This window comes from Saccostrea echinata, unplaced genomic scaffold (genome assembly GCF_033153115.1).
Source record: "Saccostrea echinata isolate AGI-Se365-2 ecotype Australia unplaced genomic scaffold, CSIRO_AGI_Sech_v1 ptg000001l, whole genome shotgun sequence".
NCBI classification, from domain to species: domain Eukaryota; kingdom Metazoa; phylum Mollusca; class Bivalvia; order Ostreida; family Ostreidae; genus Saccostrea; species Saccostrea echinata.
Window position 1 is genome coordinate 52,204,424 of NW_026889750.1, and position 68,638 is coordinate 52,273,061.

At 33.4% G+C, this 68,638-nt stretch overlaps 2 protein-coding genes across 2 annotated transcripts; both read left to right on the forward strand.

Moving 5' to 3' along the window:
• Positions 1-3,283: 3,283 nt before the first annotated feature.
• On the forward strand, positions 3,284-12,983 carry LOC133198414 (heat shock 70 kDa protein 12B-like). Its single transcript, XM_061334512.1, has 4 exons — positions 3,284-3,714; positions 4,374-4,760; positions 11,522-11,672; positions 11,851-12,983. The coding sequence occupies exons 1-4, from the start codon at positions 3,289-3,291 to the stop codon at positions 12,981-12,983; spliced, it is 2,097 nt and encodes a 698-aa protein (XP_061190496.1). The 5' UTR covers positions 3,284-3,288.
• A 7,988-nt stretch (positions 12,984-20,971) lies between these two features.
• Positions 20,972-27,922, forward strand: LOC133198424 (antiviral innate immune response receptor RIG-I-like). The gene is made up of 14 exons (XM_061334520.1): positions 20,972-21,062; positions 21,435-21,584; positions 22,225-22,563; positions 22,712-22,822; positions 23,003-23,182; positions 23,271-23,353; positions 23,515-23,757; positions 23,975-24,137; positions 24,593-24,688; positions 24,965-25,131; positions 25,725-25,866; positions 26,173-26,412; positions 26,721-26,888; positions 27,097-27,922. The coding sequence occupies exons 1-14, from the start codon at positions 20,972-20,974 to the stop codon at positions 27,708-27,710; spliced, it is 2,787 nt and encodes a 928-aa protein (XP_061190504.1). The 3' UTR covers positions 27,711-27,922.
• The last annotated feature ends 40,716 nt before the right edge of the window (positions 27,923-68,638 follow it).

Here is a 68,638-nt window from a genome sequence, read left to right on the forward strand (position 1 = left end):
AAGTATGAATGAAAATGAATATTGTTATTTGATAAAACGTTGTATATCTAAATTGAATTGAAGGCCACAGCAAGAGGCTTCTTCTTTTCATGTAGTTTTTCAATAAATTCTGTTTCATATGAATGCAAAAATAGGTCTGCTAATAACAGGTACCCATGGGACACTCTGTCGGAAGACTTGATGTCCAAAAAAAAAACAAAAAACAAAACAAAACAAAACAAAACAAAAAAACTACATAGGTATTGTCAGTCAGAAACTCGTGCATCTTTATTTCAACTTTGGAGTACCTGTGTGTACAATCAGAATGTTTTTAACAAAATAATTTTGCAAATGACCAAGGACATGGTTAAGTTAATTTACGAGTTCCATTTATATATATATATATATATATATATATATATATATATATATATATATATATATATATATATATAAGTAGCTATGATGTCACAAAGTTTGGACTTAATTGTGGGGAATGGTTGTATAAAGTGTTGAAATGCCATACTTAAATTTATCATGGGGAATAGTTGTATGAAGTGTTGAAAAGTCGTACGTTTTGATATGATTAATTTTGGTAAAATTCTGTGATTTTAAAATTTCTAAAAGTTCCTGGGAGTTTTTAAGTATTCATATCTGATTTACACCATTTCTCGAATATATTGTTGTACACTACTCTTGAAGTTTCTCCTTCTCTGCTGTTAATACTAGTATTTTAGCAAGGACTTGGTAGAGCACATAAATTTACTGTGGAATCCGCTATGTATTTTTGTTTGTAAGAATTTTATGTAATTTAGGAATCCAGTATAGATATGGTAATTCAAATTCAATTTGATGGTTGGAAATGTTAAAAATAATTAAAACTGACATATGACTTTGAACAGCTTCCTCCTTAGAAAGGGAAATATATGTTGGATTGGAACTTGCAGAATTAAATTCCAGTTCCTCTTAAATACAATTAAAATAACGAGCCTTACAAACAAAGACAATGTTGTTACCTGCTTTGTTAGCTGGGACCAGAACATTCTATTTAATTCTTTTTCACTACTGAATTATTAAAGAGCCGCTTAATACGAGATTTCAACACGCATCTTTTACTTTTATCCATTCTGATAAAGTGTCAAGGTCTTTTTCCTTTTTCATGTTTGGCCCATCGCCTTGCGTAATCTTCCACAGAATTCATAATATTTATGAAATTATGAAGCCAGTTGAAAGATCGGGTTCCCTAAATTTTGGCCCTTTTAAAATAAGTGATTTAAGGTCCTCATTATTATTACGTCACCAGTAATGACGTGTCTAGCAGTACTATAGATATAGGGTGAAGAAGAACATGATCACGTAGGAGAATTATATTTCAGATGTTCGATATCTAGACAGTGTAGAGTTTTCTTGTAATTAAAAAGTTTGGAAGCAATAGTCGATGTATATTTGTAGGAAATACAAGGTGTGGACTTCAACTTGAAATATGGTGGATACCAGACTGGATCTTTTTGTGATTAAGAATATTACTTATATTTACTGCCTCAATTCCTTTGTTGGCAAATTGATATTTAAGGAACAAACAGGTTTCTACTCACAGTTCACTTTCTGAGAATGAAATTCTTAAAATTAACATTTCAATCGTAAATACTTTTGAAATTCCAGACAACGAAGGTGAGTTGGATCTACCATACCTATGTTATTATATTTCGATATGTTGGTATTTTTGTGATAAATACTGTGTCATATCATTTTATATGCATCTTTGTGTATTTGTGATATTTTAGTAGTGTGATATTTCAAAAGTACTATTTCTTGTAATATGCAATATTATGTATTTGGAAAATAGCTCTTCAGAGTGAATGTTTTTATGGTTGTCAAAACCCAATTTTAGATAAATATTATCCTATCTTTATCTTATCTTACCTATACCTAATCTTCATAGAAAATCCCTACAAACAGAAACATTTACTGGTCCAGCAAGTGCTCTTCAAGCCCCCACCTTTACTCTCACAAAAATGTTAATTACTGTAAAGGAGAAACTCGACCAGACGTACTATGCTACAGCATATTCTAGAAGTGGTGTAAATCAAATGTAGATTCTCAAAAATTTCAAAGAAGTTTTCGAAAATTTGAGATAATTAAATTTTTTAAATTTAGTAACATCAAAACGTAATGATTTGCAACACTATATACAACTTTTGTCACAATAAATTAAACACCAGGCTTTTTGACATCATAGACAACTGCCTCTTTAATAAAAATGAACTCGGAACTTTTCATATCTTGTGATTGGTCATTAACAAATGGCTTTGTTAAAAATCACTATGATTCTAAAGACAAGTACTCTGAAGTTGATATTGAAAGGATGCTGGAGTTAACCATTGACAACATTATGTATTCTGTGGAGACCAACTCCCCCAACAAACTGGTAGAATTTCGACTGTCGACGGATTTTTACGTTATTTTCCGATCATGACAAGAAGCACACGGCGGATGTGACCGGTCGGCAGGGGATGCTCGATCACTCCTCCATGGCACCTGATCCCACCTCTGATGTTTTAGAAGTCCGTGTTTGCTCTGCTCCAAATTTGTATTGTTTAATGGACTTTTGAGCTTGAATACTGTTCGTTATCTCCATATATTTTACATTAATTGTCTCCTTTATTAGTCGACCTGTTCTTGTATTTCTATGAAACAGAATTTATTAAAAAAAACTTCTACATTGAAAGAAGAAAACACTTGCCATGGCCTTCAACTCGACATTCAGATATATATGGACTACATTTTATCAATTGACAATAATTACTTACATTCATATGTCTACTCGATCCAAGTGAACAACATATAAAAAAAAAACACTACAGAGTCTGCCACATCCGTTTCATATTTGGATGTTTTACTGATTATAGACGATAAGAGCCAACTAGCTTAAAAGTCAGCGCTTCTCGCAAAAGTCCATAACGAACACTGACCAATTTCTTAAAAACTGTAAACAATACGAATCGTGAACAGAGCAAAAACACAGATCCATGAAAGCACCAGAAATAGGATCAGGTGCCTAGGTTGATTAAACATCCCCTGTCAACTAGAGACACCCTCCGTGAGCCCTCTGTACTTATCACGTAATCTGAGAAATGTGTAGTAAAATTTAGTATAAAACAATGACCTAATATTACTATTTGGAGAAAATGTAAAATGGGCGGATGGGTTATACATGATGGTATTTACATGAATTGCGATATTTACAGATCATGTGCGTCATACTACTATGTTTCATTATATATTGAATTGATAGCTTTACAGTTATAAATGGCTACAGAGGACACAGACGTCACTCCTTGGCCTGTCGTCTGCGCTATTGACTTTGGGACTACATACAGTGGTTACGCTTATTCCATGCGAACAGACTACGAGAGAGATCCTTTGAACATCGAATCCAACCCACCATGGTTTAACGAAGGGCAAGGCACGCTGAAAACTCCCACGTGCATTCTCTTCGACAAGTCTGAAAACTTTCACTCTTTTGGATATGACGCTGAGAGGACATATACCTCCTTGGCTGAGAAGGCTCAAGAGAGAAAGGAAAATGATGAAGATGAGGACAGCGATGATGATGACGACGAAGATGATGATAGCAATGACGAGAAAAGGAAAGTCAAACCAAAGGAAGATGTTTTTCATGAGTGGCTTTTCTTCAGAAGATTTAAAATGAAGCTATTTCATGATGCTTCTGAGGTAACTGCCATCTATTCCTTATTTCATGATATATTTATATCCTTGAAAAATTTACCTTCCTACGGAAGCCGGTTGGTGCCAGGTAGAAAAAATATTTTACCTGGCGACCGCCAAATAATTATCTGGTGGCCGCCAGATCAAATATTTTTCTACCTGGCACCTACCGGCTTCCGTACCTTCCATTATCACTACTCATAACTTTTTTTATTCAGTCATTTTTCTTTAAAAGTAACAGCTTTCAAGGAAATACTTTCTTAACAGAATATGCTTATTGATTTCTTTGGTGGAAAATCTGTTAACTTGTAATCATATAATGTAATATACAGATGGTAAGCAATATCTTCCTCATCACCTTCTTTATATGCATCAAAGAGGCTATAGTGGGAATTTAGGACGTCTGACATTTGAACAGAACAATTACTCTTAACGAAATTCTTAATCTTGAACAAAAATTAGACTCAATTTTTTTTCTTGGAATATGCTGAAGAAAGGAAAAAAAATATATCATAAGTTTTGGGCTAGAATGTCAATATTTACCCGAAAGGTGATATTAAAGCAGTCTGTGTTTTCCCCAATGATGCAATTGTAAATTGTAGCACTATTTCATGATCATTTTGTCTTTCATTTATTGTTTCTGTTTATTTGTTTGTTCTTCTTAGAGAAGAAAGAGGTTAAAAAATCTAAAATTGGAAGCAGAGAATGGGAGAAAGCTATCGGCCTTGAAAGTATTTTCAGAGGCCATAAGATTTCTCAAAAGCCATTTTGAAGACTTACTGGAGAAAACAACATTGCGACATGACGAAAAAACCAGAACTCCTACCAATGCAACAGATGATTCAGCAGACGATAGTCAGAGTTCACAGAATTCTGAAGACGTATGGGAGCCTTCTATTTATCCTGAACAAGAAGACAAATCGCTTAAGAATATGAGCACAGATATAAAAGTAAAACATTCCACGTGGTCTGCTGATATCTTATGGGTACTCACAGTTCCTGCCATCTGGTCTGACGAAGCCAAACAGTTTATGAGAGAAGCAGCAATTCAGGTATAATTGTTTAGCATCAAAGTTCACATTGTAACACAATTAAGTACAGGTCTCTGTAAGAATCAGGCAAAAGGTGAATCATGAGGGTTCTCAGAATTTGATGATTTTCAACACATAGATTTCTCTTGTGCTATGAACCATGTATGCAAAGTGAAAAAAGTTTTGGGTCATGGTTACTATGGAAACATGACAAAAGAAATTTCCTTGGCAACCAGTCAATTTTCCATGTGTATGGACAAAAAAATCACTAATCTTTAGGGCTTGAAATTTGTTGTGAATATTTAATAATTTCTTCTCATTTATTCTTATCGTAAAGATAAACATTTAAAGTGTTTTCACAATGCATTACATAGAAATAAGATTTTGAGATATATCTGTACTAGACATGGGTAGATATGCATGTTTTGTGTTTTTTTCTGATTCAACATTTTTGTTGATTTTGGTACTTTTCAAAGCCTTATTACTCAAACTTCTGGCGTAATACAGGAGTCGCAAGTATTTCGCATAATAGCAGAGGAATGTCTCTTTTGGACTTTATATTCAAAAAGGTGTGTTTTTTTTAAAATTCCAATCCGTTGCCTAACAACAAAAATGGATGTTTTGATAAATAAAAATGGAAAATCGTACAATTTGAACATTATTAATCTAATAATTTGTTATCTGAGAGTATAAAAACACAGTGTAAAGTAAGAAAATATATCTGAGACACCTTTGCAAACCAAGAAATATTGTAAAGATACTTATCTCCATGGCAACCACAAATTCTCCATAGCAACAAAGCAAATAAAGTCACTTTCGGCAAATATTTATGAACAATTATAAAATATTAATCCACAGTTTGGTAGCATATTGCGATTTATCAAATTTGATTTTGTAATAGATGTCTTAGCAAAGTACATTTTTATAATTTAGCCCATTTTTATACTTTTAACCCATGGTAACAACATTTGAGCACATAAGAACCAAAATATGTTATGGAGAGTTACTAACAATTTTCTGTAACAACTTGAACTTTTTTTGGCACGCAAGGTCACCGATTATCATGAAACTTTGCTCGTTATAATAGTTACAATTATAATAGTTTGACAACAGAATTGTAAATCAAGCAAAGTCTGGTTGCTATGTGCCTTGGTTGTCATGGTAACAGACAGGTTGATTTCAACAAAATTTAGATTTTCGGCTATTTTGAATCTTTATTGACCCTTCACAAGCACTCAAAAAACCAAATTTGCCATTTACATATAAAAATAAAAACAATAAACCTTGTTGCCATTTATTATGTAAAGAAAGTATTTGGAATATAAATCTATATAGGTGGTAACCATGGTTACACTCGGCATACATTTTATATACAGAAAAACGCTCAGTATTATCTTATTATGGGAGTTACATGACTTACTTTATCGCCAGTGATAAAGAAACAATAAAAATAGTTTACCTTATGAAAAGAAGTTTTAGCAATATTATTCTAACAATGAAAATATGGACTGCCATGATAACACATCATTTGTGCCATAGTTACTGGAGTATAAAGGAATCACTTTGTCTGTCTGTGTCTGTGCAATCATGATGGGGACATAATTTCGTAATGGAGAAAGATTGAAAGTTCATTCTTGATAAAACGATTGTTTATAATCTGAGCTTGAATTTTGACTTTAACGTTTCACCCAAGGTCATTTCAGCTAGTTCAAGGTCGTTGGCAGTAAATAGTGTAAAATTTGTCTGGTCTATAACTTTCTTACGGAGGCACATCGGATATTCATACTTCATACAGAGATTGTTTAAGAGGTGAATCATGTTCTTCATTCCATGTCAGATGATCAAGTTCAAGGTCCTTTACAGATAAATGTATAATTCGTGTCCTGACCACATTTCGAAATATTGTTAGCTCATGCTTCACAAAAAGATTTATGCCCCATTGGTATGTTCAAACCTTAACCCAAGGTCATTCCAGTAAGATCAAGGTCACTTCAACAAAAGGTTTAAAATATGTGTCCAGGCCACATAACTTTGTAATGGAGAGCCATTTCGAAGTTCATTTTTGGTATAGATTGCATGTGAACAAAGAGTGTGTCATGGTCTTGACCCATGATAATTCTAGCAAGTTAAAATCACTGGCAGAAAAAAAATGTTAAATTTGTGCCAGGTCTACGGTAATTTTCTAATGGAAAGTATTGGATGTCCATACTTCATAGAAAAATTGATTATGACCTTAAAGTATGTCATGATTTTGACGAAAGGTTATTTGATCAGGTTCATGATCTATTTAAAAAATGTATACATTGTGCCCTATCTACATCTTGAAATGATTAAACACTGGAAGCCCATACCTGACACAAATATTGCTAATGACTCAGGGTTGTGTCTTCTTATTTATTCAAGATCATTTTGGCAAGGTCAATGCCGTTTCCAGGAAAAGTATCAAGTTCATTTCTTGTTCACAGCTCTTTAATTGAAAAATTATTGAACGTTCATTTTTCACAAAAAATATTACACATGGCCTCTAGGTATGTTGTTGCCTTGATCCAAGGTCATTCCGGCAATGTTCAATGTCACTTTAGGTTAAAAGCTTAAGTGTAGATATCATATCAGGACCACTAATATTCTCCTTATTAATTTGTATCAACATGTATAATTTTGGAATGTTGAACTGGGGACATTAATAGGCTGTTCCACATTACTTTGGTGAATAATCTAATCCATACTTTGCAAAAGTTGTGTCCTTTTGAGGGGTCAACCAAAAGGTCAAAAGGGAAAAAACGACTTTTTCCTACCAAATATATGGGCGTGCTCCGATGCATCAATTGTGTTTAAATTCTTTTCCTTCAATGTATGGGTAGCCTTATCCTGTGGCAATTAGTATAGAAGAAAACATTTTTTCTAGTCAAATGACAAAAATACAAACCAGAAAACTACAAAGCCTACTGTGAGGGTTCTACTGGTTCTTCCTCAAAGATGGCGACCAAGGGAAATAAGTTTTGAAAAGTATGGATTCAAGCGTTTGATTTATGTAATAGTAATGTGCTTTGCATGCACTATGCCTAAAAAGTAGTCAGGGTTTGATACATGGTGCACAAGCCGGAGGTGCATGCAAACCACAACACTATTGTTATTATTATGCTGACTGTTGTATAAAAGCAAAAATATTTTTTTCGATTTCCAACGTTTCATCACCCCTCACTAACATGCTGGGATACCCCTATTATAACGTCACGATGTGAAACAATTACGTCATAATTTTGAGTGTTTCATGCAGTTAGGTATAATGTAAAGAAAATTTCAAAGAACCTTAATTTAATAAAGGGATAAAAAATTTTAAGAAACTATTTTTTTAAAAAAAAGTTTTGTTTTCTTTTAAGTGTCAAATATTTGAAACTAGGTTTATATACATAAAAATAAGTGTTTGATAATGGCGTCATGTCGGTAGTAGCACGTCGGACTGACAATCTCGTGATCGTGAGTTCGATCCCTGGCGTGGGTGATGTCGGATTTTCTTTAGAAAAAGAAGCCGTGCACTATTACGGCATAGTATGCTTACGCCTTATAAACTCTTAGAACACTATGCGAAAATAGATGGGTATTGATTATATATAGAGACAAACTGACAAGAAGCATAATATTTTTGGTTAGGGAGACTGATTGACATGGTAAGAAATGAAACAATGTTTGAATATTTAGCTCACCTGAGCCGAAGGCTCAAGTGAGCTTTTCTGATTGAAAATTGTCTGTCGTCGTTGTTGTCGTAAACTTTTCACAATTTCATCTTCTTCTCCAGAACTATTGGGCCAATTTCAACCAAACTTGGCACAAAGTATCCTTTGGTAAAGGGAATTCAAGTTTGTTAAAATGAAGATCCACGCCCTCTTCCAAGGGGAGATAATTACAAATTAGTGAAAATTAATGGCATCTTTCAAAAATCTTCTTCTCAAGAACCACTGGGCCAGGAAAGATGAAACTCGTGTGGATTCATCCTCAGGTAGTGTAAATTCTATTTTTTTTTTCATATCATGACCTCCGGGTTTAGGGCAGGGCCACAATGGACGATAAAAGTTTTACATAAGAATTTATAGGAAAAATCTTTAAAAATCTTCTTCTCAAGAACAGCAAAGCCATGATTGGTCATATTCATATGGAAGCATCCTCAAGTGGTGTAGATTCAAGTTTGTTCAAATCTTGATCCCCTGGTATAGGGTGGGGCCACAATGGACGATGAAAGTTTTACATAGGGGTATAGGAATTTTTTTTAGAAATCTTCTTCTCAAGAACAGCAAAGCTATGAGTGGTCAAATTTATATGAAAGCATCCTCAGGTGGTGTAGATTTAAGTATGTTCAAATCATAACCCACCCCCCTAGGGTAGGGTGGGGTCACAATGGACGATAAAAGTTTTACATAGGAATATATAGAAAAAAAAAATCAGCAAAGCCATGATTGGTTATTAACTATTCGGAAGTATCCTAAGTTAGTGTAGATTCATGTTTGAAAAAAAATGATGGCCCCCTGGGGTTAGGGTGGGACTACAATTGGCAATTAAAGTTATGTATATGAATACATAGGAATTTTAAAAAAAAAAAATCTTCTCAAGAACAGCAAAGCTATGATTGGTCATAATAGATAGTGTAGATTCAGATTTGTTCAAACCATGACCCCCGGGGGTAGGGTGGGACCATAACGAAAGTTCAAATTTGTAGGAAAAAAGTCACAGACAAAGAAATATGTAAGCATCTTTAGTTAGTGTAGATTCAATTTTGTTCAAATCATACCCCCATTCCCTTTTAGAGGGTAGGTCAGGACCACTTATGCATTAAAGTTTTTCAATTCTGAACTGATTTTTGCTTTTTTCCCAGCCACAGTGCTCAGGTGAACGATGTGACCCATGGGCCTCTTGTTGCTTATACCCCCTAAATTTATGGTTAATTACATGGCTTAACAACTTTTTAGATCATCTGAGTCACTCAGGTGACCTATTGCTATCCGTTTTTGTCTGTCGTCGTGTGTCGTCCGTCGTGCATTAACTTTTGAACATTTTCAACTTCTTCTCTAGAACCGCTAAACCAATTTCAAGCAGCAATACAGAAAAAGACAGTTATAGACCAGACACGAATTTTATACTTTTAACTGCTAGTGACCTTGAACTAGCTGAAATGACCTTGGGTAAAAAGTCAAGATACACCCTCAGACTATTAACCTTATTTTTTTTTCAAGAATGAACTTGTAATGTATTGTTTCTAGATTACAAAGCATTACAAAGTTATGACCCGGACATGATTGCATGGACAAAAAGACACAGAGACAGACAGACAGGTGATTCCTTTATACCCCAATCTTTGTTTGCTGGGTTATAACTTAGGCTCATGTCTAACTATGCTGTGTCATCTCGGCAACTGATATCTTCATTGTTAGAATAATATTGCTCCCATAATAAGATAATACTGAGCGTTTTTCTGCATATAAAATGTATGCCGAGTGTAACCATGGTTACCACCTATATAGAGATCTATTCCAAATACTTTCTTTACATAATAAGTGGCAACAAGGTTTATTGGTTTTTTTTTATATGTAAAAGGCCAATTTGGTTTTCGAAGTGCTTGTGAAGGGTCAATAAAGATTCAAAGAAGCCGAAAATCTAAATTTTATTGAAATCAACCTGTCTGTTACCATGACAACCAAACTTTGCTTGATTTACAATTCTGTTGTCAAACTTTTATAATTGTAACTATTATAACGAGCAAAGTTTCATGATAATCGGTGACCTTGCGTGCCAAAAAAAGTTCAAGTTGTTACAGAAAATTGTTAGTAACTCTCCATAACATATTTTGGTTCTTATGTGCTCAAATGTTGTTACCATGGGTTAAAAGTATAAAAATGGGCTAAATTATAAAAATGTACTTTGCTAAGACATCTATTACAAAATCAAATTTGATAAATCGCAATATGCTACCAAACTGTGGATTAATATTTTATAATTGTTCATAAATATTTGCCGAAAGTGACTTTATTTGCTTTGTTGCTATGGAGAATTTGTGGTTGCCATGGAGATAAGTATCTTTACAATATTTCTTGGTTTGCAAAGGTGTCTCAGATATATTTTCTTACTTTACACTGTGTTTTTATACTCTCAGATAACAAATTATTAGATTAATAATGTTCAAATTGTACGATTTTCCATTTTTATTTATCAAAACATCCATTTTTGTTGTTAGGCAACGGATTGGAATTTTAAAAAAAACACACCTTTTTGAATATAAAGTCCAAAAGAGACATTCCTCTGCTATTATGCGAAATACTTGCGACTCCTGTATTACGCCAGAAGTTTGAGTAATAAGGCTTTGAAAAGTACCAAAATCAACAAAAATGTTGAATCAGAAAAAACACAAAACATGCATATCTACCCATGTCTAGTACAGATATATCTCAAAATCTTATTTCTATGTAATGCATTGTGAAAACACTTTAAATGTTTATCTTTACGATAAGAATAAATGAGAAGAAATTATTAAATATTCACAACAAATTTCAAGCCCTAAAGATTAGTGATTTTTTTGTCCATACACATGGAAAATTGACTGGTTGCCAAGGAAATTTCTTTTGTCATGTTTCCATAGTAACCATGACCCAAAACTTTTTTCACTTTGCATACATGGTTCATAGCACAAGAGAAATCTATGTGTTGAAAATCATCAAATTCTGAGAACCCTCATGATTCACCTTTTGCCTGATTCTTACAGAGACCTGTACTTAAGTATTGTTTTGATGTTGAAGGCTGGCATACAGGATGACCATTTGGTTCTTGCTTTGGAGCCAGAGTCTGCAGCTCTACTCTGTAAACAGTTGGCCTTAACAAAGGCAGCTGAGGATATTAATGTTAGGATGTTCGACCCTGGAAACAAGTTCATGGTGGTGGACTGTGGAGGTAAGGATTGTATTTTAGGAATTAATGTTCACCCTTTTCAAGCTAATTCAAAATTGGAAATTATTTAAACTATTAAAAAAAGCCAGCTTTACAATATCGAAATCGTTGTCAAAAAAAGCTACATATCAATTAAAAAAAAGAATCATCATTGTTGAGTCACATGGTCTGCGTTTTATAGGTGGTACTGTTGATGTAACAGCGTATGAGGTTAAAGAGAACAGTAACTTGAGAGAGTTGCACTGTGCTTCTGGGGACGCTGTTGGGGGAACAAATGTAGACAAACTCTTCTTTGATCTAATATACAAAATATTTGGGGAGGAAACTGTGAACAACTTCAAGAGCAAATCGCCGTCTGATTGGTTGGAATTGTTACGAAGTTTCGAAGCAAAGAAACGCGGTATTGGACTGGAAAATCCAAAACTGGAAAATGTTGGATCAGTAACTTTTTCAAACCTGGGAGAGCTTTTTTCTGAATTCACAAATACCGGAAAGTCGGTTTCCTCTCAAATACATACATTGGGTTTAAAGAAGAAAATAAAACCGTTCAGTAAAGCCAAGTTGAGGTTTGATGAGAGCTTCTTAGCTGAAACTGTGTTCAACCGTCCAATAGAAGATGTAATAAGTCATTTGCAGAATCTTTTTACAGACAAAGATGTTTCTGAAATTAATGTTATTTTACTAGTTGGTGGATTCTCTGAGTGTCCGTTATTGCAAAGCAAAATTAAGAGTCACTTTCCGCATAAGAAAGTAATAAATCCTCGTGAAGGATGCACAGCTGTGATGAAAGGAGCAGTGTTGTTCGGACATAGTCCCGAGAATCTGATACGGAAATCGATAGAACAGGGATTTCAACTCCCACCAATTATTGGTAACCAAGGCATCTTACGGAAAAGCAAAGCGTATTATGGAGTTGCTACTGATCTCCCTTTTATTGAAGATGTACATCCTCGAAATCATAAATACACCAGGGAGGACGGACAGGAAGTGTGTTCAGACTGTTTTGACTGTATGGTAGAGGAGAACCAGGAGTTAGAAATAGGGAAAACTGTAATAAAGAAGACATTTGGTTCCTCCAGTTCTTCTTCAGCTTATGTGGAGATATATCAGTCGAAAAGCAAAGTTCTTTATTGCACCGATGAAGACTGCAAGAAAATCGGTCAGATTTTTGCTCTGTTTTCAAAAACAGATGATTCTACCGAAAAGCGATTGATTGAAGTTCAATTACATTTTGGTTTTACAGAAAACATAGCAACAGCCCTAGATTTAATGACAAATCGATCCTGGAAAGTGAAACTCGACTGTCTTACCTGATTCAATTTTCAATTTTTTTTTATTGTTTGTCTGTCTCAGACCGCGTTTCCTCTGACCAGCGATAAATAGCGTTTGCATTTATCGCCTACCCACTGACAGGAAGTGAAAGAAAAATATAGTTAAAATAAATTTTCAGTGCAATGTATCGTTTTAACTGTGTAGTATAGGGACCTAGCACTCTTATCAGAATATAATGCAAAAGGGGATTCAGCTTCAATTATAGCATGGACGTATACACTAGTTAGTATATACGTCCTTGATTATAGTGGTTTGCCACCATGTAATATGTTTCTGGGTGGACTTCAGAATATTGCCTATTATCCACAGACTTGTTAATTTAATCTATTACAGTGATGTTAGTGGTCTGTAAAAGTCTGTAATTCATTTACTTGTTTTGGAATTTTAACACATGTAGTACATTCGGCGCCTGCCATCTTTCTTACGAAGGAAAAAGTCACTTGACATAAACATTATCTTGTTCAAAATAACAGTCCGTGTCATCAAATACTCATAACACACTAACTTGTCAATTAATTCCAGAATTGTGAACTAATATTTGATTTATTTGATGAAACGTTTTGGAACTTGAATGTGTAGCGAGAACTAATGTGTACGTATTATTGTCCTGTATTGTAATTTGGATTGTGTGTGCCCGTTTTATTACAAATTGTTTGATGTACTTAATTTTAAAGCATATCAAATATAATTAATGCTCTCACCTTACACGTAGAAAGGAATTTTTAGCGAAATTACTTTCTTTGAGTTAAACAAAATGTACGTAAAGTAGTTCTGAGATGTGCAAGAAAGGACAATTATTCATTGCTGTGTTTTGATCATGTGACCAATTTGGAAGTCTATACTTTTAAACTCACATGGATTTTCGCACAAATTGAAGTCAAATTAGTACAAGCGATATTGTGTGAAGAGACAACAAAATATAATTAAAAGTTATTGTTTGTCTTATTTTATTTTTATTTCATTAACAGTAACTAGAAACATAAAATTATAACAATTTCCAAATGTTTTTTGTGGTCTTTTATCCGTTCCTTTGAAAGCAGTAGCTTTTTTGCATAAACGTTGTTCTTCGTTTTACTCTTCCGTATAACTTTTATGGAATTGCTGTTTTACTTACTTAAGGATATATGTGTCATTTAGAATCCTTTTCTTCAACTCTCGCAATGAATCGTTTTTCCTGCAATGCTAAATTCTTGAAGATTCTCTCTTGACTATGGGTGTTTTTTTTCCCTTGCCTAGACACAAACACAGTACAGGACTTTTAACTTGTATTTTCTGTACATTAACACCATAACACCATGAGTCCATAGCGCAAGATAACAATATTTTTCAGCTGTTTGACTGCTTTCTATGTTAAAAAGCTGAAGTTTTCAGAATTACTTTCTGAAATCTAGCATCATATGAGAGATTCGTTCCACTACAAAATTAAAGAAGATGTGTTTGTGAAACACTGCTGACCCCGTATACAACTCATAACAAAGGTTAAACTTTCTCAAATGCAAATCAAATGTGTTGGTACCCAAAGTAAGGTCTTGTCCCGAGGAATATACCTGTGTAATATGAAAGTCATAGCAGAGACCATTGAAAAGATATGGAAAAGGTTAATGTTTTTCAAAAGTAAGTCAAACATCTAGGTCAAGGTCAAATGGGCAAAATTAATGGTGCCCAAGGAAAGGTCTTATCACAAGAAATACACATGTGAAATATAAAAGCCCTAGCACCAACCGTTCAAGATATGGCCATGGTTAAAGTTTTTCAAAAGGAGGTCAAACTCCAAGATCAAGGTCAAAGTTGTTGATATCCAAAGAAAGGTCTTGTCACTATGATTACAAATGTGAAGTACGAAAGCCCTAGCACCAAATTGATAAAAAGTTATGGCCAAGGTTAAAGTTTTTTTCAAAAGTAGGTCAAACTCCTAGGTCAAGGTCAAAGGGTTAAAGTTGTTGGTATCCAAAGGAAAGTCTTGTCACAAGAATTACACATGTGAAGTATGAAAGCCCTAGCACCAACTGTTCAAAAGTTATGGCCAAGGTTAAAGTTGGGTAAAATTTTGTAAAACTGGGTCAAACTCCAAGGTCAAAGCCAAAAGGTATAATATGATGGTTCCCAAAGAAAGGAATACACATGTGAAATATGAAAGCTATAGCTCCAACCAGTCAATAGTTATGAGCAATATTAACGTTTTTGCAGACAAACAGACATACTGATAAACAGACAAACAGACAGAGAGACAGACGAACGGACAGTGCAAAAACTATATACCCCCGAATCTTCGATACGGGGGCATAAAAAATTAGAAATGTAAAAGAATTTTATTTTCAATAGTAAGGATTTACTATTTTTAAAGGTAAGCAATACTTCATTATCCTACCTATTGGCATGGTTTTTACGCTTTTTCAGCGCTACATTTTCGACAAAATCAAGACGAGTATGGTAAATGAGCAAAGTACTCAGAAAAAATACTCATCTTTAAGAAGTCAGTTAAAAAATTTCAAGTAAATAATATCAAAGAGAGCTCGATTAATTAATTTAATTTGTAAATGAAATATGTGGCGATAACGAACAGTATTCTAGCTCAAAAGTCCATTACACATTACAAAATAGGAGCAGAGCAAACACGGACCTCTAAGACATCACAGGTGTGATCAGGTGTCATGGAGGTGTGAACCTCCCCTGTCGACAAGTCACAGTCGCCGTGTGCTCCTTGTCGACAATTCAGTATGTAAATACCTATTTTAGAATCACATAGTTGTTACATCGAACCATTTATCGATAAAATCAACTTTAGAACATTGACTTTAAAACTTATGATAATGATTTTAAAGGGTGTGTACCCTTGACACGGGATATCAAATACATCTCAGGGTTATTTTGTCGTACTGAAGTTAGATAATGTTAATTTTAATACAAGAAGAATGTGACCTTAATTTGTGCAAAACAAACAAATTCAAAGAATTGTGGTCCCCCGCTTTCCGTGTCTTAGTGGATGGGATGCTTTTATTTATGGCATATTGTAATTGTCTTGTTTGTGTGTTCTGTCTAACCCTAACCCTGACTGAAGTTAGATAATGTTAATTTTTTTCACAAGAAGAATGTGACCTTAATTTGTGCAAAAACCCATGTGAGCTAAACAAACAAATTCAAAGAATTGTGATTCCCCGCTTTCCGTGTCTGAGTGGATGGGATGCTTTTATTTATGGCATATTGTAACTGTCTTGTTTGTGTGTCCTGTCTTGTCTGTGCATCATACAAAAAAAATTGAATAAATAACAGTTATGGCAAAGATTTGTCAAATGTTAATGCCATATCTTCTCTCAATCAAACGTTATCAGCAATGTAATTTTTTTTTGTAAATTAGGTCAAACGTGAAGGCCAAGGTCACAGGGTCAAATATCATAGCACATTCCGAAACATTTTGACACAGGTAACGCACTTGTCAAATATGAATTCCTTAGCTTACATCATTCAAAAGTAATCAATAAAGTTTAAAAAAAAAAAAAAATAAGGTGAAGCATGAAGGTAAAGGTCAAGGAGTAAGAAATCATAGTTTGCTCGAAAACATCTTGTAACAGGTAATGCACATATCAAAAATATGAAAGCCCTATCTTTTCTCAAGTTATAATCAAAGATGAAATTTTTGAAAAGTATGTCAAACTTCAAGGTCAGATCACCGGGTCAAAACCATAGTGTATTTGGAAAGGTCTTGTCACAGGTAATGTGCATGCCAAATATGAAAGCCCTATCTTTTCTCATTCAAAAGTCATGACTAATTTAAAGTTATGTTAAATATATTGAAAAATAGGTTAAACTTCAAGGTCAAGGTCACAGAGTCAAAAATCATAGTATATTTGGAAATGTCTTGTCAAAGGTAATGTACATGTGAAATATGAAAGCCCTATCTTTCTCATTCAAAAGTTATGATCAAGGTTAAAGTTTTTGTGACAGACTGACAGACGGACAGACTGACAGACAGACAAGCAGACTGACAGACGAATGAGATTTAATGTCCCCTCGCTTTCGCGAAAGCAAAACTGTATATCAGGACTGAGCGTGAGTTTAATCAGCAGCATATATATGCTGTAATCAACAGCATAAGATTTTGTCACAATTTTTTGTAGCAACTTAGGTATATCCTGTGTAGAGAACCAGACAACGATAACGTTGACTATCAAAAAACTTCACGCAAAAAATTAAGCTGTTTTACTGAAGACTGAAATTTTCAAAATTATTATGTCGCCCCGAACGAAGTAGGACGGCATGACTGGGGCAATCTTCCTGTAACTTTCCACAAAAGACGATCACTAGATGTACTTGTGCGATGAAGACTTTCAGTTTCAAAATGGCTACCGTTGCCATGGAAACGTTCGATAATTGATTAATTTTGTCCGGGAGTGTTCTCTCTGGTCCCTTGAACATTCATCATGAAACTTTACAGAAATGATGATCAGTAATTGTAGTTGTGCGATTCACATTTAAAATTTTCAAATTGCAAATCGTTGCCATGAAAACAGAGGGTAAGTGAAAATTCTTTAACTTCGGATTTCTCAGTAACTGCTCACGCAATTATTTTGATACTTTGTAGGATAATTCTTTGCATGTGTCAAAGAGATTTCTATTTTAAAAACAAACCTGGAATTTGTCGCACACAGTTTACATAGAAACAAAACAGAAAAAAGTATCATACACACATATGTTCTCAGAGGTGGCTTGGACAATCTAGATGAAACTTTACAGATATTATAATTAGAAACTCTAGGTGTGCAGTCAACATTCAAAGTTTTCTAAATTCCTACCGTTGCTATGGAAACGGACGAAAAGTGAAAAATTCTTTAATTTCTATTTTTCTTTGTAACTACGCAAGCAATCCTTTGGAAACTTTAATGGTTTATTCCTTCTACAGTATCAAAGTGGTTTTCCCCAAAAATGGATTCGATTGCAGTTTTATCGCTTCAGCCACCGGGACGAAAGTTCACCCTAGTTTAGTCCTCTAGTGTTCTCGTAGACTTTACAGAAATAAAAATCACCAACCCTAGTTGTACATCCAATATTTTATTTTTTCAAAGTTTGTCGTCGAAGCCAGGTAAAGAACAAATGAAATAAGAAAAGTTGCATTTTTCCACTTTTTTCCTCCGACATTTCTGTTATTGAATTTATTTGTGTGAGATTTATAGAGCTATAAGTCTATCTACAGATTTAACACACATATTTGCAGGTCTTAGTACGAATGTCCAAAAACGATGTACAAACGTTTATATTTGATTTTTTATTATCAAACTATAAATTATTCACGTTATATGTTTATCATCTATATCGAAAATGTCAGGTTTCAGTAACTGTGCTATGGTAATACATATTTGTTTTGAGTGAAGAATAAGGCCCTTTGATGAGGAAAAATGACTATTTGTTTATTTCTAACCTATTAAACACTACAAATTATTCTTTTTTATTTTCATTTATATTCGTCAGAACTGTTGATTTAGTGCAAAAGCACTGAGTTAACACGAAGTTTGTTTCGTGTGCTAAATAAACCTCTGAAGGAGGTAAAGAGGACGGAATGTCATTGCAAGAACTTCGGTTGAATATTTAGTACACGGGCTTTACTTTTTCTATCGTTCACGGCAGCTCAGTCGGAAGAGCGCTCTGTGATCGGGAGGTCGTGAGTGCCAATCTCGGCCGCGACTGACCAGAGTCCTGTTCCTTCGCCATGTGCTTGGCACTTTGAAGTGAAAGTTGAGGGTCCTTCGGATGAGACCTTAAAAACCGAGGCCCCGTGTCACGATAAAGATCCCTCACTGCTAAATGGCCCTGAGTGCCGAGTAAAGGTCAAAATTTGAAGCCCTTCATCGGTATATGGTGACGTCTCTATATGAGTAAAAAATTCTCGAATGGGACGTTAAACAACATACAATCAAACATTTACTTTTTCTCTTTCTAACGATTAATAAAAAGTGTTTTTGATGAGTGTCGTTTTTCACCGATAATTTTTTTGCTGAGTAATGCTTTATTTTCACATACTTTTTTCTAATCAATTCTGTTAATTGATAAATGAAAAGTCAAGATAGTCATTGTACAATTTTACTTAACAATCCCTCCCCCCTCCCCCCCCCCCCCCCCACACACACACAAACGCGCGCGCGCGTGCACGCCTCACCCAGAATAACAAAACATAAAATATTTCTCTTAACCCGAGATCGACCTCTGACCGACTTGAAATCTACTAAAGATTCAACATAAATTTTGAGAGTTTGTTTGTCTTTGACTCAAATAGTTAATCGACGAATTTCTGTACAGATGAATAGAGATATAAAATTTACTTTTTGTCTTAAACTTATTCTGATGTTTATTAATAAAATAAAGTTTCCATTATAAGTAAGTTTATATTCCGCTGCCGTGATGCTTTTTCTGTTTGTATGAGTGTGTTTGTGTGTGTTTTTGTAAATCGATTACTGCATCTTAATATAAACCACTTGTATTAGTTATTATTTCCGGTAGTGAAATTATTTCTGTAGTGACTAAAAACTAACGATATTATTCCTTCAATAGATCCAATTCGCCTGACAAGTTAGTTTTAGTTACATGTATAAACATCTGTGTTCTGATGTATTTCATGTTCACTCATTCAAAAATAAAACAAAAAGGTTTTTGAGGAAATCAAGATTTTTATTAATCATCAATCCTGCCTGTCAAAACTTTTGAACTCTATATACAGCTATTCCCCACGATAAATTAAAGTCCAGGCTTTTGCCCCGTTATTAGCAGACCTATTTTTTGTATTCATATGACGCAGAATTCATTAAAAATCTTATACATGAGAAGAAGAATACACTTGCTGTGGCCTTCAACTCGACATTTAGTGAAGGCCTCTTATCAATTTACAAGAGTTACTTCCATTCATATGTCGACTCGATATATCCCAGTGAACTTGAAATAAAAGATACCACAGAGCCTTACACATCTGTTCATTTAGATATTTTACTAGAAAAAGATGTTAATGGTAACCTAACAACAAAGCTTTATGATAAACGTGGTGACTTCAAGGGCTTCCCTTACTTATGTAGCAAAATACCCTTTTCGTCTGCATATGGGGTTTATATCTCCAAGCTGAATCGATATGCAAGATCATGATCCACGTACGAACAATTTTTTAAACGAGGTAAGCTATTGACAAACAAGTTGAAACAAGGATATCAACATAAACAGTCTCTTTTGAAGTCATTATTTCGGAATTTCTTGTCAGCAAAGACATTCAATCATGAAGTCGAATGCTGACTGACGGTTTTCATACTTATTGTTAAGCCATTCTTTAAACACTGAATTGTCTATGGGTTTTTCAGTTTGTCCGATCCTGAGAATGAGCACACAGCAGCTGTGACCGATCGACAGGGGACGCTTACTCCTGCATGGCACCTGATCCCACCTCTGATGTTATTAGAGATCCGTGTTTGCTCTGCTCACGATTGGTATTATTTCAACGGACTTCTGAGCTTGAGCTTGATTACTATTCGTTATTTCCATATTTCATTTTACAAATGTGAGTCTCAGAATTAAGAGAAGACGACAAAAGCAATAACTATACTGTCATAAACTAGTAAATTTTTGGAGCATTTATACTGAAATGAATGCGGAAAATAAAACAATGGAAAAAAAAGAAAGAAAATAAAAAAGGGGGATGCAAAAGATCAGAGTAACAATCAGTAAAAAGCCATAGAATTAAAAAAAAAAACGTTAGTTAAAAACGAAATGCAAAAATAATTTTAAAGAATTAAACGTAATTCCAATTGCAAAAATCGATATCTTACATGTATGTATGTTCCTATCAAGCTTTGAAACATAGAGATTTTGACTGGACTGATTGCTAATAATAGAAATGTTCATTGCAAGGAAACCACCTATTATAAAAATAAATAAATTGCGTAATTCTGATTATCAGAAAACACTGAATACTTTCTTTTTCGTTTTATTTTACCTTAATAATGGAGGAAAATATAACACAGAAGTTTGTCACAGACGTAGTGGAGCACCTAGAGCCGACTGATATATTGGACTACTTTCCAGCACTTAATGGTAAATTAAACAGCTGTTAAATTAAAGATGTCCGGATTTAGAACGTGTGGCAGATTATATAAGAAGTGTATAAATTTTCTGAATATTAAAAACTGGTAAACAATTAAAATTTGAAACATGTAATCAGTTTTATTCTTCGAAGCTAAGCAAAGGGCATTTAACAGAGAAATAATTCACTATTTCATTTCTCTGATGGTAGATTTGGTGACCTTATTTCAATTCGAAAGTACGTTCACCGAACTTGTTGTTGGTGACCTAGCTTACCGTTGGTTACAAATGGCGAACTCTGAACGCAACTTGAAGGCTTCTGATCCGCTTAAAGCACTTTGCGTAATACCATTAATATTTAAGACATTTTCTTTGTTTTTGAAGATGACGATATTTACACGATAGAACAGCTTCAGAAGAATGGTAAAAGAGAAGATGCATGCCTTTCCTTCCTTGATCTAGTATTGAAGCATGATGATACTACCGTTAGGAACGAGAATATAAACATATTGGTGAATGCATTTCGGGAGGAGGGTACGTTTGTCCCACACGTATGAATGGCAATAACACACTAGATTTACATCGAAACCCGACAGCAAGGCTATGATTTTCAAAAAAAAATTATTTATACGATATTTTTAAAGTGAATAATTGCGCCTCTATTGAGTGAAAAATTCTCGAGAGGGACGTTAAACAACAAACAAACAGACAAACGTAAAGTGAATAATTTATAATAAATTTTTAGATAAACATTGAAGGTAAAAATTAACACAAAATTCAAGAAAACTTCAATGTGCTAAAAGTATCAAACTATACGTTGTTAAAAAAAAATAAACATAACTTTCTTCATGGTGTTATTGAAATATATTGTGAAAACGGTTTGTATGTAGTTACTTGCTTAAAATAAGTACAAGGGCACAATATTGTAGCCTGTTAGTAAAGAAAAATTTTAAATGTAAACCTTAATGTCTTATTTTTATAATATAGTTAGGCACAAGATCAACAACAGTGCAATTACAACTTGATACCTTATTAGGTTTACTAAAACTTGATACCATATTAGGTATAACCTAATAACGTACCTTACTATGTATGCGTTATGCATCATGTTTACTGGTTGATTCATCAGGTTTTCTATGTTTGTTGTATATGTATTTTAATTTCCTGTTTCTAGGTTACCAGAGATTAGTAGAAAGTTATGAAAATGCTGACGAAAGTGACCAGACAGCCACGACAGAATTTATGGAATTCCTTATTAAGATGACAAAACCTGACCTGATGAATGAGATCGACGCTGCTTCTCTGATTCCAATACTGCTAGAGAAGGGATACCTTAAAGTAAAGGACCAACAGTATCTCAACTCTCTTCAGGTAGGCGACAGATCTGAGGCCTGCAAAGAAATGGTCAGAAGAATCAAAAAGAAGCACAAGGACTGGGCTGTAGCATTGTTTAATGCCCTGAAACAGACACAACCTAACCTGCTGACCAAGTTAGATCCCGGTGCAACCAATGGTATATTGTTAATGAACTGTTTTTTAGCTGTGTGTGCAATAAAAATGTCTTTCTAATATTATTAACGTTATTGTTGAATTAAAACACGAACAGAAGGTATGGGAAATGGTAAAGATAATTTATCTGATTCCCTATTCACCTTATCTAGAGGAGCTTGTGCAGAAAGGTTTAGCTTCCTCTGACACTGGTCCACTGACGGAACAACCAGAATCTGAAGAGGAGGAATACAACTCCGACCTGGAAAAATACGACAATGAAGGTATATACAACTAGAGAAAAAATACGACAATGAAGGTATAGACACCATAGAAAAAATACGACAATGAATGTATAGACAGCCAACTAGAGACACAACAGGTGTTATTGTTAGCATAACGCTGGTGTGATTGAAAAGTAGTTACCAAAACATCTTCCAAAGATATTTATTTTCCTTTTGCAGAAAGTGAAAAGTCGCAGAAAAGAAGGAAAGTACCTGAAATGAATTTGCGTCCTTACCAGTTAGAATTGGCGGAGACCGCGGACAGCGGTCAAAATACTATCATCTGTGCACATACAGGAACAGGAAAGACATGGGTTGCTCTACATATCACCAAAGAACATCTGTTGAAGAACCCTGACGGTAACGAAAACATTATTTATTTACAAAAAAGCACATATAAATCAAAATTATCGAATACACAAACCATTTTAGAAAGACCATGTTTCAGGTCGTGTTGTTTTCCTGGCAAGAACAAACGCCCTTGTGGAACAGCAATATAATTTATTCCAAAAGTACTTGCCAGACAGAAAGGTAAACTTGTTTTAAAGCTCTTGATATATACATTTCCATTTCATCGCCTGATGTTCCTCAATGCTTTTTTATTTCCATTTCTAACATTCCTCCATAAAATTTCTTGTTCTTTTTCAAATGATGTATATGAATGAGAAATATGACAAATTATGTCCCCCTAGGTTTACCATCTTCACACCGCCACAAAGGAGTGCTTAGGAATGCATCTAATCATTAATGATCACCAGGTATTTTTTATGACTCCGCAAATCCTTCTGAACAACATCAACAACAAACGAGTTAGTCTTGGGGAGATAACTCTTCTTATTCTGGATGAGTGCCACCACAGCAGGAAAAAGGAGCCCTACAATAACGTCATGAAGCATTATCTGGCCAGGAAAAGAAATAAAGAAACAATCCCACAGGTTCTTTCCATACAGATTTTATGTTTAAGAAAATAATGTCAAAAGATTAACTAAGGGAGGTTTATCATTTGAAAAATCTTTAAAAAATGAAACGCAATTGAGAAAAAAACTTACAATAACTCAGTATTATAATTTAATATATTGATATTTATGAATTAATTCGATATGAATACATATAAATAATGATTGAAAAAGTAATATCTCAATCCTTTGAAAGATTGTTGGATTGACTGCCACAATTGGAGTAGGAGATTCCAGTACAGAGGATGGAGCGTTACAGCATATGCTTAGAATCTGCGCAAATCTGGACACTTTGGAGATATCCACCGTGCGGAGAAACCTAGAGGAGTTTCAGAAACATGTTGCTGTACCAAAGGAAGGTAACATTGTTTTGCGGAAGATTGATGTACAATGAAATATGAAGATAGCGAACAGTATTCAATCTCGAAAGTCCAATGAAACAATACAAATTTGGAGCAGAGCAAACACGGACCTCAAATTTAGAGGTGGAATCAGGTGTCATGGAGGAGTGAACATCCCCTGCCGACCGGTCACACCCGCCGTGTGCTCCTTGTCATGATCGAAAAAAAAACCCCGGAAAAATCCGTAGACAGTTCAGTGTATAAATAATGGATTAACAATTAGCATGAAAAACGTCAGTCAGCATTACAAGTATGTATGTGCTGACAAGGTCATTGTATCGACCATAAAACTTGCGAAATGATGACTTCAAACGAGACTGTTGATATACTTGTTTCATCAACTTGTTTGTCAATAGCTTGCCTCGTAATGAATGTAGGGCAGGTTCGTTTTCATATTTCTTTTCTTTTTTCAGAAACAATAAAGATGGGACAAAAAGAAAAAGACCCATTGAAGATTCTTATCTTCGAGAACATTGCTCATATTGAAGCGTACATCAAAACGACGGAATGTTTGTACTAAGCAATATATTCTGATAAAAAATCAAACAAGAGAAAACATGCCTTATACTGATGTGCAAATGATAAGTCTTCAAAAATCCATTTTTCTCAAGTTTTGCTAGTTTTGGAAAAAAGTATGAACTGTTAGTAATATATAGTATGTAGATTTCTTCTGTTCATACCCTCAACTAACAAGTATGGTTTGTCACAATTTGTAGAATTCTGAACAAAAATGTTTAGTTACAGTGCTTATTTAATCTCGTATTTATTTCATCTAATGTTTTTAGTGATGAATAATAAACACTTATTACCTATGTGGAATAAAAGACCAGATAAGAAAGATGGAAAACACTACCAAAAATGGACTGTTCACTTCCGGAACAAGGTGTCATGCAAACTAAGAAACAATAAAGAACTGGTGCGAGTTATATACACCGCCATGACTCACCTTGCAGTATGTATTAAAACTACTAGTATATTTTAAGGATTGCCAGAGAAATGTTTTTAATTGTAAACAGGACTGATGTTTTGATACTCGTGTAGCATAAAGGTTAAAATGTTTTGTTTTTTTTAAAATTATCATATAGCAGTTTTTTTGGCGGGGTGCTAAGATATCTTATTTTAGCTGATTAGTAGTAGCTCTCCAAAATTAATAATTTTGTTCCTTTATATGTAGGTAATGAGCACATGCATGTTTATTTTGATCAGTCTGCTGTTAAAAAATATGGAAGAACTTGATATTACCAAAGGAAAATTATGCAACGAGTAATTTTGAATAATATCTAAATGTATTTTGATAGTAAATTATTGCTTTTTATATTTGGATTTCTTGACATATTAAAGGTAAAACGCTCTTTTCCTAAGGGAAACAAAATTCATCTACTGTTAATGCAGTGGAATGTTTTGTCCGCCAAATATTTGAGCAAGTAAAATGCCAATTTCTACATCTGCTTAAATCTTGTTACATGTATATTATATTACGTAAATCATTAAATAGTGATTTTTTACTATAAATTCATCATTCAGAACGATCTTTGTTTCTGATAGGCATACAATGAAGCTTTAGATGTTAATTATCTGATGAATAAAGAACATGTTATCGAGCACATGGAGAGGAAATTCGAGGAGGATCTCAAAACTCTGGACAGTGCAAGCGAAAAGGAAAGGGAGTTCCTTCTAATGATTATTGGTAAGATAATTTTGTAATGTTTACCAGTTGTGATGACACGATATTTCTTTTATATTTTTATTGCCATTAAAATATGACTTCAGGTGGTTTTTTTTGAAAAATAGTGTAGTGTCTATTTAATCAAGGTACCATGCATACTATTTAATTAAGGTATTTCACCACTGAGTTACGAATGATTTGGTGTACTTCCCTTAGAACCTTTGTCTACACACACATGCTCGAATCTTGAAGTTCACTTCTAAAAATAAAGATCAGTGAAAGCATTCAAGTTAATTCAATGCAGATTCAATCGTGCATTTATTTCAGAGTTTTGCAAGAAGGTTGAGAAAATGAAAGTTGAGATGAACCCGTATCTGAAGCTGATGAGAGACAAAGTGGTGGAATTGGTTACTGAGTATGAGGAGATAAAAGGAATGGTTTTTGTACAGACAAGAGCTACAGCATTTGCCTTAGCCCAATATTTGAGTCAGGAACTGGGATCCCTGGGCAATGGAGGATTGAGGGCTGGTCCTTTTACAGGAACAAACTCATCAGAAACCAGCCGAGGTATAAAGATGGATGGACAGTTTGAGGAATAGATAACTATGAAAAATTATTTACCTTTGTAAATATTTCTGTTGATTGATTGATTCCTCAAAATAGGAATATCTTCAAGCTGTTCTTTTGATATGGAGTATTTGTATGAATCTCACATTACCTAAATTTTACTGAAGTTTAAGAGCATAAGTTCTGCTTCTTCTATTTGTCATTGTCAAAGATCAATGGACCATGGATAATTAGTATTTTAATATAGTGTTAATTTCTATGCCATTATTCATTTTGCCTTGAGGATTTGAAAAATTCAAAATAAACAGGTATGCCTGATACCCAGAAAAACGAAACTTTGGAAAACTTTAAGAGAGGAATCCTTAATGTGCTGGTAGCGACCTCTGTCGGCAGTGAGGGAATCGATGTTCCAGATTGCAACTTTATTATAACTTATAACTACACCGGAAACGAGGCTAACGTCATACAGATGAGTGGTAAGAGTCCTAAAATATTTCTTGTTACCACATCAGATATCATTAGAATAGTAATACAAAATTTATTAATTTAAACTCAGATGAATTCATAGATTAATGATATATTTAAAGAATAAACGCCCTTTAGGTTTTCATAACTTTTTGAAGGATGCAGTTTGAAAGTATCTAGATTTATTTTACACATACTAAATCATCGTATCTTCAACAGGTCGTGCTCGCCAAAAGAGCTCCACAGTTGCCCATATATCTGACCAAGCCATTCAAAAGCGGGAAGAAATTAGTTTACAGAAGGCTAAGTTAATGTACGAAGCCTTTAGACGACTCAACTCAATGCTGCCAGAGGATCGAAGACGTAAGATTCTGAATTACCAGGAGGAGATACGTGTCGTTGGTGATCTCTTTTCTTCGGAAGAAGATACCTACAAGGTCAAAAAACCCTTCCGTTTGATTTGCTTTAAATGCCATGCAGATGCAGTAAACAGCGAAGATTTGAGAATTTATGTTGGTCAACACCGCGTTGTGACAAACCCAGACTTTCGGTCTCGCTGTGACTTTGATAAGAGCACCGCTCCCTCCAGATACACCATTTCCACGATAAAGTGCGCCAAATGCAAGCTGAAATGGGGAACTACTTTCAAGATTGACGAGTTTGAGATTCCGGTGCTAAAGGTGGCAGCATTTCTTTTCGAAAGTGCAGGTGAAGAACCACGTAAAATCAAGAAATGGGGCCGTGTCGATTTCTTCATTGAGAGCATTAACAAGTCAGATCTTTTGGAGATTTACAAAGAAATAGTAGATGTAGAAGAGACCGAAGAACAATAACCGCTCACTATTACCAGTATCACAAAACTGCAAACATGACTAAAATCAGAGCACTGCACAAATTCATAGACATATCGAGCAAAATTCAATCTTGGAATTCTTATTGCATTTTATTAATGATAATCTGATGAACAAAAACTTCTTTTGAATAGTGAATAGAAAACTTTCACCAGTGAATAAGATATTATAAATGGAAAAGACTAAAGCATCTAATAAAGTTCCTTCCTTTGCACATACAAGCTTCAATTCTTAATGATGAATTATGGTGAGCAGAAAACGTAAAAGTCGGACGCCAATATCACTATAACTAGGAAAAAGTAAAATTTTTGCGATCGTGTTGTTTGTATTGGTAATGTTTTAAAAAAAAAAACAAAGGGAAAGGCAAAAGACATAAGAGAGTGTTAGGTCCTTGAGGTGGACATTCAAACGTTAATATTTGGAGGTCACATTTTAAATGAAAAGGTTGGAGAAAGCGAACAGTTATCAGTCTCGTAAATCCTTTAAACAAAACAAATCGTGAATTGCGGACACGTGGAAACATTACAGGTGGGAACTTTTGTTTAATGGGAGTAAGTTTACTGTGTCGATTAGTCACACCAGTATTGATCTCTCTGTATTGATAAAGTAAGTGGGGTTTTCAAAATTTTTTTCAAAATTATTTTCAAAATTATTACTACAAAATTTCAACTTGCATAAAATATGTAAGTCAAATTGAGACTCAACAATTGATTGTATGTTGTTTAAAGTCCCTTTCGAGAATATTTCACTCTTATAGAGACGTCACAATATACCCGTGAAGGGCTCCAAATTTAGACTTTACCCGGCACTCATGGCCGCCTACTGTGACACGGGGCCTTAGTTTTTAAGATCTCATCCGAAGGACCCATAACTTTAACTTCTAAGTACCGAGCGCTTGGTGAAGGAACTGTTGCTACCTATTTTTTTACAGACTGAGCTACCGTAAGAGTTTTTTTTCTTATGAAAGATTTATTATTCAACATTTTAAAAATTGTACCTTCTCTTCCTCTTCCAATCCACGAATCTGCCATTTAGATCCTTCCCTTGGTCTGTCAAATATTAATCCCTGTTTATATTTAAGCATTGAATTCTTATTTTTGGATGTCGTCTGTCCTATACCAGCACCTGGCCCTGTTTTTGTTGATTAGGAGCAGAGCAAACATGGACCTCCAAAACATCAGAGGTGGGATCAGGTGCCATGGAGGAGTAAGCATCCCCTGTCGACTGGTTACACCCGCCGTGTGCTCCATGTCCTGATCGGGGAAAAACGGAAAAATCCGTTTAGTGTTTAAATAATGGCCTAACAAATAGTATGAAAAAGGTCAGTCAGCAGTTGACTGATTTTTAAATTTATTTGCTGACAAGGTCATCGATTCGACCATAGACTTTGCGAAATGTTGATTTGAACGAGACTGTTGATATTCTTATTTCATCAACTTGTTTGTCAATAGCTTGCCTCACTTTAGAAATTGTTCTTACGTACAGAATTCTCTTGCGTATCGAATCAACTGAGAGACATAAACCACATAAGCAGGTGACAAGGGTATATTGCTGCATAAGCAATGGAAGTTGACAATTGAAAAGTTGAAGTCATCACATTTATCATAAAGCTTGGTTATTAGTTTACCATTAATGTCAGTGAAATATCCAAATAAACAAAGAAACAAATATGTCAGACTCTGTGGTATCTTTTATTTCAAGCTCACTGAGATATATCGAGTCGACATGAATGGAAGTTACTATTCAATGGACTTTTGCGAGAAGCACTGACTTTTACAGTCGATGGCTTACTTTGACATTTAAACCTGCATTATGTACGGAGACACAGAATTGATAATAGACAAGAAAACCTTTATAGTGGTTATAGGCATGGTGGTAGGGGCACTAACATGATTTACCTGTATGCAATCAATGCAAAAGATGATGACAACCAGAATTACATACCTTAAATTACCTTATTCGTGAGGTTAGTGCCTCCTTTCAATCTAATTTTTCTGAAGGAATGAAATAAGGAAGAAAAAACATATCGAAAGAAAACTTAAGCAAGAATTGGTCAATGTGGGAATGGAGGGGGTTGAGGATAGGGTGGATGCCGATCCCTTCTTAGACAAAGAATATTTGCTTTGAAATGGCCCATTATCATCGTTTAATTAACTCTTGAGCTTAATGTTTATATCGCAAAAGAGCTTCCGTATAATGCCCTAGTGTAAAAGTAAGTCGTCGTTTGTAAAAGTCAGCGCTTCTCGCAAAAGTCCATTGTTAACTGATAAAACGTCGTCGATATATCATAGCAAGGAATAAACACACAAAATCTAAGACCACGAAAGGAATACTACACGTCTTCCATGAGTTTCAAGTGTGCAATTGGGTGTAACGAAATCGAAGGGTTGATATGCCTGTGTGACGGTGCCTATTTATGTGTAGTGTTTAGCTTTAATATGCATTACACCTTTGAAAATGTTTCTACTCATGACCATTTGAAGTACGACGTATTTTGCAGATTATAATTAAAACTCTAAATTCTCTATCAAATGTTTTACATATTCATCCTCTGCCCAAACTTCTGGCCCCAGGATAGTCTTGTATTGAAGAAAAACATATCTGAAAACGTCTTCTTAAGTCATGGAAATGACAATGTTTACTCCTAGAAATGGCAAATTATTGCCTGTAAAGCTTTTAAATTTCCTTATATGCAATATGAAAAGAGTTACATACTACAGGTTGGGGGGGGGGGGAGTTAAATTCCGCTATAATAGTGGTATATCACTATTATAGTGAAATCCGCTATATTTTCAGCCAATTTTTAAGAAAAAATTGAGACCCAGTCTTTTTAAATATTACCGCGATCACTGGTTGCTATGTTAAAAATTTAACTTCCGTTTTAAAAAGTGTGTTCGCATTATTAACCGCATCGGCAGAAAATCTATTAAAATTCATAACATGTAAGGGTGCCAATTAGTGTCTATTTTTATACCCATTAAGACTTGCGCTTTAAACAGCAAGCATGTTATTAGATGAAATCGAGGATAAATACGGCTGAAAGTATAGCGGAATCTCACTATAATAGTAATATATATCTACTATCTCACTATAATAGTGATATATCACTACTATCTCACTATAATAGTGATATATCACTATTATCTCACTATAATAGTTATATACTACTACTATCTTACTATAATAGTGATATATCACTACTATCTCACTATAATAGTGATATATCACTACTATCTCACTATAATAGTGATATATCACTACTATCTCACTATAATAGTGATATACCACAAATATAGCGGAATTTACGTTTCTCCCCAGCCTGTACAATTACAGAAGCTCTTCAGATTCATGAAAGTGATCACAGGAATTTTAATCACTTTGTATTCTAACATTATTCTAGTTTAAAAAGCTAGTTTAAAATCTTCATTTTCTTTCACCTGATATTTCGTTTAAACAACTGTATCATTAATTGTTGTTCCTGCATTATATGTTAAGTAATATGATTTGAGTTGAATTGCCAAGTTAGATATGGGTGAAGAAGTCATACCATGGCCTGTTGCCTGTGCCATTGATTTTGGGACTACGTTCAGTGAATATGCCTATTCAGTGCTGACAGACTATGAGGAAAACTGTTTAAAAATCACGTTCAACACAACCTGTTTCAACGAAGGACCAGGCACCCTTAAAACTCCCACGTGCATTCTCTGTAACAGCGTTAGAAAATAGCTTATTCATGCCATTTTCTGACCCTAAACACCGCAAATATCCTGGAACCTGATTTAATACAGATCTAACACTAACCCTGACAAAAACTTGCTCAGAATCAATCAAAACATTAATTTGCCCTGGTTTGGTTTTAGTCTATTTAATCCCCTGTTCAACTTTCTCCCTTAAAATTGTGGTCTACTTCTGATCCCCAGTGGCCATGATTTGAGCAAACCTAATTTTGCAATACCTGATGTTGCTTGCAAATCAATATCTTAAACATAGTCCACCTGTTTTCAAGATTTGTACAGAATGTTGTCTGTATTACCTGAGGGCACTCGCATGATAATAATAACTTGAACAAATTTGAATTAACACTTCAAAAGGAAGCTTTCACACAACTTTTGTTTTTTCTAGTCTGATGGTTCTTGAGAGAAAGACTTTAAATCACAGAACTATATTTTAACTATTCCTTCTTTATCTCCCCTTGAAAGAAAATGGGTCCCTTCATATGAACAAGCTTGAATTCCTTTACCCAATAATAATTTGTGGCAAGTTTGGTTGAAATCAATCCAGTGGTTCCGAAGAAGAAGTTGAAAATTGAGATAGTTTACAGACATCACAGACAAGTAGACACCCTTCGATCAGAATAGTTCACATTAAGCCTTTTGCTCAATTGAGTATTAAACACAATTTGTGTAAAATTATTTTTCTCTACTTTTCTGGAAGAAGCTGTATGTAGGTCTTACAATATTGTTTTATACAATAGTTTAATCTGACTACTAGCTGACTGTAACATTTTGATTTGGAAAATTCATTACTTCTCAAAAATATAAAATGCCAAAAAAAAAAAAAAAAAAAAAAAAATGTACCATTTGAATCTATAAAACAGACAATTTAATATGATAGTACCCATCAAGTAATGCAGCATTTTGTAAATAAACATTTCAGATCAACCCACTATCAAATATGTATAAAATACAATATATTGCACAAACAAACATTGGCATAAAACTTCTTGTTTGATATGCGATATCAAAGTCCAACAAAAGAAAACTATAATACATCAAATTTGATGATTACATAAAATGACGGGCCGGGTTATAATCGTCACTGGAGCTAATTCTGGGATTAGGTTTGAAGCGGCAAGAACACTATGTGAAGCCGGAAATGACGTCATTCTTGCCTGTAGAAATGAAGAAAATGGTAAAGCTACTGTCGAAAAAAAATTTATATATAAACCCGAAAGCTCTGGCAACATTTCTCCAGGTAAAGCAGAAAGTCAAAGTGCCATGCCATAATACATATACTTGTTTCTTTTAAAGTGAAAGTAAAAGTGTCATAACGTATTACATATACTTGTTTGTTTTTATAACTGAAGTGATATATTTTTTTGTCTACCACATATGTTCAAATTAATTTGAAAAAAATGCATTTTTGAAATTAACTGTAAATGAATTATATTAAGCTCGTGCGATATTTGGAGGAAATTAATTTTGAACAAGTTAGCGTTGATTTAGCACATTTCTGAATGATTATATTAATTGTATTTTTTATTCAAAACATTAGAGCTGTATTTGATTAAGTAAACTCTGATTCTCGCCAAAAGCGCTGGTTAGAATATACAGCCAAATTAATAAGCTTACAATATATCAACTTGTTCTATATAATTTAAGGTATCCGATCCATAAAAGGACCTAATTCACGCCTGCTAATCGATCAGTTGCATAACCAGCAGTTATGTATAATAATCAAAAGAGATCGATTTCCGGTTATGCATTTGATACGAATAATTTCAATACACAGATGGTAAGTTGACCCGGTGCAGGCAATAATTGAAATTTTAATTAAAATGTAAGAATGTGATTCCATGAGCAATTTATTTTTCTTTTATTTTACACCCTTATAAAATGCAAGGATTTTCGATTAGCGACGATATTTGTTTTGAAGCAAGGGCTGGTAGAGCGAAAACGCTGATTGAAAACAGTATTTGCTGACTGGAATTCGTGTTAATCTCAACTAACCTTAAATATCCAATGTTCACCATTAGTTTGCATCAATTACATCTTATCCACCCAAATTTGGACTTTGATATGTGTATTATTTGGCAAATATTCGAGGTAAATAACGTTGCCTATGCATGCGATACTTCAGTTGTGAAAGAGATTTCGGGTTATGCATGAGATGAAGGACAAAAAGTTTCAAAAGTTTTATACTATCTCCATAATTCACTTCTTAGACTATTTTACTCTTGTTAAAGATTATCAAATTTTAAATATTGGCTGTAATATGAGGACGTTACATCATATTTGCAAGCACATTTTGATTTTTTTATGCCAGAGAAGGAAAACAGAATACTGCATTGCTTTATATTCAATATTTTTAAATACTAGTATATTTAATCATTTATGAAATTATCAAACGTTATTTAAAGTATATTGATTTTGTTCTTTTTTTAAATACTTACGCTAGTAAAGATTATTTCTTTTATAAGGTATTAACATATATAAAAGTATATCCGTTTTTTCGCGTGTCACAACCTTTTTATATGCTTTAGACAATTGCTGCGACTTTGAAAAAAAATTCCTAGTACATTTAGTGGATATATACCTATGTATATTTTTGCATTTTTTATTTTTTTTGTGATCTCAAACTGATTGCAAAAATAATAAAAAAAAATACTGGATATACGGTAAATTAAATGTTGTTGATAAATCCCCCCCAATGGAAAAAAAACTCTTACTATCTCTTTGTACATTTACTAATCGTGCGCAGATCTAGAGGGGGTGGGGGGTGGGGGTCCGGAACCCCCCTGGAATTTGCAGAGTTATAAAAAGTAGATACTGAAGCAAATGAAAAATGACTTTGGATCCCCCCCCCCCTTTAGAAAACGTGGACCCCACCATCACCACCACGAAACAGTGTTTTTCACGTTTGGAAAATGTTTTTTTTCTTGCTTGTCAAGAAATTTTTGGGTTAGATTTTTTTTTTGACTGGGATGGAACCCCCCCCCCCCCCCCCTTGAAAAAAAAATTCCTGGATCCGCGCCTGCTAATGATGTATGAATTTAATCTTGTGAATTATAAAACCAAACAGGTATTGGTAAAATATTCTTTCCTACAATTTCACTGTGACTGATTGCAAATAATTCATTCTTTTACGCTTCTTCATAATTTGAACTTATTATTATACACTATAGCAACATGCATCTATAACCGATTTTATGGTGTAAAAACCATTTTCTTTCCCTTGCTTCTTTCGTGTAATGGACGATCTTCATATCCTAATGGATTCGATATCACCACCACACTTTACCTTTTTACCATCAAATATGAGAATGTAAGATGAGGCTGGTACCAGATAGCCTCAACCGTAAGATGAGGCGTTGTCATCTTGTGCCTTTCCCAGCTCGATAACAGAATTCAGTATACCCGGCTTCAGAACATAAGGAAATGTTTCACCCATGGGATATATTCCATAAAGAATATTTTCGCCAGGAAAAGCAAAATTGATTTTAAACTGTTGTGGATGTAGCATATTTTGTCCGAACAAAACGTCTGTTCCATTTTTTTTTTAGACAAAACATAAATCTAATGAATTTTCCACCAAATAAATTTTAGCCTACCCAGAACGCAGGGACGGTATATTGGTTTTTTTTTTTGGCTTGTCAGATAATTTTGGGAAGTAGGCCCCCACTTTTGGTCAGTTTAGGTTTTTTTTTTCTTTTTATTTTGCTTGTCAGATTTTTTGGGGGAAGTTGACCCCCCCCCCCCCCCTCACACTTTTGAAACCGTTGCTACGGGCCTGTTAACGATGCCTTGGATTTTAAAACTAAAAAATACACACACAATAATGTGATGTAAATAATTCACACATAGAGAATGTTAGTGCAATTATTTTGAAAATAGTTTGTACCGATTGTAACTGACCCCCCCCCCCCCCCCAACAGATTTACTTCAATGTCTTCAACAATTAACAGATCAGATGTTTCAACTTGTTTGCAGGAAAATCCTATACTTTTATTTTTGAAATTTTTGGAAGATTACGTTATAATTACATAATGTTTGATTTTAATCATGAAGTTTGAAACTTTTTGTCCTTTATCTCATGCATAACCCGAAATCTCCTTCACAACTGAAGTATCGCATGCATAGGCAACGTTATTTACCTCGAATATTTGCCAAATAATACACATATCAAAGTCCAAATTTGGGTGGATAAGATGTAATTGATGCAAACTAATGGTGAACATTGGATATTTAAGGTTAGTTGAGATTAACACGAATTCCAGTCAGCAAATACTGTTTTCAATCAGCGTTTTCGCTCTACCAGCCCTTGCTTCAAAACAAATATCGTCGTTAATAGACAATCTTAGCATTTTATAAGGGTGTAAAATAAAAGAAAAATAAATTGCTCATGGAATCACATTCTTACATTTTAATTAAAATTTCAATTATTGCCTGCATTGGGTCAACTTACCATCTGTGTATTGAAATTATTCGTATCAAATGCATAACCGGAAATCGATCTTTTTTGATTATTATACATAACTGCTGGTTATGCAACTGATCGATTAGCAGGCGTGTAATTTTCTAACCTTAAATATCCATCCTGTATTAAATACTCGGAAATTAATTCAAAGCATTTTAGAGTAGAAAAGGATTTACCAGGAGAAATTTCCAAAAATATAATTACCTAAGCAGTAATTAATTTATGGGGAATGCATGGAGGTCTATGGGGACAAGCAAATTTTTGAAAATAAAAATTTAAATACTGTGGTGGAAAGTTGTGTTTAATTATTAGGAAAAGAAAAACGATTGAAAACTAATTTTTTACCAGACAGATTTTTTTTTTGAATTGATTTTTATTGATTAAAAGCAAATGGGGATAACTCTTCAAGGACAGGACAAGGTCAAAAATTAGGACACATCCCGCTCTTACATATTGATACTAAAACATGAAGATTATGTCTACATATACTGAGTATTAAACCAATATATATCTGTTATGCATTCAGTTTCATTGAATCTGAGGCTATTATGGATCGGATACCTTAAATGCTGCATCAAATATCACGTTAGCAATAAATTAAAAATTATCAATTAATTGTATATTTAGATGTAATTTTGCCGTTAGATTTGGCATATCTGGCTTCTATTCGGAGGTTTGTGGAAGACTTCCATGCAGTAAGGAAAAATCTGAACGTCCTTGTCAATAATGCTGGCGTTTTTCTCAATCCCAGCGACACAGAAAATTTACCAAGGATATCTTTGAACTGACCATGGGAAAGAACTACATAGGTAATATTGGGATTTGACTAAGGAGACAAAATTTCTTATTTGTAGATGATATAAATTCAAAGACTAAGTGTAAATTGCATTTTAAGATTACTAGACTTAAAGCCCCAAAGTAGATTATTTATCAATTAATATAATTCAAAGCTTGTTTGTTTTCTTGCTTCTCTTCCCAAAATTTAATGATTATATCATTTTTTTACACCTAGTAATTAAAATTTCAAGATTCCTTTATGCATTTTTAGTTGTCTATATTTAACCTTTCCAGAAGGCACGTTTTGTAATTGCATGCCAAATTCATGAACTTTGTTAACGTATCGATTTTTTTCCTTCTCTATTTACAAATTACACAGGAAATTATAAAGACATCGTTTGTCCGACCATGACAAAGGGCACACGGCGGGTGTGACCGCTCGACATGGGATCTTTACTCTTCCATAGCACCTGATCCCACCTCTGATGTTTTCAGAGGTCCGTGTTTGCTCTGCTCTCGATTTGTATGGACTTTTATATGGGCGTCTGAGCTTGATTACTGTTTGTTATCTTCATATTTCATTAAATGTAACTATAGAACTTTTACCCATTTATAAAACCATCCGCAAATGTTACTTTTATGTGAAAAAAAATTAAACAATTGTCCTTTCACTGCGTTGATGAATAACAGTACATGTAAGCCTGTTTACAAAACGTAACTTAAAAACATTATATTACATATTATAATATGTTACCCTCTCTCTCTCTCTCTAATATATATATATATATATATATATATATAGAGAGAGAGAGAGAGAGAGAGAGAGAGAGAGAGAGAACGTCTTTAAACTTGCAATCAAAGATTGAAAAGTAAATTCAAAAATGTCTTGTGATTCTATAAACGTTATATATTGCATTACGTGTAGAGGATGTTGAAAATTTTATATTGGCGAGCGAAACTTGAAGAACTCTCCGTAGTTGTATTCGAATCCACGAATCCACAAACATATATTTAGAATATGGAATATAGAAAAAATCAAAGTCGATGAACATCTTGATATTTGCAGAAATGGTCATTTCACAGTTGTTCTCTTTTACACACTTCCTACACACTTTTGAAAGAAGAGAAAAGGGAAAAAAATTATTCAATCTTTTAAACCAACTTTGAACAGTTTATTATAAATTGATGTGTATATATTTACATTTAGTATAATTTTTCTTTATGAAATCCATTGGAAATCTACAACATTCAATACCCTATAACAAAAACGCGAAAGCTTGTCACGGCGCGGTAAAATACACAGTAGTAACTATATACATGAAATATGGAGATAACGAACAGTATTCAAGTTCAAAGTGCATTTAGACAATACAAATCGGGAGCAGAGCAAACTAGGACCTCCAAAAACATCAGAGGTGGGATCAGGTGCCATGGAAGAGTGAGCATCCCCTGCCGACCGGTGTCGCATAATATTTGGTCCTCCTCGTTTAAAGGTCCGGGGGGACCTAATACGATAACATATAAGGTCCGGCCTGCCTCTATAATAAAAGGTCCGCCATCGGTTTAATATGCAGATTTTTCTCCTTTATTGATTCGAAATTAATTTGCTTTATTAATCTTTTTAAATTATTTAAGGTATAGTTGTTATAAAAGTGTCCCTCCCAGCAAAATGGAGTTCCAGGGACCTACATGTATGTACATTGTATATATACTAAAAGGATCAAGTCTTGCGATATCTCGCTAGTTGCTGGATTTCGTTAGCCAATTTTAATTAATTATATTTCTAATACTATGATATATTTCAGTACAAAACCTCAAATTATCTATCAAAAAATTATTCAAAATTTGATGTTAGCACTGATTAACTGTTTGCTCCTTATCGCAGTACATACCTCCCAGGTAGTGCACAAAACAAAAAATATAAAGATGCAAAGATCTGTTATCGAGTTACCTTATGGGAAAATCATGTACGACATGTGTCTTTTATAGTTTAAGTGATATCAATATTATCATTGCAAAATAAAAAAAAAAATACATATATATAATACGCATACCTTCACTGGCACATTGTTCAGTATATGGTGTTCGTAAGTCCAACAATGATCATTTCATTACAGTCTATTTCCTAACAACGTTCGACTTCCACTTCCCAAAAAGAATTTTCATATCTTTCGAAAGATATTTCATTATATCATTAATAATAATTATGCATAATTCTTACGATTCATATTGTACCTAACTATAAAATAATTGGAGGGTCACTTTGACAGGGACTTGTGTTACGGTGTACTAGCCTATCCCGTTGTTGTTAAAACAACATGTCTGTGCTTTGGGGGGTAGGCCTATTGTCTCACCTGACGAAACTTGAAGTCGCATATCCCCCGTGTTTTTATAACCATCGTTTCTTATCCAGTTAAAGACTAACGATTATTTCATTCTACTTGATATTACCCCGGGGTTAACACTGGTTAAGGAAGATGTGCATTAATTGGCAAAATCAAACCAAAGTCAATCGAGTTGAACATTTTAAGCAATAAAATACCCCCTCTCCCCAAAAAGGAAAAGATTATAAATGGTGTTGTTGTATTTTTGGTGGGTGGGGTATAGCAAAAATATGCTGATACATGTCAAATAGTTTAAAAAGTACTGATGTTGTAGACTTTCCTCCCGCATTAATATTTTTTCCCGGAAAAACGAGCTTGGGTTTAAAGACCCCTCCCCTTTTGGAAAATGAGCCTAGCATAGGATTTTATTTCCGGGATTTTTTTTTTAAATATTGTTTATTTCATTCCCTACATTTTGTAGTTTTCATTTCTGACGTTTTAAAATTTTCATCTCTGACATTTATCATCATAAAGTACTTTTCCGGCAATGAAAATAAAATTGAAATTTCCCTTATAAAAAAATTAAAGAATAAATCAAGAATAATTCATTGATTTCCAAATAATAAGTTCTGCTTATATTTAAAAGAATCTTATGACGATTTTATCCTCGGACACATGTAAGTGTAAGTTGTGAATTTTTGTTCATCTTTTCAAATCAAGATAATCAGACTGAATTTGAGATCAGAAAGGTTTAGGTAGAATTTATGACATACAGAAACTATGTTTGACGGAATAAAGTAATCAAAGTTGAGGAGATTCTGTTTTTCGGTGCTTTCAAACACATATAATTCATTGGGCATTAAAATTTGGTGATCAAAAATTGCATGTTTTATTATTGAAATTATTGCATTTTATTACTAAACTTTGTATTTTTACTAGACTTAGTGTTGATTGTATTGTAAAATGAAAACAAAAAATGTCGGAAATGCAATGCACAATTTCGGAAATCACATGCAGCGAGCTTGGAAGAAACAACCCCAGCTTTATTATCCACCATAGGAAATACTCAGTACGCTTCAGTACAGAATTTTCTCCTTTTCCACCTTCTTACTAGGGAGAATCTTATCCACCCATACTATTTACAAAGGGGTTTTACAGAGCAACTTGACATGTATTTCCCCCTAAAATAAAAAGGAAAGTGTCTGTTGAGATCGTGACTGATATAAAAATTCACAAAACACCACCAAGTCGTGTTCTTTTGTTATTATTTTTTTATATTTATTTTTATTTTGGTTTAAATTAGATTTTCTACGACTTTAAGCGGCTATTTCTTTTTTATTTATGTGTGTGTGATGGGGGGGGGGGTGTTATAGTTCATCAACATTACTAATTAAATAATAATATATATCCTTGGTCCCTTCAGACAGATGTTTATGGTTGCATATAGATATACAATACAGTAGACACATCTCCTGCATACGTACATAGAGTGGATAATTAATTGACATTAAAGTTTTGTCTTTTTGTCAGCATATTAAATGAAAAAAAGTACACTACTGCATGTAGTATATATGCAATTCTTATGCACAATTAGGCCATTCCAAGAGTTTTCTAAGTTAATTTAGCGTCCATCCTAAAATTAAAAACCTAATTATCTTTTTACCCTGGAAAAACACACGAACCAACAAAGAAAAAAAAACAATAGGAACTTACAGCATTTCCATAATTTTTGCTTTGTAAGTGAGATACATGTTTGTGGGAAAAAAGAAAAACAGAGGGCGGACCTTTTATTATACTGCGTTTTAAGGTCCGCCCTGCCATTCTAACGAGTTTTTTTTTTTTACGATACGATAACTTTTAATAAACTCTGTTCAAAATATTCGCCTTGTAATAGTAAGATATCTGAAATACAGAGGGCGGACCTTTTATTATACTGCGTTTTAAGGTCCGCCCTGCCTCTTTCTCTAGTTTGTATGCTACGAAAATAAACCCTATTCAAAATTTTCGCCTTGTAATAGCAAGATATCTGAAATATAGAGGGCGGACCTTTTATTATACTGCGTTTTTAAGGTCCGCCCTATCTCTAGTTTGTATGCTACGAAAATAAACCTTGTTCAAAATTTTCGCCTTGTAATAGTACGATATCTGAAAAACAGATCTAGAGGGCAGACCTTTTATTATACTGCGTTTTAAGGTCCGCCCTGCCATTTTGACTAGTTTTTATGTTACGGAAATAAACCTTGTCCAAAATGTTTTCTTTCTAACAGTAAGACATCTGAATTATAGATGGCGGACCTTTAAATATACTGCGTTTTAAGGTCCGCCCTGTCTCTTTCTCTAGATTTTATGCTACGAAAATAAACCCTGTTCAAAATTTTCGCCTTGTAATAGTAAGATATCTGAAATATAGAGGGCGGACCTTTTATTATATTGCGTTTTAAGGTCCGCCCTGTCTCTTTCTCTAGTTTGTATGCTACGAAAATAAACCCTGTTCAAAATTTTCGCCTTGTAATAGTAAGATAACTGAAATATAGAGGGCGGACCTTTTATTACACTGCGTTTTAAGGTCCGCCCTATCTCTAGTTTGTATGCTACGAAAATAAACCTTGTTCAAAATTTTCGCCTTGTAATAGTACGATATCTGAAAAACAGAAGGCAGACCTTTTATTATACTGCGTTTTAAGGTCCGCCCTGCCATTTTGACTAGTTTTTATGTTACGGAAATAAACCTTGTCCAAAATGTTTTCTTTCTAACAGTAAGACGTCTGAATCATAGATCGCGGACCTTTAAATATACTGCGTTTTAAGGTCCGCCCTGTCTCTTTCTCTAATTTTTTGGCTACGAAAATAAACCCTGTTCAAAATTTTCACCTTGTAATAGTCAGATGTCTGAAATATAGAGGGCGGACCTTTTATTATACTGCGTTTTAAGGTCCGCCCTGTCATTTTGACTAGTTTTTATGTTACGGAAATAAACCCTGTCCAAAATGTTTGCTTTCTAATGGTAAAATATCTGAAAAACAGAGGGCAGACCTTTTATTATACTGCGTTTTAAGGTCCGCCCTGCCTCTCTCTCTAGTTTTTATGCTATGAAAATAAACCTGTTCAAAATTTTCGCCTTGTAATAGTACGATATCTGAAATACAGAAGGCGGGGCTTTTATTATACTGCGTTTTAAGGTCCGCCCTGCCCCTTTCTCTATTTTTCATGCTACAGAAAAAAACCCTGTCTATAATTTTCTCTTTGTAATAAATAGATCAAAACGGGGGATTAAGGTTTTACATAGGAATATGTAGGAAAAAGTCTTCAAAAATCTTCTTCTTAATAACAACAATGTCATGATTAGTCATATTAATATGGAAGCATCATCAGTTAGTGTAGATGTACGTTTGTTCAAATCATGACCCCCGGGGTAGGGTGGGGTCACAATGGGGGATCAAAGTTTTACATAGGATATATATATATATATATATATATATATATATATATATATATATATATATATATATATATATATATATATATATATATATATATATATATATATATATATATATATACAGTCCCTGAAACGTTCTACTTTCCCACTTGAACGGTGAGCGAACGCTGAACGAACGGTGAACGAACGCTGAACGAACGCAGAGCGAACGGTGAGTGAACGATGTGTGAACGCTGAACGCAACTTGGTGAACGATGTGTGAACGGTGAACGGTGAGCGAACGCAGAACGCGAACGGAGCGCAAACGCGAACGCAAAGTGAACGGTGAACGAACGCAAGATGAACGATATATTCGGAATGCCTCTGATCTTTTCCTTGTATTGACTATTTTATTGTATTATAATGTCAGGTGCCAAAAAAAAAAAAAAAATAAATAAATAAGTAAACCAATAAATGAATGAATAAATAAGTAAATAAAATAAATTCTCCAAAATTGTCCTAAGAAAGACGATTCATGCACATTAAGTTTTTAATCATACGATTTTTAACGCATTAAAACATTGCAATTGTTGCCGAACGCTGAAGTATAAAAGATATATAAAAGATATTTTTTTTAGTTGGAAAATAAAAATGTTTATTCTTATTTGATAACAAATCAGAGAAAACTTCTGACTTACAGAATGAATTAAAGCGATTGTAACATCCATTCATATATCTCCGTGTCAAGGCGATTTCATGTAAAGTAATGAAAAAAATTAATTACAAAGGTCAGTGGACGTTTTGCATTTATACGCTCGTATTTTAAATTTTTAATACAATAATATATTATGTGTCATTTCTATTTTTCATGATGATTTATTGAGCAGACTTCTACATGTATCTGTAGATGGCCGTGATTATACTCGGACAAGAAAATACAAAGATACATATTCATTTTATTTGTTATAAATTCAATTTTCAGAACTTGATATTTAAGTAATATGCTGTTATAATTTTTATTAAACAGACAAATGAGAGAGAGAGAGAGAGAGAGAGAGAGAGAGAGAGAGATTCCGTTTTAGCCCCCCCCTTCCTTTCAGGCTTCACTTAATGTTTGTACCTATATCAAACAATAACTCTGAAATTTTTTTCTAAATATATTAGACAATGAAAGTAACATTTTTTTTTAATCAACAAATCATATCCATCTGTTTGACAGTATTACTCGTTTTTATTTTCCTGCTTCAAGTTCACACGAAGTCCACGTGCTTGTCCTGTCAATCAAAATCATTCGACCCTGTGCAGGTGTGAAAGTTTCGTCACATCGAAGACGAAGTGCGAGTATTTCCAACAAGTTATAACATTTATTTTTATCATTTCTAGATTTGATACCAACATTTGAATAATAAATGAATAAAATATATTGGGCATTAACACTTGAAACATACTCTCTGCCAATTTCAAATACCACCGCCGACACTTGTACATTGTGAACTACTATTGTTTTGTGACTTTTTTAGATGCATGTTTGTTTTGAGACTGAAATTTTTGTTCTAAAAAAGACCTTAACTTTTTTTTAACAGGTTAATTAAAATTTTCTGGAAATACAGTACTGACTAAGTAACCGATTTAGGGGAAAAAGGGGGGGGGTAATCATATCGAATGGCAAACATATAAAGTTACGGTGAAGAAAGAATTTTTTTCTCTATAACTATAGACTTTACATACATGTATTACAGTAGCGAAAATTCTGTAGTGCATTACATTTTAAATAAATATTTCCTTTAAATACACTATCAATTTAATTCGCTCCAAAGATAATAAATTAACAGGATATCCGCAGTACTATATATAACTCTCAGAACTAGTTCTATCATATTTTCTGTAGTAATTGAATTAAAAAACGCGTTAGAAATAAATATTTTCGTAATTTTGCTGCGTAATTATTTGACTTGGATAATTATATCTCCATTAACGATTTGTCGTCTTTAACAAATCAACAAAATTGCCCTTAGTTAAATTTAATATTTCAGCATCGTTCTACATAGGTACAGAATGTGCTTATAACAACATTTATTTTCCAGAGTAATTTAATAAATAACCTAATAGCTAAGTTAGAATAATAAAAATATATATCTTAGATATTTTCCCCCATGAAATAATGATTCTTCAAACACGATATGTTAGTTATTAAATTAAAAAATCTGTAACTCCTTTACCTACAAAAAGATAAGTCCTTTCACTTGGGAGTTCCGAATGGCAATGAAAACTGAACGATAGGTGAACGCTGAACGCAAGGTGAACGCAAAGTGAACGGAACGAAGAGCGAACGGTGAACGCTTTGTGAACGGTGAACGCGAGCGCACGGTGAACGGTGAACGCAAAACTGTGAACGGAGAGCGAACGGTGAACGCACGGTGAACGAACGGTGAACGCACGCTGAACGAACGGTGAGCGAACGGAAAAATGGGAAAGTAGAACATTTCAGGGACTGTATATATATATATATATATATATATATATATATATATATATATATATATATATATATATATATATATATATATCGAAAAATCTTCTCCACAAGAACAGCAAAGCCATCTTTAGTCAGATTGATATGGAAACATCCTCAGTTATTGTAGATTCAAATTTGTTTAAACCATGATAACAGGTCATATAAAATTAATTTTCCGCCGGAATATGGCTGAAATATAGCCGACTCGGCGTTAAACCCTAATCAATTAATCAAACCATGACCCCCTAGGGGTAGGATGGGCCACAATGCACTATCAGGGTTTAGCATGTGAATGTATAGGAAAAAAATTCTAAAACCTTTTTTTCAGGAACAACAAAGCCATGTTTAGTCACATTGATATAGAAGTATCTTGAGGTAGTGTAAATTCAAGTTTGTTTAAATCATGACCCCGAGGGTAGGGTGGGGCTAGCGCTATATCTATAAAAATCATGACACCTGGGGTAGGGTGGGGTCACAATAGTGATTAATGTTTTACATTGGAAGATATGTTAGAATAAATTTGCTGATGATAAACAGCAGGGCCTTATTGACTCAGGTGAGCGTTGTGGCCCATGGGCCTCTTATTTTATGTCAAGGTCTTGGAAAATCGTAGGACGATTCTTTTATAAAAGGCAGTGACGAATCTGAATGTATAATGGTAGTACAATGTATATTTATCTAGAATATATTCACCACATACAATCAAAAGATATGTTCAGATTTATTATCCCTGTATATCACAAAAACGTTGTGTTAGAATGATCATTAGTTGTACTGTATCCGTATCTTTGATTCATATAGCATGAAAAAGAGGGAGTATTTGTTTCTGTATTCATACAATAAATTGGGAAAATAAACACCTTAAAAATAAGAAAGGGGTTCATCAACACTACGTACATAATGTATGTGGTAAATGCCTTGTGTGACAAGTAAAAAGAAATCTGTAATACACCAGATGGTGTTTATTTTCTACGTACTTGATACGCAAGGAGCAGATGGAAATTTAAAGAAGGTGTTATTGCCACCCCTCCCCCTCTTCCTCACCTGAGATGCAATGTATTACCGGAAATTTCTCCAGCCACTACCGAAATTATTCATATAACATGCGCAGATCGGGAGGGGGGGGGGGGAGTCGGGGGACCCCCCCCCCCATCTGGAATTTGCAGAGTTATTAAAAGTATATACTGAAGTAAATAAAAAATGACTTTGGGCCCCCTTAGAAAACGTGGACCCTACCATCACCACCACGAAATAGGTGCTTTTCACGTTTTGGAAATGGAATTGGATTTAACGGTTTTTTCTTCCTTGTCAAGAAATTTTTGGGTTAGAAATTTTTTTGACTGGGATGCCCCCCCCCCCCCCCCCGGAAAAATTCTTGATCCGCGCCTGTATAATCATTATTCAAAATTGTTAGGTAATATCCGAAACAACATATGTGCAATGTATAGCATTTATGAAAATCGAACTTCAAAAATTCTGTCATGACTACATGAGACCGATTGTATTATTTCCTCCATGGTTACCACGGAGAACGACTGAGGACTTCGAAAAGGATAATTTAAGGAGATTGGCAAAGTTCCTAGCTTTCGTAAAGAATTTTTCAAAAACTCTTGAGCAGCACTCGGCACACCTCGGCCGATTCGTACCTCATCAAGGTGAAGGAATCAGCCGAGGTTTGCCGAATGTCTTGAGCAGGTGTAGTGGTACTAAACAATACACTTTATTGGTTTTTCACAGCGTAGAAAATTCTACACGGGAGATCACTCTCAATCAAGCTCCAGACAGCTCAGTATTACTCCATATCATTATTCGTAGGGAAAGAAGTCCCGGAGAGTATGGAGTATGACTCTCAGTCATACTCCATACAGTGTCAGTTCTCCGGGACTACTTGGTATGGAGTTGTAGTGTAACGTAATACTGAGCTGTCTGCAGCTTGGACTCTCATGATGGAAAACCCCATGAATTACCTTTTTTCTTCTGATAACCGTGAGTTGCCACTTTCCATAAATGAATAAAATAAATATTCATAAATAATCAGCGTTTTATAAAAGAAATATATTTTTGATTTAAAATTAGACTGAAACGCTTCTAGTCGACATCACGAAAATGTACATATCATGTAGCTTGAAATGGGAAATATGACGCACGCTTGACAACGTCCCCAGAAACAATCAGTCAGTATATTTCTGGGTGCATTTGTGGGGGGGGGGGGGGTTATAGCACAAATTAATGTAGAAAATAGAAATTCCTTGATACGCAAAAAAAGGAAGAGGATCAACTGATGTTCCCTCCCCCTTCCCCCGTTCATACAGACGTGAGATACATAAATGACTTGTATATAGAACTGGACATTCAACTTTGCCCAAAATGCTTCATGTCGGTAATAAAAGAAAATATTTTACAATAATGATTTCAAATTTTAATCTGTCATGCAATACAGCCTGCTAGATTATCCCACAGTCTGTCTATTATACTCACAGTAAAATGTGTAATTTCTTTTTCTTTCTTTTTCTTTTGGCAAAAAAAAAAAAAAAAAAAATACAAAAATGAAATATTATTTCATATGTAGTTCATTATGACGAGGAAGAGTGATATTTTTATAAGAAAGAATTAAATCCAAACCATGATTATACTTTAAATCTGATGTATATGTTTTCAATATTGAATTACCTGATTTAAGCTTTAACATTACATGTATTTTGTTTGTGCAGTAAATACAGATCGAATACAACATTAGGCTATATATTACCCTATCCACAAATAAAGGGCAAAATATTATTATAAACTGAAAACAAGTTAATTGTTAAAACTAAAGGGAAGCATATACATATTTTTATTTTTTATCGGTCTTAGTATTAAACGCTACATGCACTTGGAATAAGAAATTTCTTTAAATATTGTAATAAAAATAGACTATATATAATTATATAATTATATCACAATTTTGATGTGTACGCATGAATATCATAATAGTATTATAATTTCTTCTTCAGCATAATTTATTAAAATAGAGAATTCATATCTATTGATTTAAAGCAAACAGATGACCATTACATTGTCATTGCTATCTGCCGCGGGCTCTACCAGCAGGTACCTGTCAGGTATACGAATACTTCACACCCCCATTGTTTTATTGCCTATACACACCGGCAGATTTCACACCTTTAATCATCCTAATTTACACAAAGCAAATGCTGGGGAAAAACAAACACAAGCCCAATAAATGCGACATTTTTTTTTTAAATCATTGCCCTAAACGGTATTGCTAAAAGCACACTAAACATGGAGTAGCAATTCCTGCCCTAAGAGATATATTGTACAAAAAAATAAACACAACAGCTAGGCCAAATCCTTAATCTTTCTTCATATGATGTAAACAAACTCTCTTTAATTTTATGTGTTTAAGTCAAGATTAAAACATTTTGCACCACCCGGACCTTTAAACTTCGGCGGACCTTTTCTTATGCGGGCCGGACCTTTTCTTATAAAAGGCGGACCTTATATGTTATCGTATTAGGTCCCCCCGGACCTTTAAACGAGGCGGACCAAATATTATGCGACACCGGTCACAGCCACCTTGTGCTCCTTGTCATGATCGGGAAAAACGGAAAAATTCGTACAGAAATCAGTGTGTAAATAATGTCCTAACAATTAGTATGACAAACGTCAGTCAGCATTTGACTAAATAAAAAGCTGTATTTCCTGACAAGGTCATTGAATCGACCATGCATTTTCAGTACCATAGAAACACCAAAATGTATATTGTTTTAGCTCAATTCAATTAAAAACAATTACCCAATTAAATTATCATCCGCTAACGCGCTGTATTCAACACGGCCAAGTGCTGTTATAGGACCGACGACATCCAAAAATAAGAATTCAATGCTCAAATCCATTTCTTCTGACCCATCTCCTGGACGATTTAAAGAAAACAGCGAGCGAAATTGGAGACAGTCGGATTGTGTTTGTAACATCGTCTTTACACGACATAAACTTCAGATTTAACAGAAGAGGTGAGTATTTATGAGTATTTCACACATCTGCAAAGTATGGAGTCCCAATAGGGCATTTGCAAAAGTTTAACAGCGCCTTAGTAACAACGCACTCGCGCAAAGTGACAACCCGTGCCAGCGTGTTAGTAACAACTCAACAGCGCGAAGTGCCAACACGCCATTGCGTTGTAACTAACGTGCCCTTAACTTTTGCTAATGGCACTATCGGGACACCATAGCAAAACAACTGGAAATAACTTTTAATACATGAAAGATTACAGAGAGTTTCATAAATATTCGTACAGAGCTTAAAAAATATAAATTTGATGCACATGTACAAGAAATGAATGTGTTTATTTTTTTAGTGATAGAACCTTTTAATCTTGAGCACTTCTTCCTCGAAAAGGATGTAACATATAATGGACATTAAGCTTACAAAAACTCTAAGGTTGCCATGGTGATGAATACATACTTTCTGGCCCGTAAATTGAGGGAACAGGAGTCAGTGTAAACTGCATGAGTCCAGGTAAATACCCGTACAGCTAGGGATCATTTAAAGGACAAAAGTCAGGTGTTAAGAGATTACAAGTATCTTGAAGAATGATTGGACTTTTGGGTCTTTTTGCGATTCCTCCATCAAGCTGTATATGAAGTAAATTCAAAATTATTTAAGAAAAATTTTACAAATATTTAAATTATTTAACAAACTTTAGCAAAATCGATATTATTTTTTTTAAAAATAAAACCTATGTCTTGTTGCATAAATCAAAACACACACAGACTCTCTCCCTCTCTCTCTCTCTCAATATTTCTTAAAGCATAAGAACAATTTCAGCCCACCTTACACAATTAAATGTTCGGGAATATATTTTTATTAAAAGATTTTGAAAGAATATGACAAAAACATATGATGCCAAACTTTGGCGGAGAAATTTTATCTTTTGAAAAATGATTTTTGTTTCCCATTCAAGTGATTGCAAAAATCAAGGCTGTTTCAAGAAATTTCAGCTTTGTTTATTGTCCAGCTAAATATTTATCACATTAAAATGTATTGTTTTAATATTCTAGATAGAGGAAACACCTTTAACGATCTATGAAAATGGTTTTAGATTGTTTTGTATTTTTACGTTGAATTGCCAGCTAACACATCAGCTTTTTGTTTTTGTTTGTTTGTTTTAAACAATCTGCTAATGTAAACAACATGAAATGGAATGTGTACGGTATTAGTTAACAATCATAAAAATGATGTCATTATGAAATTGATTGATTGATTGTTTGTTGTTTAACGTCCCTCTCGAGAATTTTTCACTCATATGGAGACGCCACCACTTGCCGGTGGAGGGCTACAAATTCTGACCTATACTCGGCACTTACGGCCATTGAGCAGTGAGGGATCTTTTTCGTGCCAGCACCTACTGCGACATGAGACCTCGGTTTATACGGTCTCATCCGAAGGACCGGTCTCCACGTCCCACAGTGGGATTCGAACCCGCGACGTAAGGATCAACTCCTTACTCCGCGACTCTAGAGCAGACGCTCTAACCACTGCGCCACGCGGGCGACCATTATGAAATTAGAAAACTGGTAAATATTGTAAATACAATCAAAACTCTAGCAAAGAAACTACAACAGATTAAAATTGCTAAATTCTGCAAATGTCAGATGTAAATTAGATCTAGATACGTTTTAGAATAATAGTATTCATAACAAACTTGAAAACAACAAACGTTCGTTCATACTTAATTTTGCACAAAAAACTTATTCAATACAAACTTGTCGCTTCCATTGTTATTTTCTGTTTAACCTTGAATTGAATTTATCAGGTGGTTTCTACCTGCCACCATACATTATGAATACTTCTATTCAGACATTGGATTCAATCTATATATAGATTTAAGAGAGTGTTTGGTTTGTCTACTATTTTCAGAATTGATCATTTCAATATGCTGTAGTTACTTTGTAATACTGATGATTTTTCTCACAATATATACTAGAGAAATCTTCTAATTTCATTTTAGCATTGCTGCATTCATTGTTAACTGATACCTTAAACTTATTCCTATATCAGGTATTTTGATTAGCAGACTGTTTCAAAGAGCGCCTGCGTTAGCTGGCAAACTCAGAGTAATAAATCAAAAATATTCTAGAATAATTTTCAGATAATTACTCTATAACGTTTTAACGTATCAATATTAAAGGTGCTTGGACACAGTTTTGAAGTTAATATTTTCTCAAATTTTCTGTAAAGGGATGAATCGTTTAAACGTCCAAATCTGGCCCCCCGATAATTTGCAAAAAATTAAATTAAAGATTTTCTACACATTTTTGCCTCAATCTTTCCATCAAACATTGTAGTTTATTAATTTCAATTTCAATTTTTACTTCCTTGCACTGTAATTAGGTATTTATGTCATTAATATAGCAGGGGTATGTTGTTCACATCGATTTCTCATAGACTTTAGGCCACACCCCCATTTTGCAAGCCCATTTTTTATATGAGCGCATGGATGTTTCAAGTTGTCGTAAATACGGTCAATGTAAAGAGTTATACTAGTCATTTACATTCATGAAAAAAATTGAAACAGTCTTGCGCTCATTTGTTATTTTCCAAAAAGGTGCAAAATCACGGGTGCTTGTCTCCATAGTAAAGGCACCTTGTTTACAAATTTCAACCCGTCTTTGACCTCATGAATAACAAAGCACTGAACACGTGACTCAAATCTATTCACTTCCACGCTTTGAGCACACCTATGCGACATTGTGTCTGCGAGCTATCGATGGTCAAATCATTTTTCAAATGGGTAATTAAAATTCTGGGAGAAAACTTTTTTATGATTAAGATGTGTTAAGATTTTTGATTTATTTGTTATCAAACGGTATTTCAGTCGATTTTTTTTGTTTTTTTTTTTTGGGTATCTATCAATTTATATTGAAGCCTTGTAGCATATAGCTTGCACTTACTGCTTGTGTCTCATAAATACAGAATTTTAAAATTTAAATTACTGTGGGTATATATTATACATTTGCCCTTGTCCCTTAATATACACCAGTGCTCCGTTCATTGACTTGGAAGATATAAAAGATTTTTTTTCAGTTAAAACTGTCATTAATTTTATAGTCCGTTATTTGAAAAACACCAATTCATCATATCTTTAGAAAAATAAATTGTTTGTTACAAGTGCACAAATGCATACTTCCAATAGAAGAAACCTTCAGGGAAAGAAATTGAAGTACAGAGCGCTAAAAAAAAAAAAAAAAAAAAAAAAAAAAAAAAAACCTGTGTATCGGATGAAAAGTCAAGGGATGAATACATTTGCACAAAAAACACCCCTAATTTGAATAGAGGGAAGCTACGGGTTTCTTCTGAAGCAAATGCTATAACTTTTTACATCGGCACAAAATTTCACTTTTTTTTTTTTTTTTTTTTTTTTTTTTTTTGCAGATCATGTAAAAAAAGTCCATGTTCGCAGGTATTTTTAAAGCATAATGTTTAAAAAAAAGAAGGAAAAAAGAAGCAAGAACATGCATTTGTATGACCCTTTCACATGTCCGATCAACGTAGATATTAGTAAAAAAAAATCAGTCGAATGAAAAAGGGCGTTAAAATACTTCGGAGTGATTTATTTAAGAAATAAAGTCCGTGTTATCGTGAATGTTGCAGGATAACCTCCGAGGTCGAGAAATGTTGTCTGAAATATAAAAGCCGAGGCGTTAGCCGAGGCTTTTATATTTCAGACAACATTTCGAGACCGAGGAGGTTATCCTGCATCATTCACGACAACAAGGACTTTATTTCTATTCTACTAACGGCTCTAAAATACAGTTGATCGTTTTCTCTATAGAGAAACGAATTAGGTCACCATGTCGCAATTTCGCTGTTCCATTTAACACCAGAGGGTCAATTGATTGCATAAAATGCAGACGATTTCAGCTTTTGCTGGATTAAAAATATCCTTTAATTATTTATAAATTTGCTTGTAACATATATTGATTAATTTTTATGAATGAAAAATAACAAAACCAGGTGTCTATTTCATTGATTTATCAGTAAAATCACGGGAGTGTAAATGTTATGGGGAGGTCCGTAGAACAGCCCCACTTGGCTATAAAAACGGATATTTATCAGCTGTTTCAGGCAATACACACGTTTAGACTGCGGAAGACGACTCATCGATGTGGTCTAAATAAGTATTAGATTAATAAGCTTGAATGGATTAATTATCTCTTTTTTCCAAAAAAAAGAGGTTTCTTTAAAGTATGAAAAATAGTATATCCTTCGTTATACTTTTCCAAATTCCATTGTGTATTTAATGTATAAATAATTTAACGAATTTCTAGTAAATCCTTTTAAATACGACTCGTAAGTTAAGCAGAAAAAAAATCAAAGTTAAGCCAGCCAAATTAAAAATGTATGCTTATATTTTGTCGGTCTCTGGCATGAAAAAAGGCTTTTTAGGTGTCAGTTAATCATAAAACTTCGTACACTTCGAACACACGCTAATGTATTCATACTAATCGCACGCTTGATAGACGCTCCGCCTCCTCATTCAAATAATACAATGACCTACATAGCTGTAATGGCAAAAACCGGGATTTTACAGCGAAGTGTACGATTTTATTTAATCTATACAATGTATATATTGAAAGTCTCTTTCCCCAAAAAATCTTTTGTGAGTATCTATACAGACTATGCTTGAAGACTTTAGCTATAATATAACAATGTTCTGATTTGAAAAGGTAAAATTCTGCATTTAAAAAGGGGCGAGAAAGCAGTGTTATGAAGATTAATTCTTTCATGACTTATATGTTGCTATAGCATTTCATACTAAAATATAATAAAAATCTTATTTCATCTCGAAGTTATTGAAACTTCAAATTTCTGGACGCGTTTGATTGACACATCCTTGCACTTTCACAGATTTTAATTTTATTCTTAATACTTAAGAAAAGTGGAAATTCTGTAGATGGGATGAAACCTACAAAAATCTTTCATAAATATTTTCATCAGCTGAATATTTTTTCTCTCATTTCTTATGAAAACCGATTGCTGTTCATTGGAAGCAAAAATATTTTTTTATAAACTGTTACATCTGGATTTAAATATTAACTATTTTATCGTTCTTCAAATAATAAAATTTAAGGATCGGTAATAAAATGTTTACGTATTTTCATCCAGTTTATATAAACAATTTAAAGACTTTAAAGTATGAGATGTCTTTCTTTGTTCACCCGGGGATGAACGTTTGCAGATAGATAACATTATCAATATGTACTAGTCCCAGCTGATAAAGCAGGTAACAACATAGACTTTGTAAGGCTCATTATAACAATTGCAATTAAGTGAAACTTGGATTTAATTCTACAACTGGTATTCTAACTTATAGTTCCCTTTCTAAGGAGGAAATTTATCATTATAATAAATCAGTTTTAAATATTTTTAATATTCCCAACAACCAAACACATTTGAATTACTATACCTATACTGGATTTCTAAACTTCATAAAAATCCTACGAAGTGAAAAGAAGATGACGATAACGAACAGTGAAACGAACAAATAATACAAATATCTCAAAAGGGCATAAAAAACAGACCCCTGATCAGATGCTTAGGAGTAGAAAGGCTCCCCTATCGTCCCACCACACCTGCAGTGAGCCCTATATATTGATCAGGTCAAATTTGGTATGAAAACAAAGGCGTATCAATTGGTATAAAAATATGCCATTCAAAATACAACCCACTGATAGGTTGTATTTGTTAATGAGGTAACTATAACGACCATAGACTTTACGAAATGCTGACTTTAAACGAGATTGTTATATATGTAAAAGCGGGTTCTAAGGTTCAGAGGGCTTATGGCGGGTGTGAAAGGGGATGCTTACTCCTCCTAGGCACCTGATCCCACCTCTGGTGTTTCATTTGATCTGTGGTTTTGCGCTGTTTACCATCATCTTTTCCTTTTTATTACCCGTATATACATGTATCCCATAACCCCAAGACGCAGACAGTTATTTTCACCAAATAATTGACTCAAACACTATGCATAAAGGCATTGCAATCTACAAATACAAAATGTGACATCATTTTGTTATCTTAGGTTATACCACTCTAAAAGATCTCAAGGGTTTTTTTTATTGACGTAACAGTAACCTTGTACCTGCGAGTTGCAGCAGTGTGTTGTAACACGGCACCTATAATTTTTGCCGAACACAGACATCTAGATGTCATATGTGCGTCATCCTTATAATACCCATATTTTGACATAGCTTCCGTTATTTTCATTATTGAAAAAAGGATAATGAATCAACCATGAATCTGGATCAAAGTATGTAGCGAAATGTTATGGGTTTTATTTACCATGGTATAATATGTATCTGGCAAGAGCCTTTTTTAACCAAAATTCAAGATGATGAAATACAATAATTGCTACCTTTGTTTAGATGGATTCATTATAAATGAACGGATATCGTTTTTTTTCTTGCAAGCAAAACAGATATAAGACTTTCATATCTCGCAGAGAAATTGCTTTGACAAGGTGAGATATTAGGCAATTTCCTTGAGACTTGAGAGTGGACTTATTAAAACGGAGTCCTGTTCAAGAATTATCGAATTATGCTGTTAATTGATCAGTTTTAGCTCTACTAGTTAGATTGAACAGTTTTGTTCAAATTCGATTCACTAGTACACTATACTTAGATAGATAATTCTATGTATAGGTTTCAGATTTCGAAAACGGTGTTACTTTGGATACTGAAACAGTGTTAAAAATTCTTCTAAAACGCTGCTCCTCCTAAAATTTTGTTCAAATTTCAGTAAGATTTAGCACATAAGTACACTTTACATAAATACATAATACTGTATACCGGCCTTTGATTTGGACAAACCCATGTTTCCTTGGTTACTTAATAAAGAACTTTTTTGAGATTCTTTCAAAACGCTCTTCTCCTTCAGTTTTGTTCAAATTTCATTGAGATTAAGCACACAAGTCCACTTTCCATAGATACATAATTCTGTATATCGGTCTTTGATTTCATCAAACCCATGTTGCCTTGGTTACTAAATAAAGATTTTTTTGAGATTCTTTCAAAACGCTCTTTTCCTACGGTTTTGGTACACAGATAGACTACACCATGATACATAATTCTGTACATCGGTTTTTGATTTCGACAAATGGTGTTTCCATGGTTACTAAAATAGAAATTTCTTTGAAATTCTTTCCAAACGCTCTCCTCCTACAGTTTTGGCTCAATTTCAATAAGACTTAATATACATCAAGTACTCATCAGTAGAGCTTCAGTCTCGTCAGAGACATATAGTTTTTTTTTTAAAACAAAAAGCTGTGTCCCAACGATAAATTTAGTTTATCAATTCAATGTTTGCTATTTTTAATGGACTCATAAACGCTACAATTACGTCTGAAATTAACAATACGTGTATTTGTCATGGATAATTTATGCTCTCAGATGAGACCGTATACACCGAGGTCCCGTGTCGTAGTAGGTGTTGGCGCGAAAAAGATCCCTTACTGCTCAATGGCCCTAAGTGCCGAGTATAGGTATAAATTTTCAGCCCTACAACGGCAAGTGGTTGCGTCTCCATATGAGTGAAAAATTCTCGGAGAGAGACATTAAACAACACACAAAGATTATGAAAAAATATAATTAGGCGTCACGACATGAAGTATGTTATGTTTTCATAACAAATAACTTATAGAGAACATAACAAGAAATGTTTGTTCAATTTTTTTTTAGAATTACTACTGTTCATCATTGATTGACAGTGATTGGAAAGCAAACTTAAAATATTTTTGTCAAGATTTTGTTGATAAATAGTTCAAAGAGTTAAATTATTCTTATCAATTTTGTTTCTTATATAATAATTTGAATGAAATTGATTATCCAAATGAAATCTAAATTACAATTGAAATGTTTAACAATATCAGCATAACACAAAATTCAAAATTTGACAGAAATTGCCTTTTTTATGACATTTTTAAAAGGAATCATAATCTTAATCCCAGAGTTATCGTTCTTACCTGAGGGTCAATGAACCTGAAAATGTTTAAATTTTCAGTAATGTGGCAGAAAAATCTTTGGTTTACTTTAGTGCAAAGAACTCAAAATGTTGAATTTGAATAATTAAATTCTTGTTCTAAAGCGACATTTGATTGGCTAAAAAATACTTTACATTGTATAAAGTAAGTGTGTTTTCTCACTGGCTTTCCTTCAAAACGTATTGATCCGCCAGATGTAACATTTGAAGGAAAAATTATTCAAATTTGCAGTAGACAGACAGTTTCATTGATTAATAAATGGTTATTTCATTCATATATGTCTTTTATTTCAAGTTCACTGGGATGTATCCAGTTGACATATAAATGAATGTTACTTTTATCAAATGATTAAACATCGTCGATATTTAAAAGTCGAATTGAAGGCCACAGCAAAAATCTTCCCTTCATGTATGAAATATGAAGCATTTAGCAAAATGTATGAATTTTTTGCAAATAAAACTTATATTATATCTCATTATAACTCTCTATAAAACGCGTTTCAGATTAGTTCTAGACAAACATATGAAAGGGAAATAAAACTTCATATTTTCTTGTCGAGGTCATATTTCCCTCTCATATTTCCCTTTGGTGAAACTAGCTGTTATTTTTTGTTATCTCTATATCTGTAGCACTTGTTACTCCTGCTTATTAATTTTTGTTATTATTTATCTGTGATGATAAAAGAAATCCCTGTATTCAAAACTAAATATGAATTTTAGCTGTTTCTATTTCTTGTTGTGTGTTGTAGAAAATGACAGGTTGATATTTTGGCATCAGATTGTTTCAACATGAAAAATGAAAAAGGTGAAGATAACGGAAATTGATCGATCTAAAAAAAATATACAAATAATACAAATCTGTGAACAGGGCCTACAACACGGACATCCCCCCGGAAATTCCAGAGGTGAGATCAGGTACCTAGGAGGAATAAATAACCTCTGTCTATCGGTCACACTTGCTTTGAACCCTCCATTAATTTTACCTCTAATCTTTTCATGGATCCATGTTTCTGTCCTGTTCACGATTTGTATTGTCAACTGGACTCATGAGACTGTTCATGTTTCTGTGCTGTTCACGATTTGTATTGTCAACTGGACTCATGAGACTGTTCATGTTTCTGTGCTGTTCACGATTTGTATTGTCAACTGGACTCATGAGACTGTTCATGTTTCTGTCCTGTTCACGATTTGTTTTGTCAACTGGACTCATGAGACTGCTCACTGTTCATTATCTTGACCTTTTATCACAATTGAATCAAATTTGAGCAGATTGGAAAATACGGATTGGAATGTGACCAGAAAGAAGAGTTGAAGAGTGAAGATTTGATTGTATTTTGTTTAACGTCCCTCTCGAGAATTTTTCACTCATATGGAGACGCCACCACTTGCCGGTGGAAAGCTGGAAATTTTGTCCTATACTCGGCACTTACGGCCATTGAGCAGTGAGGGATCTTTTTCGTGCCAGCACCCACTGCGACACGGGACCTCGGTTTATACGGTCTCATCCGAAGGACCGGTCTCCACGTCCCACAGTGGGATTCGAACCCGCGACGTAAGGATCAACTCCTTACTTCGCGACTCTAGAGCAGACGCTCTACCCACTGCGCCACGCGGGCGACTTGAAGAATGAAGAACATGGAATAAAATGTGGAGAGAAAAATAATATATCATGTTCAAATAAGACAAAAATCCAGGAACAATTTCAAAAAGGCTGAAATGGGTCTCGAAAAGATACTGTAGAAATTAATTGTTTGGATAAAAGCAATAATGACTGGAAATATTTATCGGATGAAACGCCAGGAAAAACTGGCACATGAAATGGAAAGACAAAGATGAAAAAGAATAATTTTAGGGTTTGTACGCAGCAAATTATAAGAAAAGGTCCGAAGATCGACAGAAAAATAATGCTGAATTTCACTCCATAGGAAAGTTATACAGAAATACATAAATGTGTTTATGTCTTCTAATGCTAGGCAAGCTCCCCGCAGCTAGTTTTTGCTAAATTTGTACAAATTAAATAAAACATATTCATAAAGATGAATTGTGTCATTTATTTAAAGGACTGTATAAATGTAATCAATTTAGAGAACAGACTCACAAGCTCTGATTGAAATTTACGTTAAATATGATAATGTCTGATCCCTCGAAAAACGACTAGATAAAAGTACATATAAAACAAGACAAACAAAACATCACAAGACAAGGTTAGCAAAAATGGTATGTTACAACAAAAACTCGGCGGGGATCAGACTCACAAACTATGATTGTAAGTTACGTAAAATCTAAAAAATGTCTGATAAAGTTAGCAATAATTAAGATGGCATGTTAAAACAAAATGGCACATATAATATGGGTGAATTAAAAAAATGACCACCAAACTGAATTTTTTGGAAAAATTCAACTACTTAAAACATATTTTTCACTTATATCATCATCTTGCACATGCATTCTAGTTTAAAATCCTGAAGTGCCAATAGAATAGACAATTGGATTGAAAAGTTTCAGAATTTTTACAAGTAAAATTTCTTTTGAAAAAAGAAAATATCATTACACCTTACAAGACTTTCTGAAATACATAATCACAAGAAATTATAGTTTTTATGCTTCAAATTGATTGAGTATCTTCTCTTGTATATGTGATAAATTGGCTTTTTGATTGTTATTTTACATTATTTTTTCAATTCTGGTTGAAAAGTTATAATATGAAAAAAATATGAAGCAATAAAATTCCCCAAAATTCACTTTTTTTGACCGTTCAAGTCAATTCTTTAAAACTAAGCCAAAAAAGAATTTTTATATACGAGTTCTCTTACAAAAATACTTGATTTTGAAGTGACCCTAAGTTACATTATTGTGTTGCACTCCTGACATCTGATATGTATTTTATTTAACATTGTTTTAAAAATTATAACACACAATAACCCATTCTTACTTTGTAAATCAATTTGTCGTTTTGATATTTTTCATCGTTTACGATAGGTTTTTTTATATTTTGAAGACCTTCAAACATGATTATTTGCAAAGTGTAATATATATAAATTGTATTTAAAAATATTGTGAAATGATTAAAACTATTCCCTGAATTGACTGTAAAATTTCTGTAATTTGTTGATAGACATAGTGTTTTGAACATCAAATAGTAACAATCATTTTTTTCAACTTATTTTTTAGTAAAGATAGTTAAAAAGCATTGGTAATTATAAAACAGTTTTGTTGCACTCCTGACTGCAGTAAAATTTAAAATTAAAACCATAGAACACAAAAAATTAATAAAGGGTTGGCTACATCAAGTGGTAATGAAATTGTACAATATTTATAGTCCAATATTTCATAATTAAAACAGATGAAAGTATTTAAAATTCGCATTTTATCTGGAATTATTCCCTATTTATGCCAAAAAATCTAGCTTAAATGTATATTTAGAAGATAAAATATATTTTTAGCATATTTTCCTTTAGAGGACAAACACAGTAACCCACCAGAAAAATTCTACTCATCATTTTTTCTTTATTTTTACTGAATGATTTATAATTCTAACATATTTGTTGCACTCCTGACCAAAAGCATTGGGGCCTTTAAAGTAGAATTGTGAAGTGAAAATTACATAAGAACTTGTTCTGTTGATTCAGTGAAGTTGAGGAGGAATTACTTGAATTTTATGACAATTTTTAGTGTGTTTATTTTTAACATTCATTAAAAAATCACAAAAAAGGATAAAAACACATTTGAATTGATAAAATTAAAAAGGAAGGATTTGATAATAAAACTGTCAATAATTTAGTATTAAATTATACAAAAAGATCATTATTAATTAATGAATACTTCTAAGCATGAATAGAAGTGTTTTCGTCACACAACTTGAATCTTTAAAAAAATGTGTTGCACCCCTGACCATAGAAATATAGATCTTAAGCACAGACAGATCCTGTAATTGATAAATCTTTTTGGTAAAAATGTTATTTTTGTGTCTTTATTTTCCAAGATAAAAATCAGAAAATCATAGAATGATAATAGTTTTTTATGCTTGGGAGCAAAACATCAAATGTTGCACTCCTGACTTTATTGGGTATGCACATATACTTGACTCTCATTAATGCTGCTTGTGATTTATATAACATTTTAAAGTTTTAAAATGTACGAGGGTTTTTCGGAAAGTTCGTGGACTAGCGCCATAAAATTAAAACCGCTTAAGATACATCAATGAATTTTTTAACGTTAAATTAGCATCATCCTTTTTTATTTATATGATAAACTATACATCATTAGTTTTATTTTTTTAATAAATTGTTGATGTTTTTGAAAGCAATGGTATGTCCAGGAGGCACAACCTCGAAGATTACGTTTTTTTTTCTACCTAAGCTTAACTGAGAAAAAACTCTTTTTTAGATATAAGCATTTGTAATTAAAAAATCCCATTAATTCACTCTTGTGGTACGACACAATTGTACCGTAAAATTTGCAATTTTTACCCCATTCTGTATGTTCTATGAAATTTTATCGTAAATTTTATATAAAATGTCAAAACAATTATGGGGTTGTAATAACGTCAGAAAGGAGGGTAGGATTTTTTTCCCAACATTCTATAAAGTTTCACCCTCTGGAAAATCTGGCATAGACCTAGGAAATATTTAAATGGGCTACTGAGAAATTAGATGCATTCAGAGTATTTGCTTTTAAACGCCAAAAAAGATAAGAGAGACGAGAGATGTAAAAGTTAATGTCGTATTGTAGTAAGGGTGTTCAAAGTTTGTCACGTCGAAAAGTGACGTTGATCATGCGTGATAGATGTTGAACTCCGACAAGCAAATATACTGTTATAATCATGTGAGAATCTTTCATATTCATTTACAATTTTACATGCATTGAAATCAGCTGTTTATAACATTGTAAAATCATATAAACAAGACGGGTCTAAATCTTTACTCAACTCCAAGGAAACTCATCAAGATATGTGTATGAGGTAGAGAATGTGGACATTGAAAAACAATGACGTCATGAAACTAAATGGCGACAACGTCAGGTGATCATATGATGTCTTTTTTATTTTATGATAATTTGGTAAATATTCAAGGTATCTAGCTAAAATTTTCAACATTTCTTAAACTTTTGTTGTTTTATGTTCATTAAAATTTTTGTAAGCATAGACTTCATAGTATTAATTTTATGGCATCAGTCCACGAACTTTTCGAACAACCCTCGTATATCAGTTATTGTTTTACACTTCGAAAATACTTTTTTGTCTTAATTTTCTTTCAGAATTTTACAATTGATGTTATTTTGGCAACACTACATTTTTTCTGTTGCACTCCTGACGTGGTATAACATTTTTAAAACATCAGCCATGACCACAACTTGATTAAACAAAAGTTATTACAGTCCACATTTAAAGCTCAGTACTTTGAATATTATCAGGAAAGTCATTTTTTTTCAACATAAAGCAATGTTATTTATTTCACAGATCTCCAAAAAATATTGAAATTTCAAAATGTCACAAAAAGGTGTTGCACTCCTGACAATTTTAGCATCATTTTGGGGCATAACTTTTTTGTTAATTGAGATATCAACAAGATATTTAGCAGGTATTTAGACACTATCTAAAGACATAAAGGCATAGAAACTATTTTCATTGCCTGTTTTTATAGTGTGGGTTGATAAAAATGCGTTTGGTCATTTCTTTTTAAATTCACCCATATATTAATCATTAAAAGAGCGATAGGATCGAAGGGGTGGTGATGGGTCTTCAAATTAGACGTGCCTCGTGTAAACGGTGGTCAACCTGCGGGTATCAAAATACAACTGACTCGATGAGCTGACCACGTGACGTTATACCATCCTTGGCTAAGCAAAATTAATTAGTACATTGGCTAAGGCGTGGATCTAAAAATTTTTACGATAAAAGAAGTTTACAAGCATTTAATCCTTATGTAATCCTCTACATAAATACCCGCATTAAATACTTAAATACAATTATTATTCTAATAATTGTTGTTTTATGACGCTCAACTATATTCAGTTTACCTTGCCAATGATATTAGGTGTAAGCAAAGAGTTAGCCAGAAAAAGTGTCGTTGCGATTGGCAAAGATGTGTGCTAAATGTCTCACTTCCTAAACATTTTCATGCCTAGTCAGCATATGTCGCACAGTTTTGTTTAGTACATGTATTTTGATTAACTAAGAAAACTTCTGGACCTTTCTAGCCTGCACATAAATATTGTTTCAAAACTAGTAATATGATTGATATTCATACTTGAGGAAATGTCTAAAAATCTAAGTCTATTTCTAAGAGACTATATTGTGTATATTCCAATAAATATTAAATTCAATGACATTTAATGATAGACGATATAATGCCAATGAATGTGAAAAATCTTTTTTCGAATGACAGACAAATTTGTAACAAGTAGAAATTTAAACATTACTAGTATATTTGCTTTAAAATGATTGTCTTGTCTTAGTGATCATGAATTTTATCAATTAGATCGACATAAGTCAAACTCAAATTTCCTATTAAACATTACGAATTGAGAACAGAGAAAATACGGAACCCTTGAAACATCAGAAATTAGATCAGGTGCAATGGAAGAGTAAGCATCCCCTGTCGACCGGTTATACACGCCGTGCCTTTGTCTTCATTGAGTAAAAGAAGTAATCCTTAGATAAATTAATATGAAAACAATGGCCTTAATTTTGTATTAAAATACCATTCAACATAAGACTTTTCAAAAGATTTTATTTGTCATTGTACTGACCGTAGAATTTGCTAAATGTTGACGTAAAACGTGATTGTTGATACCCTAGCAACATTAACTTATTCGTCAGCAGCAATCCTCGGTTAAGAAATTGATTGTAAGAAGAACATGCTCTTGCGTATCGAATTAACTGCTAGACATAAATACAATGTGCAGGTTATAATGGTATATTGCTACATAAATAAGGGAAGTTAACGATAATAAAGTTGGAGACATCACGTTTATCATAAAGTTTATTTGTTTGTTTGCAGTCAATTTCTCTCTTTAGTATAACATCCAAATATGAAACAGATGTCGAGCTTTCTGATGTCCTTTATTCGACTTTAATGTGATATATCGAATCAAAGTATGAATAAAATTGAATATTGTGATATAATTCAATTTTTTCGATATATCTAAATGCCGAATCGACGGCCACAGCAATATATGTCTTTTAAATAAATTCTGCTTTATTAGAATATAAAAACAGGTCGGTAATAAAGGAGTAGTGTTCTAAGGAAATTCCAATAGATCATTGGAAGAACTGGTTGTCTCAAGACTACTGAAATAAATTAATCAAAATTTAACTGATCCCAATATGAATTTATAAAGAGTGGGAATATAACAAATTCTTACATTAATACAAGATTGCTGGTGTAATATGGTCAACAAAATAAGTTAACTTATGAAGAAATGCATTTCTCGGTGACATCTACATCAGATAGGTAGTTCTTCAGTTATATTTCTTTGTATCGAATTTGATCGGGATCGGTTTTATTTTAATCAGTTGCTCAAATTTGAAAATTAACATTTGGAAGCGAAATTCGCACAGGATTAAATCATGTCATTCAGTTTACATCTTCGCTAGCCAAGGGTTTCTGATACACTACTCTCCTCATAAGCCCTTGGCATACGGTGTTAACAAAAGTTGGGATTTTTTTCTCAAGTTGTGATTGGAGTTGATCGACATCGTTCGACCAATCAGAAATTGTTTTTTGTAAATGAGGATATTAGCGTTCGGAATATATCTTGACTCTTTAATATCGGGAATGGAAAAAGCAAGTAAACAACGATCCGTAAGATAACATGCCATTCTATGAATAGCTCTTTGGTGTCATCCAATATCTTAAGCTACGTGCAAAATATGTGATTAAGAATCTATACTGAAGATGTAGATTTGCATTTTAACATGTTTAATAACAAATTAACATAACTCAATACCTTCTTGTTAATTATTCTTTAAAAACATTATGTTTTTAAATACGCTTTTTATTTCTGTCGATGACGCAATCTGTGCAAACCTGGTAAGAATCGTGATCACGTGACGAAAACAATCCCGTCTTTTGTCAGCACCGTATGCCAAGGGTTTATGAGGAGAGTAGCGTATCAGAAACCTTTGGCTAGCGAAGATGTTCAGTTTACTGAAAATTAACTGAAAATAACGAATAGTTATAATGTAAGTACAATGAAACGATATAAATAAAACATCATAGTTGGGATCAGGTGCCACTGTAGAGGAAAATCCCCTGTCGATTGGCCACATCCGCCATAAGCCCTTGTCATGATATCCTCAGACATTTCAATGATATGTTTTATAAGATATCTATTTAAGCATTAGTTGACAGTACATTTTAAGCTCTAAAGTGTCCTATTTTTTAATTTAAATTGTTAAACATTTTATTTAAACAATCCAAAGATTCATATAAAATAATTAGGAGCTTACATCGGTTATTCAATAATTCAAAAGATATCTAAAGATCCAAGAAATAAATTTTGATCTGGTTTTCCTCTTAAAGTCTTAAATTGTCAGTCAAAAAGAGTAGGGTAATGTCTACTTTTTCGAAACATTGTGTTTAAAAGGTGTTAGAGCGTAGGCGTTGTTTTGACTTTAGGTAGAAATTGACTCATTGTTCTGGGTTTTCTTTTATTTCAAGAAGAATATATAAAAAGAGTTTTGCATTTTGTTTTAATAAAAAGAGATCCCGTAGACAATTTTGCATTTTGTTTTAATAAAAAGAGATCATGTAGACAAACTGGACATTTAAAAAGACAAAATTTCGAAACTTTCCGAAACAGTAGGTTTTAGAAATGACAGCTTTGATCTATTTAAAAGAGTCACACGAATTATGAAAATCAGAACATAGAAACAGGGGGTCCTTTCTCTAAATTCGGTTTGTGTGTATGTTTCTCTTTTATCACACACATTTCAGAAAAAAGTAGTTAATTTAAAAAAATAAATCTTAAAAATTCTCAATTTTCCCTGTAATTTTTTTTTTGTTTTGGAGCTTTTAGCTTATTGGAGGATTTTTCTTCAAATGTCTGTAACATATTCGATTCAGAATCTCTTTTTTACATCGGGCATTTGGTTTCAACCTCAGCTTTGATGATTTCACTATTTATTGAGATTTGTATCTATTCTCTTTTCTTTGCAAATAATATACGGATCACTTGCTTGCATCTACCAATTAATGACAATTAATTTCTCAAGCGTATTTAAGTTCCTTTTTCCATTACTTGAGTGGGAAACTTTTTTATCTTCAACACATTTTTACTACTCTTATTCCGATAGAAATTTATCAATAATGTAACATCGCCATGGTAGATTTACCGCATCGGATATGATTTTACAGAAATACTTCTGATCTTCCTTACTGATTATCACTTTCACTTTTTATAGAGGAGTTGAAATCTTAGAAGATGGGGAAATGGCTTAAGTCTTTGAGAGTTCTGATGATACATTGTCTTATGATATCGCAAAGCACTGCTAGCATACATTCAGGTAATATCAAAGTTATTTCCAATTAAGTTTTTATGTTATTATGACATCTCAACCAGAATAATTTTTTTTCAAATTTCTAAATTAAAAAAAGTTCCAGTTTTATAATTTTTTTTAAAGTTTTCTGTTACAGTGAATTTAAAAGAAAAATTTTATTTAAAAAAGAGAGCTTTAAAATAAATTATTTCATATTTAACTAGATTTTCAGATTCGGTGGTTGAATGTTAGTAGATCAGCTGAAGATCTCACATTTACTGAAACTATCAGTCTGACCTGGACCAGTTCTCTGATGAACTGTGTACAGATCTGCCTAGGAAATGCATTCTGTGTCGAGATAATCTTTTCCAGACAAACCAAAAATTGTAGGTTACAGGGGAAATCTCTTTCTGGAGATGGAATTCAAATTGATGCGGACGATGTGTTTTATAAAGTTAATTTTGATACCAGTTTGAGAAAAATAAGTAAGTTCAAATATATAAAAAAAAAATTATTTAAAAAAAACAACTAATTCTCTGATTTTTTCTTTGAGTCTTTGTTTTTAACAATGAATAAAACAGTAAATTTTATTATTTATAACATTTCATCAGCCTCTTTCCATATAAAACTTGCTTTATCTTTTGCTTTTTTCTCAACACTTATAGTAGAACAGCAAAATTCTTTCATGCAGTGGTTTCCAATAATGTGTTCAATTATTTCTTTTGCCAGCAGTTCATTATCCTTTTTTGAACGAATCTCCTGAGTTCTATTCATTTATATGAGAATTAATCGTTTATTGGGTCTGCCATTTGTTATTTTATGAAAATGCATCGTAGATCTTTTCAGTGGTTCAGTAGGCACTAAGAGAACAAAAGGAGACATTGATGCATACTGTCTAATCCTTTTTTCTTTAAGAAATGAGATACTGTTTAAATTGTTCAAATAATAAAAGAAATCAAATTAATAAGTATTCATCGCAGATCCTGCGAGTTGTACTGAGATCAAGGAATGTTCCAAGTCTTCTGATGACGAAGAATTCTGGTTATTCCCAGAGAAATATGACAGACAGACAGCCGTCAAGGTATTCTGTCATAATATGACGCAACTAGATACGTCACCAACTGAATATGTAACTCTTCCTTATGAAAACTATTTTTTTCGGTTTGACAATACCCACTTGGAACAAAACAACGCACAGTGTACTCGGAATTTAAAACCATTGATGAAGACTGTATTTTCCAAGATACGACTAAATATCCAAGTAGGTATATTTATATTTAGCGTTATTCTTTCTCGGATATTTATATTTTCCTTGGAAGGTTAAGGAGCTTTATTGAAACAAGATTAAAAACTTTTAATAACTTACATTTTGTTAAATATTGACTGCATTGAGAGTTAATGATTGGGGTCTATAATTTTCCATTACTATCTGTCTGTGTACATATATTGCAACCTACTTCTTTCTACGGCCTGTTCAAAGTGTCTTTTATTAAAATGAGAGGTGGAATTGTTAAATTTTGTCATACTGTGTATTGCTTGTCTTCTTAGACTTGACCTCGACTTTGTTTTTACGAAAAATTAATGTATAATATTTTTCAAAAAAATATGACTAATATTAAGTGCCCGTTGTACTTTAAATATACCTTCTATAAACTATTGAGCTTGCAGACTTTATGACCTTGAACTTGCTCCGGGGCCATAAAATGAAGATCATCTCACTTTTGATCTCAGACTCTCTTTTCCACTATATATTCCTTTTGTAAAGTTTTATGGCCCCGGAGCCAGGATCTTTGTCTTACCTGAAAGATTCAATTTTATGTATCCTTTGAAACGTAAGTAGTTTTTAATAAACCTTTTAAAGATTGTATTCAAGTATAGCCTGGGTTTAATATTTAGCGTATTGATTATTTTTGCATAGAATATTGGCCATGTGACTTTGAACTTGTATCTGATTTTGTACAATTTGGGGGATTAATGTTGTAATTAGTTTAATTAGTTTAACAACGATATATAGAAATTTTTATTTATTGCCTTAAGACGTTCAGAGATCAATGAACACTATGTCTTGGTACTTGGTACCCTTCTTTCAGTTCTACGATTAAACACTCTGACATGCAATCTACATGAATGTTTGAACAAACTATGTCCTTAATGCTG

Bases quoted from the DNA above. Each gene is read 5' to 3' on its own strand.
- LOC133198414 (XM_061334512.1), top strand. From the start codon at position 3,289: ATGGCTACAGAGGACACAGACGTCACTCCTTGGCCTGTCGTCTGCGCT. The intron at 3,715-4,373 runs GTAACTGCCATC...TGTTCTTCTTAG, and splicing joins TATTTCATGATGCTTCTGAG to AGAAGAAAGAGGTTAAAAAA. The intron at 11,673-11,850 runs GTAAGGATTGTA...TGCGTTTTATAG, and splicing joins CATGGTGGTGGACTGTGGAG to GTGGTACTGTTGATGTAACA.
- LOC133198424 (XM_061334520.1), top strand. From the start codon at position 20,972: ATGGAGGAAAATATAACACAGAAGTTTGTCACAGACGTAGTGGAGCAC. The intron at 21,585-22,224 runs GTACGTTTGTCC...TCCTGTTTCTAG, and splicing joins GAATGCATTTCGGGAGGAGG to GTTACCAGAGATTAGTAGAA. The intron at 23,354-23,514 runs GTAAACTTGTTT...ATGTCCCCCTAG, and splicing joins AGTACTTGCCAGACAGAAAG to GTTTACCATCTTCACACCGC.